We start from the raw sequence: 55,484 nt of genomic DNA on the forward strand, positions 1-55,484 counted from the left end.
TAGACTTTCCTAAACACCTACACTGAACACAACCCCATACATACTAAAAACCCCTTAAACAATACACACACCCTAAACTAGACAAAACACACAAAGACAACCCACCCCAACTCACGCCCTGACCAACTAAATAAATAAAAGAAAAAGGAACAATAGGTCAGGAACGTGACATAACCCTCCCCTTAAGGTGCGAACTCCGGGCGCACCAACATAAAGTCTAGGGGAGGGTCTGGGTGGGCGTCTGTCCACGGTGGCGGCTCTGGCGCTGGTCGTGGTCCCCACCCCACCATAGTCACTACCCGCTTTCGTAGCCTCCTCCAAATGGCCACCCTCCAAATTAACCCCACTGGATTAAGGGGCAGCACTGGACTAAGGGGCAGCACCGGACTAAGGGGCAGCACCGGACTGAGGGGCAGCACCGGACTGAGGGGCAGCACCGGACTGAGGGGCAACTCCGGAATGAGGGGCAACTCCGGAATGAGGGGCAACTCCGGAATGAGGGGCAACTCCGGACTGAGGGCAGCTCCGGACTGAGGGGCAGCACCGGACTGGATGGCGGATCCTGGCTGGCTGGCTCTGGCAGATCCTGGCTGGCTGGCTCTGGCGGATCCTGGCTGGACGGCTCTGGCAGATCCTGGCTGGACGGCTCTGGCGGATCCTGGCTGGACGGCTCTGGCGGATCCTGGCTGGACGGCTCTGGCGGATCCTGGCTGGACGGCTCTGGCGGATCCTGGCTGGACGGACGGCTCTGGCTGATCCTGGCTGGCGGACGGCTCTGGCTGATCCTGTCTGGCGGACGGCTCTGGCTGATCCTGTCTGGCGGAAGGCTCTGGCTGATCCTGTCTGGCGGAAGGCTCTGGCTGATCCTGTCTGGCGGAAGGCTCTAGCGGCTCCTGTCTGGCGGAAGGCTCTAGCGGCTCCTGTCTGGCGGACGGCTCTGAAGGCTCATGGCAGACGGGCGGCTTTGCAGGCTCATGGCAGACGGGCGGCTTTGAAGGCTCAGTACAGACGGGCAGTTCATGCGGCGCTTGGCAGACGGACAGTTCAGACGGCGTTGGGCAGACGGGCAGTTCAGGCGCCGCTGGGCAGACGGGCAGTTCAGGCGCCGCTGGGCAGACGGCAGACTCTGGCCTGGTGCGTGGTGCCGGAACTGGAGGTACCGGGCTAAGGACACGCACCTTCAGGCTAGTGCGGGGAGTAGCAACAGGGCACACTGGACTCTCAAGGCGTACTATAGGCCTGGTGCGTGGTACCGGCACTGGTGGTACCGGGCTGAGGGCACGCACATCAGGGCGAGTACGGGGAGAAGGAACAGGGCATACTGGACCCTGGAGACGCACATTAGGCCTAGTGCGTGGTGCCGGAACTGGTGGTACCGGGCTGGGGACACGCATCTCAGGGCTAGTGCGGGGAGCAGCAACAGGACGCACAGGACTCTGGAGACGCACAGGAGGCTTGATGCGTGGTGCCGGAACTGGAGGCACTGGACTGGAGACACGCACCACAGGAAGAGTGCGTGGAGGAGGAACAGGGCTCTGGATACGCACTGGAAGCCTGGTGCGTGGTGTAGGCACTGGTGGTACTGGGCTGGAGCGGGGAGGTGGCGCCGGAAATACCGGACCGTGCAGGCGTACTGGCTCCCTTGAGCACTGAGCCTGCCCAACCTTACCTGGTTGTATGCTCCCCGTCGCCCGACCAGTGCGGGGAGGTGGAATAACCCGCACCGGGCTATGTAGGCGAACCGGGGACACCATGCGTAAGGCTGGTGCCATGTAAGCCGGCCCGAGGAGACGCACTGGTGGCCAGATATGTAGAGCCGGCTTCATGGCACTTGGCTCAATGCTCAATCTAGCCCTACCAGTGCGGGGAGGTGGAATAACCCGCACCGGGCTATGAACACGTACAGGAGACACCATGCGCTCTACTGCGTAACACGGTGTCTGCCCGTACTCTCGCTCTCCACGGTAAGTACAGGGAGTAGGCGCAGGTCTCCTACCTGACTTCGCCACTCTCCCTTTTTGCCCCCCCCCAATAAATTTTTGGGGTTTACTTTCGGGCTTCCGTGCTAGCCGCGTACCTTCATACCCCCCGTTCCTCTCTCCGGTTGCCTCCGCTCTCCTCGCTGCCTCCAGCTGTTCCCATGGGAGGCGATCCTTTCCAGCCAGGATCTCCTCCCATGTGTAACAACCCTTGCCGTCCAAGACGTCTTCCCATGTCCATAAATCCTGTGTAGGTGGGTCCTGTTGCCGCTTGACACGCCGCTTGGTCCGATTCTGGTGGGTAATTCTGTCACGATCGTCTATGGGTGAGAGAGAGGACCAAGGCGCAGCGTGTGCAAAATACATTTCTCTTTTATTTAGAGAAGGGAAAAACACGCAACGAACACTATTACAAAACGAAACAAAACAACAAACGATCGTGAAGCTATAAACGTAAGTGCACACACAAGCTACAAACGTACAACATAGACAATTTCCCACAAACACCTAAAGCCTATGGCTGCCTTAAATATGGCTCCCAATCAGAGACAACAATAAACAGCTGTCTCTGATTGAGAACCAAATCAGGCAACCATAGACTTTCCTAAACACCTACACTGAACACAACCCCATACATACTAAAAACCCCTTAAACAATACACACACCCTAAACTAGGCAAAACACACAAAGACAACCCACCCCAACTCACGCCCTGACCAACTAAATAAATAAAAGAAAAAGGAACAATAGGTCAGGAACGTGACATTATAATTCAATACACCTGCCACACACCTAAACCAGGTTAAAGTTTAAACCTAAAACCACAGTGCAAACAACAGAAGACAAACCACCATCATGACACACATAATACTTACAGTTTAAAGCAGGTGATGCATAAAGAAAATCTCTACAGAGAGAAAATCCCTGCTGTTTTGTATTTCATTTTTATTTTTTTTCACTTTTATTTAACCGTTCACTATTTGGATCTATTCGTCTGTCTGTTGTAACCGCCTTTGAGCCAGTGGATTACTGAACAAAACGATTTATGAATGTTTATTATGAGTATTTCTGTATTTCATGCTCTGCAATTTCACCGGATGTTGTCGAGGTGGGAAGCTACCGTCCCACCTGCCCATAAGAAGTTTTAATACTGACGCACAGAAGAATATGATAAATACTTCAGCTCAGTTAACAATGTTTTGATTTTTGTTTTCTGCATAGAATTTCAAAGAGAAAATTGAAAAAATCTTCAGAAGTCCAAAGCGGGGTTCTCTGTCTATCGTGCAGACAGGAAGAAAGAACTCCCTGGAAAGTGGTGAAAGTCCTGATCTGGAATACCTCACCATAAAATGTCAACCGCATTACCTCCCAAGAGAATTTTCTTCGGTCATCGTCTCTGACGTGTATATCCCCCCACATCCAAGCCGCCACTGCGACAGCTCTCAAGGAACAACAAATCAAAACACATTTTATTTGTCACATACACATGGTTAGCAGATGTTAATGCGAGTTTAGTGAAATGCTTGTGCTTCTAGTTCCGACAATGCAGTAATATCCAACGAGTAATCTAACCTAACAATTTCACAACAATTACCTTATACACACAAGTGTAAAGGAATGAATAAGAATATGTACATAAAAAAATATATGAATGAGTGATGGTATAGAACGCCATAGGCAAGATGCAGTAGATGGTATAGAGTACAGTATATACATATGAGATGAGTAATGTAGGCTATGTAAACATTATATGAAGTGGCATTGTTTAAAGTGGCTAGTGATACATTTATTACATACATTTTTCCATTATTTAAGTGGCTGGAGTTTAGTCAGTATGTTGGCAGCAGCCACTCAATGTTAGTGATGGCTTTTGAGATGGCCCTGAGATAGAAGCTGTTTTTCAGTCTCTCGGTCCCTGCTTTGATGCACCTGTACTGACCTCGCCTTCTGGATGATAGCGGGGAGAACAGGCAGTGGCTCAGGTAGTTGTTGTCCTTGATGATCTTTTTGGCCTTCCTGTGACATCGGGTGGTGTAGGTGTCCTGGAGGGCAGGTAGTTTGCCACCGGTTATGCGTTGTGCAGACCTCACTACCCTCTGGAGAGCCTTACGGTTGTGGGCGGAGCAGTTGCCGTACCAGGCGGTGATACAGCCCGACAGGATGCTCTCGATTGTGCATCTGTAAAAGTTTGTGAGTGTTTTTGGTGACAAGCTGAATTTCTTCAGCCTCCTGAGGTTGAAGAGGCGCTGCTGCGCCTTCTTCACCACGCTGTCTGTGTGGTTGGACCAATTCAGTTTGTCCGTGATGTGTACGCCGAGGAATTTAAAACTTACTACCCTCTCCACTACTGTCCCGTCGATATGGATAGGGGGGTGCTCCCTCTGCTATTTCCTGAAGTCCATGATCATCTCCTTTGTTTTGTTGACATTGAGTGTGAGGTTATTTTCCTGACACCACACTCCGAGGGCCCTCACCTCCTCCCTGTAGACTGTCTCGTTGTTGTTGGTAATCAAGCTTACCACTGTAGTGTCGTCTGCAAACTTGATGATTGAGTTGGAGGCGTGCATGCCCATGCAGTCGTGGGTGAACAGGGAGTACAGGAGAGGGCTGAGAACGCACCCTTGTGGGGCCCCAGTGTTGAGGATCAGCGGGGTGGAGAAGTTGTTACCTACCCTCACCACCTGGGGGCGGCCCGTCAGGAAGTCCAGGACCCAGTTGCACAGGGCGGGGTCGAGACCCAGGGTCTCGAGCTTGATGATGAGATTGGAGGGTACTATGGTGTTAAATGCTGAGTTGTAGTCGATGAACAGCATTCTCACATATAGGTACTCCTCTTGTCCAGATGGGTTAGGGCAGTGTGCAGTGTGATTGTGATTGCGTCATCTGTGGACCTATTGGGACGGTAAGCAAATTGGAGTGGGCCTAGGGTGTCAGGTTGGATGGAGGTGATATGGTCCTTGACTAGTCTCTCAAGACACTTCGTGATGACGGAAGTGAGTGCTACAGGGCGATAGTCATTTAGCTCAGTTACCTTAGCTTTCTTGGGAACAGGAACAATGGTGGCACTCTTGAAACATGTGAGGACAGCAGACTGGGATAAGGATTGATTGAATATGTCCGTAAACACACCAGCCAGCTGGTCTGCGCATGCTCTGAGGACGCGGCTGGGGATGCCATCTGGGCCTGCAGCCTTGCGAGGGTTGACACGTTTAAATGTTTTGCTCACGTCGGCTGCAGTGAAGGAGAGCCCCCAGGTTTTGGTAGCGGGCCGTGTCAGTGGCACTGTATTGTCCTCAAAGCGAGCAAAGAAGTTGTTTAGTCTGTCTGGGAGCAAGACATCCTGATCCGCGACGGGGCTGGTTTTCCTTTTATAGTCCGTGATTGACTGTAGACCCTGCCACATACCTCTCGTGTCTGAGCCGTTGAATTGCGACTCTACTTTGTCTCTATACTGACGCTTAGCATTTTTAATTGCCTTGCGGAGGGAATAGCTACACTGTTTGTATTCGGTCATGTTCCGGTCACCTTGCCCTGATTAAAAGGAGTGGTTCGCGCTTTCAGTTTTGCACAAATGCTACCATCAATCCACGGTTTCTGGTTTGGGAATGTATTAATAGACACTGTGGGTACGACATCACCGATGCACTTGCTAATAAACCCGCTCACCGAATCTGCGTATTCATCAATGTTGTTGTTCACCGCAATGTGGAACATATCCCAGTCCACGTGATCGAAGCAATCTTGAAGCGTGGAATCCGATTGGTCGGACCAGCGTTGAACAGACCTGAGCGCGGGAGCTTCCTGTTTTAGTTTCTGTCTATAGGCTGGAAGCAACTAAATGGAGTTGTGGTCAGCTTTTCCGAAAGGAGGGCAGGGGAGGGCCTTATATGCGTCGCGGAAGTTAGAATAACAATGATCTAGGGTTTGCCAGCCCTGGTTGCGCAATCAATATGCTGATAGAATTTAGGCAGCCCTGTTTTCAGATTAGCCTTGTTAAAATCCCCAGCTACAATAAATGCAGCCTCAGGATATGTGGTTTCCAGTTTTCCAGTTTACAGTTATTTTAAGTTCGTTCAGGGCCATCGATGTATCTGCTTGGGGAGGGGGTATATGCGGCTGTGATTATAATTGAAGAGAATTCTCTAGGTAGATAATGCGGTCGGCATTTGATTGTGAGGAATTCTAAGTCAGCTGAACAGAAGGACTTGAGTTCCTGTATGTTGTTATGATCACACGGCGTCTCGTTAATCATAAGGCATACACCCTGCCATTCTCCTTACCAGAAAGATGCTTGTTTCTGTCGCCGCGATGCGTGAAGAAACCAGCTGGCTGTACCGACTCCGATAGCGTGTCTCGAGTGAGCCATGTTTCCGTAAAACAAAGAACGTTACAGTCTGTGATGTCTCTCTGGAAGGCTACCCTTGCACGGATTTCGTCTACCTTGTTGTCAAGAGACTGGACATTGGCGAGTAGTATGCTCGGGAGCGGTGCGCGATGTGCCTGTCTACGGAGCCTGACCAGAAGACCGCTCCGTCTGCCCCTTCTACGGTGTCGTTGTTTTGGGTCGCCGACTGGGATCCGATCCATTGTCCTGGGTGGTGGGCAAAACAGAGGATCCGCTTCGGGAAAGTCGTATTCCTGGTCGTAATGTTGGTGAGTTGACGTTGCTCTTATATCCAATAGTTCCTCCCGACTGTATGTAATAAAACCTAAGATTACCTGGGGTAACAATGTAAGAAATAACACATAAAAAAACAATACACTGGACTATGTGCAAACTGGAGACCTCATATCCTGAGGCTGCATTTAATCTTTAATCCCTTTCAAGATTTAATTTTAAATTGTGCAAGGGTTGTGTAGACTTTCACAATTTTTTGTGTTGTATTGTCACCAAGAATACTTAGCCTACCTATTTTAGAATATTGGATGGCTTAGCTCAAGTGTAGCCATATGAGACTGGTTTAACCTTTCACAATTAAATCACAAACTCACAGACACGTACAAGAACATGCCCTTTCCAGCTTTCAAAATGGCAGTCTTTGTCTTGTTGTCTCTCTATCTTGCCTGGGTTAAACATACTCTTGCATCATGACATGGATGTCATGGCAACCATACTTCTTCCTGCTCCCGAGCAGCACTTCAGACATTTTCTCTCCGTTCCCTCTCTATTTTTTTCTCTCCCTCTCTCCCTCTCTCACCCTTTTTCACTGAATGAACATCACAATCAATAATTTCCTCTGTACACATTTATTTCATCCATGACTTTACAAATATTTATCATTAACAAAGTTTTGTTAATTCATCATTATACACTCCTACACTAAATTATTAGCAAATTTTTCTCAAAGTGAATCACATGAAAGCAAACAAAAATGGAGGCAAAAAGCCCTCAAAAAACTTGGGACACAAGGAGTGATTCAAATCGGTTGCCTCTTACTCAAAAGGCATGACAAATGTACTGTCACAATACCCACACACAACCACACATAGAAGTGATTTGCCTACGAATGAAAGATTCAGCATAAAGATGAATATGTAATCATTTAGATGTGTGGAGCAATGGGCACTTTGGGACCTGGATCAGTATGGAGACACAGAGCTCCTGGCCAGAGACACATGCATTCATTACCCTCCATCCCACACACAATCATACAAGTTATTGTTACTAATTGTGCATTTATTTTCATGTTATTATTTTTATATTTTTATATTATTTCTAATATTTTTTAACTGCTTTGTTGGGAAGGGCCGTAAGTAATAATTTCACTGTTCATATATACCTGTGGTTTACAAAGCATGTGACAAATAACATTTGATTTGATTTGATCCCTCCATCTGGTGCACATAAAAGGGAAAGCCACAGAAACAAGATGGCCTCCGCTCCTTTGTTACAAAGGAACCCAGAGAATTACAATCCAGAACTGTTCTTGGAGTTCTACTGTACTGCCCATTACTGTAACATCTGTGTGTCCTGGTCATTTGTAATAGTTTTGTCAGTGAGGGAGGCAGTCACTCCTCAGGGTTGTAGATTGGTTGTTATGCTAGCAGTTAACAATTGTTATTGGGTGCCTGGGCAATGCACATACCTTTGATGGGGCAGGTGTTCAAAGTCAAATAAAAAAAATTGACCTTAATTCCCTTCATACATATCTACTGCTCCTGTAGCCAGATTCATTTTTTTTTTCATTTTACAAAAAACCCCAGAAAGGAAGTTAGAAAGAATCACTACTTCTTTGCTAGCCTGAACCACTCCTGGGGTGGGTAGGCTATATCAGCTGATCATCGCTAAGGTACTGTCTTAGAAGTAAAGGTGCCTGGAACAACCATTTGGGTTGCCCCACCGGCAAACCTTTCCAACTGAAAAGGGTCTTCAAGGAACTCTTGTGTTAAAGGTTCAAGCCGGAACCTTTTTGTGATGGGGGGGTTCAATTATGAACCTTTTGAATAATATATTGTGGAGGTGGCAACCTATCAGATTGGAGGCATGGCTTATTGGAAGCGTGGCTTTCAGATAGTTATTTTGGGCCACCATTTAGCATAAATGTAATTCCTGTTTATCATGTTAAGTTTGTACACTGCAAATATTTATGCATATTACATATTGTAATATAATATTAGAACAGGTTGGAAGCTTGTGCATGTGATGAGGCAGCAACGCACTGTTCCGGTGGCAGGGGACTTTTTTTCAAGATTAATGAGTTCATGAGAAATTATCTACTTTTATAAGAAATTCATTGCATTTAAAGTTACAAGTGAGAAAAATAAACTCGTTTTTAAAAACACCACCAATCAAAAGGGCACATGTTTCATAGGAGGGCAAAAGGGCAGGTGCTCCAGCACTCCTAGGGCTCTATCTGTTAGGTGCCATTGGATGATATTCATCACAGTTTAATGCATTACTACACAATGCTAGGTCATTGTAGACTGCACGCTTCTGTCAATATAGTATGAATTGAATTATATGGTACAATATATGTGAACCCCAACATCCAAATCTGAGCATTGCTACATTTCTCCGAAAGCTATTGATATTCCATACAATCCTGTGTGCTATCCAACATGACTTAATCATGTATACAGACCATGTTAATTGACATCATAATAAAGGTATTTAAAATGCACAGTCTTGAATACTGTACATCAAGTTGATTCATACAATATCCACTCTACTGCAAATGCTCTATCACAACTGAACACCTCCTTAAATTCTGCATTTGATTAAATAACTCAAATATGGCAGCTTTTCTTTAATCATTAAAGGGCATGTGCATGCCAAAAAGATGATTGACCACTATTTCTAAGCCATTTGGAAAACACGCATACATTATTTACAGAAGCAAAAAATAATAATAATATCCAAACTGCACAAATTTAAATAGTAATATTGTGTTTTCTTGTAAAAACAAAATAAAACCCCAATCCACAGGAAACAAGTGAAATATACACAAGGTTAATATCAAAAGAAACGACATCAGTGGGCCACAACATCACACATTTACCCATCATCAGAAACAATGAACATCGAGCCAAATTATCCACCCACATCTGTTTAGTTTTCACATTTCTGTGAGTGTGCGGGTGCGTGTGTCTATTTTCCAACCCAATGCCTCAAAAGCTTTGAGTGACACAGTATCAACAATGTCCTTCAAACCTGAATCTCCTATTGAACTTAGAGGGCATCCAAGCCCCTCTATCCCCCACCTTTAAAACTCCCACCCATCCCTGTAACTTTATGAACGCACTTTATCTCTCTGCACACACACACACACACACACACACACACACACACACACACACACACACACACACACACACACACACACACACACACACACACACACACACACACACACACAATCAACATCTCCACTTAGAGCAAAGCATACATCAGGCTTTAGATCAGGGTTGTCATTGTCAACCTCCAGTTATCTAGGGTCTGCAGGGTTCATTTCAACCTGGCACTCAAATTATTAATTAATGGTACCTATTGGCTAGAGAAGCCAGTATGATTTTCTCAGATTTAGATTAGACCCTGATTGAAAGGCAGGGGTGAATATCAACAGGTTTGTATCTCTGTGTCTTTCCAGAAGCCTGGGTTGACACCCCTGCTGTTGAAAATTCAGTCCAAACCCTGGGTCTGGAAACTATCCCATTCTAACCACCGTGACATAGGAGGCTATAAAGCATCATTTTGCTCGTCTTGGTTTTATGGACTATCTAGCCCATCTGACAGACAGGGAAAGGGTCGGTCCAGTTTCAGATGTTGAACCTTAGTAAAAAGTAGGTGGGGCAAACCAGCCATGCTCACCAGAATAACACAACAAACAGAATCAATACAGCATTACCCACCCCTTCCATTTACAAAGCAACCACCCCAACCCCAGCTGGTATGTTCAGCGTGTCCGTCTGCTTGGTACCAGGCCAAAGTGTCCATCTCCATCCCAGCCAGCCTCTCTCTAGTCCTGCCCCAGTGTCATGACCCCCATACCTATTCTTCTCTCTCTCTCTCTCGCTCTCTCTTTCTCTCTCTCACTCACTCACTCACTCACTCACTCACTCACTCACTCACTCACTCACTCACTCACTCACTCACTCACTCTCTGCCTCTCTCACTCTCCTCCTCCTCTACTCTCTCACGCTAGCTGTTCTTTCTCTGGGGACTCCTCCAGTGTGATGGCGGTGAACTCCTCCGTGTTTCCGTTTTCCTGGATCTTCTCTTTATTCATCAGGGTCACCATCTCCTGCTCTCTCTCCTGGGCGCGGGAGCTAGCCACTGACGCCGCCGCACCGTTACCCTCATTCCCATCCTTGTTGGTGATCATCAGGGTCTGCTGCTGACCGCACCAGCTAACAGACAGAGAGAGGGAACAGTGTACACATTAGGTTGCTGTTACCAGCTAACAGAGAGAGAGATTTTTCGACCAGAATTCGGACTGGTGAAGTGAGACCTACCTCTTATACTTGACCACAACAACACACGTGAGGAGAATAGCAACCAGTGCCACAAGCACTCCCACAATGATCAGCAAATCTGCACAGAGGAACATAATGATAAAAGTTGAATGACGTGTAGCAAATGCCTCTTAATGTGTACCCTCATACAATGTGATTTGAAAAGCGCTATATAGATGTAATTATTTTCTCCATTATTAATCCATTAAACCATATAATCCATTAAAATGACATTAACATTATTACATGGATCACTAATGTCATGTACAGTAATCGTATTATTACTACTAGTAGAGCAGGGATTGGCAACTTTGATGGAGGGGGGGTTACAAAAGATCTGACCTCATCATGAGGGGCCGCAGTTGTGCCGCTGCCGCCAACCCCCACCCGCCAACTGCCCATTACTCATTTTACCATGGGTGGAGAGGAAAGTGAGCTGTTTTTAATATGATATCTGAGTGTGAATGACTAACAAAATCAATGGGGGCCCCCCAGGCGGTAATCCGACCTTGATAACTACAAGTTTAGATTGCTGGCCCCTAAACTAATGTAAGGGAAGTCCCCCCCCAATTGTACAAAATAACATGGCAACTTATTGGCACCGAGCGCAGCATATACACGATGGACAAATACACTACTTCTGGCGGTGTTTCATCCAAAGTTGATGGCAAATGCCATGCTGCAAATGAGCTGTGTAACACTCCAAAATTCCTATAGTGGGCGAGTTTGTTCTATCTAAATTTTTCATAGGCTTTATGTAACGCAAGTCAAGACCCAAGAGTAAAATTTTGAGATTTTGAAAGTTTTGGCAAAAACTTATCACCCCCTTAAAAAAGTGCTTTCTGGACCGTTTTTCGAAATTCTTTCGAGTTTTATGTCAATTACACATGTGTAAGAACTGTATGAAAATACTTTTGTCAAATTTTATTAACATAATTTTTTTGAAATTTTTATTTGTACTTAAGAAATATGTTTTGTGCATTTGGAATGTGATTTCATAGGAAGTCAAAAGTCAAAAGTCAAAAATGTCAAAAATTTGGAAAAAACGTATCACCCCCTTAAAAAAAGTGCTTTCTGGACCGTTTTTCGAAATTCTTTCGAGTTTTATGTCAATTACACATGTGTAAGAACTGTATGAAAATACTTTTGTCAAATTTTATTAACATAATTTTTTTGAAATTTTTATTTGTACTTAAGAAATATGTTTTGTGCATTTGGAATGTGAATTCATAGGAAGTCAAAAGTCAAAAGTCAAAAATGTCAAAAATTTGGAAAAAACGTATCACCCCCTTTAAAAAAGTGCTTTCTGGACCGTTTTTCGAAATTCTTTCGATTTTTAGGTCAATTACACATGTATAAGAACTGTATGAAAATACATTAGTCACATTTTATTATCATAATTTTTTGTAAATGTTTATTTGAACTTAAGGAATATGTTTTGTGCATTTGCAATGTGATTTCATAGGAAGTCAAAAGTCAAAAGTCAAAAATGTCAAAAATTTGGAAAAAACGTATAACCTCCTTTAAAAAAGTGCTTTCTGGACCGTTTTTTGAAATTCTTTCGATTTTTAGGTCAATTACACATGTATAAGAACTGTATGAAGATACTTTAGTCACATTTTTTTATCATAATTTTTTTTGAAATGTTTACTTGTACTTAAGGAATATGTTTTGTGCATTTGCAATCTGATTTAATATGAAGTCAAAAATGTGAATAAATTAGAAAAAACTTATCAACCCCTTTTAAAAAAGTGCTTTTTGGATTTCATAGTCGAAAATAACATTTTGTTTTTAAAAGGCCAAAATGAAGCATTTAAAACCGTTTTGAAAAATGACGCCTGGTAACCCAAAACATAGAATATTTTTTGACTTTTTTTGGAAACCTCCTTAAATCACTCAGGCCGGACCCCCATTGACTCGAGAAGAAAAAACAAAACAAAAATTCCAGAAGAAAAAACATAGAATATTTTCTGACTTTTTTTGAAAACCTCCATAAATCACTCAGGCCAGCACACATTGATTTTTGTCCGTAGAATAGTGCTCCCAGAGCGGGTATGGAAGTCTGGATCCCCCCTAAAAGCATTTAAGGCTCTGTGTGTCTTTAAGCACCATCCTTGCTGTGTGTGTCTGTGTGTGTGTGTATGTGAGCTTTTCTTTGACATCTGTTTAGAGAAATGACTGATTTACAGTGCATGAAGGTTGCCTAATCACACACTTAAAGTTTTGGAGAGATCTGACTTTTTTAACCCTTTGAAACAGCACCTATGACCCCATTTTAAGGCACTTCCGGTTGGCACAGGAAGCTATAAGTAAAGACCTATCCTGATCGGGGTATGCTTTTACAGAATCCTGAGTTTTAAGTCTATACGTTAAGAACTGACTGATTTACACAGGGTTGAATGCACTATATATCACAAACTGCTGGTTGGGTAAAACACTTTTAGGGTGATTTTATCACTTCCGGTTGCTCCAGGAAGCTTAGAATCAACACAGGTAGACCTCATAGTGGCTTGATGGATTGTCATTGAAGACAGGTTCATAAGACATTCATAACCCACATAGGGTTTATTTAAAGAATGCACGTTACATTTGCATATGATTCAACAGTGAAAAACATCACATCATATTGCAAACATAACACACTGTTGAATCATATTGCAAACACACAGTGTTACATTTGCAATATGATGTGTTGAATCATATTGCAAACATAACACACAGTGTTACATTTGTAATATGATGTGTTGAATCATATTGCAAACATAACACACAGTGTTACATTTGCAATATGATGTGTTGAATCATATTGCAAACATAACACACAGTGTTACATTTGTAATATGATGTGTTGAATCATATTGCAAACATAACACACAGTGTTACATTTGCAATATGATGTGTTGAATCATATTGCAAATGTAACGTGCATTCTTTAAATACTTTAGAAATACAAAATTGAACGTCCTGATGACCTCAGGATGGCCGGGCAGTGTTAGTGGTTCCTCTCCATCGCTCGTTGCGTGGTAATTTCATCATGTCGATTTTGGTGATGGTACCCCCCCGTTGAAACATATTGCAAATGCACAAAAGTCAACTAGCAAGTCAGTGTCCATCAGTCAATTGGATATTGTCAGACACCAAACTGATACCATCTGACACTAAACTCACTTTTTCCAACTCCTTTAGAAGCCAACTATAACATATTTCAGAGCAGGCCCAAAATTCACAGCGCCTTCCATTTAAACCATAATAAAACAAATAATACGTAGTTATGTTCTAGCTGCGGGTCCAGTTCTCACATTATGTTTAGCCCTATGTGAGGCGACCTCGAATCCTAAGTTTCGGCTCGATAGGTCATTCGGTGCCCGAGCAATACCTTAATTGGTGCTGAAAATCCACTTTTTTCATTGCCTTGCTACGGGGTCCTTGAATGAGCAATCAAACAGGCTCGTTGGGGTCTGACTCTATGGGCCGAGCCGGTTTCAATGCACCTAGTCTTGAGACTCTGGGACTTTTCTAAATGTCGTCCGTTTCGTTGAGCTGAAAATGAATTGAAAACATAGCAAATACACGAGGCTGTTTATCGGTCTGAGAACCTTCTAGAGCCACATAACTCACCGTGCACAATCGACCTGAGGTCTAGAACAGGTTTGTAAAGTTTCAGAACTCTAAGTCTGACGGTTCTTTAAAAGTTGGAACAAAAGTAACTACTACAGGCACTGTCTGCCTCTTAGCCCCTCAGTGTGTCCCTCCATCATTTCTGTTTGGGTGTGTAAATTTTTCTTTGAAATCTGATGGGACTAATGACTGATTTACAGTTCAGGAGGGTTGCCTAATCACAATTATGAAGTTTTGGAAAGATTTGACATTTTTAACCCTTCAAAACAGCCCATTTGACACCAATTATGGCACTTCCGGTTGGCACAGGAAGCTGAAAGTAAAGACATATACTCACTGGAGTATGCTGTTACAGAATCCTGAGTTTTAAGTCTATATGTTAAAAATTGACTGATTTACATAGGGCTGAATGCACTATTTCTCTCAAATTGCAGGGTGCTTATTGCAAACACTTTTAGGGTGATTTTAACCACTTCCGGTTGCTCCAGGAAGCTTAGAATCGACACAGGTAGACCTCATGGTGGCCTAATGGACTGTCATCAAAGACAGGTTCATAAGACATTCATAACCCACATAGGCTTCAGGTTGAATTTAGGGGAGCAGTCAATGTATTCCTATGGGGCGAAATGTCATTGTAAACTGTTTGATGTAAACACCTTCTTTTAACTGTGAAGGGTTAATGCCACAAGCTCAAGGATAGGCTTGCACAGATCGGGAGGACCTTAAGAACATTCCTGAGGTGAAATTGTGTTTCTAACCTTAACGGTTCTCTCTCTGTCTCCCAAAAGCAAATAAAATTGACATTGAGGTCAAAAGGTCATTCGTGTCCGTTCTCTTGTAACGGTCGCTGCGCTCAGACCGAGTGAGCTACGGTCAAGCGGGGCATCTCGTTGAACTCGGCACGGCCTAGGCATAATGGGAATGCCATTGCCGGCTTTGTGTGTCTTTAAGCACCGTACTTTTTCACTCCATCATTGCTTTGTGTGTGTGTTTTTGTGTGAGAGAGAGCTTTCCTTTGACATCTGCTTAGAGAAATGACTGATTTACAGTTCATGAGGCTTGTCTAATCACACAAATGAAGTTTTGAAAAGTTCTGACCTTTTTAACCCTTCGAAACAGCACCATGACACCATTTTAAGGCACTTCCGGTTGGCACAGGAAGCTATAGGTAAACACATATCTTGACTGGGGTATGCTGTTACAGAATCCTGAGTTTTAAGTCTATACGTTAAGAATTGACTGATCTACATAGGGTTGAATGCAGTGATTTTCAAAATTGCAAGTCATGTATATCTGGACACTTTTTAGGGTGATTTTAACCACTTCCGGTTGCTCCAGGTAGCTTAAAATCAACACAGGTAGACCTCATAGTAGCCTGATGGATTGTTATCAAAGACAGGTTCATAAGACATTCATAACCCACATAGGCTTCAGGTTGAATTTAGAGGAGCAGTCAATGTATTCCTATGGGGCGAAATGTCATTGTAAAATGTTTGATGTAAACGCCTTCTTTTAACTGTGAAGGGTTAATGCCACAAGGTCAAGGTTAGGCTTGCACAGATCGGGAGGACCTTAGGATTGTTCCTGAGGTGAAATTGTGCTTCTAACCTTAACGGTTCTCTCTCTGTCTCCCAAAAGCAAATAAAATTGACATTGAGGTCAAAAGGTCATTCGTGTCCGTTCTCTTGTAACGGTCGCTGCGCTCAGACCGAGCGAGCTACGGTCAAGCGGGGCATCCCGTTGAACTCGGCACGGCCTGGAGAATATGGCAATGTCATTTTAGTGGTGATTTCAGAATGCTATTTTGGTGCATTCATGGAAGGCGCTGTGAATTTTGGGCCTGCTCTGAAATATGTGATAGTTGGCTTCTAAAGGAGTTGTAAAAAGTGAGTTTGGAGTCAGATGGTATCAGTTTGGTGTCTGAAAATATCCAATTGACTGATGGACACTTGCTAGTTGACTTTTGTTGACACTTGCTAGTTGACTTGCTAGTCGACTTTTGTACATTTGCAATATGTTTCAACGGGGAGGTACCATGAGGAAAAAGCGACATGATGAAATTTCACGCAACGAGCGTTGGAGAGGAACCACTATCACTGCCCGGCCATCCTGAGGTCATCAGGACGTTGACTTTTGTATTTCTAAAGTATTTAAAGAATGCACGTTACATTTGCAATATGATTCAACATCACATCATATTGCAAATCTAACGTGCATTTGCAATATGATGTGATGTTGAATCATATTGCAAATGTAACGTACATTCTCTTAAATACTTTAGAAATGCAAAAGTCAACGGTCTGATGACCTCAGGATGGCCGGGCAGTGATAGTGGTTCCTCTCCATCGCTCGTTTCGTGAAATTTCATCATGTCGCTTTTTCCTCATGGTACCTCCCCGTTGAAACATATTGCAAATGTACAAAAGTCAACGAGCAAGTCAGTGTCCATCAGTCAAATAGATATTTTCAGACACCAAACTGATACCATCTGACTCCAAACTCACTTTTTCCAACTCCTTTAGATGCCAACTATAACATATTTCAGAGCAGGCCCAAAATTCACAGCGCCTTCCATTTAAACCATAATAAAACAAATAATACGTAGTTATGTTCTAGCTGCGGGTCCAGTTCACACATTATGTTTAGCCCTATGTGAAGCGACCTCGAATCCCAAGTTTCGGCTCGATAGGTCATTCGGTGCCCGAGCAAAACCCTAATTGGTGCTGAAATTCCACTTTTTTCATTGCCTTGCTACGGGGTCCTTGAATGAGCAATCAAACAGGCTCGTTGGGGTCTGTCTCTATGGGCCGAGCCGGTTTCAACGCACCTAGTCTTGAGACTCTGGGACTTTTCTAAAGGTCGTCCGTTTCGTTGAGGTCAAAATGAATTGAAAACATGGCAAATACACGAGGCTTTTTATCGATCCGAGAACCTTCTAGAGTCATATAATTCACCGTGCACAATCGACCTGAGGTCTAGAACAGGTTTGTAAATTTTCAGAACTCTAGGTCTGACGGTTCTTTAAAAGTTGGAACAAAAGTAACTACTGCAGGCACTGTCTGCCTCTTAGCCCCTCAGTGTGTCCCTCCATCATTTCTGTGTCGGTGTGTATTTTTTTTTGTTGAAATCTGATGGGATGAAGAACTGATTTACAGTTCATGAGGGTTGTCTATTCACATATATGAAGTTTTGGAAAGATTTGACATTTTTAACCCTTCGAAACAGCCCATTTGACACCAGTTATGGCACTTCCGGTTGTCACAGGAAGCTATAAATAAACGCATATCATCACTGGAGTAGGCTGTTACAGAATCCTGAGTTTTAAGTCTGTATGTTAAAAATTGACTGATTTACATAGGGCTGAATGCACTATTTCTCTCAAACTGCAGGTTGGCTATGGCAAACACTTTTAGGGTGATTTAACCACTTCCGGTTGCTCCAGGAAGCTTAGAATCGACACAGGTAGACCTCATGGTGGCTTGATGGACTGACATCAAAGACAGGTTCATAAGACAATCATAACCCACATAGGCTTTAGGTTGAATTTAGAGGTGCAGTCAATGTATTCCAATGGGGAGACATTTCATTGTAAACTATTTGATGTAAACACCTTCTTTTAACTGTGAAGGGTTAATGCCACAAGGTCAGGGTTAGGCTTGCACAGATCGGGAGGACCTTAAGAACACTCCTGAGGTGAAATTGTGTTTCTAACCTTAACGGTTCTCTCTCTGTGTCCCAAAAGCAAATGAAATTGACATTGAGGTCAAAAGGTCATTTGTGTCCGTTCTCTTGTAACGGTCGCTGCGCTCAGACCGAGCGAGCTACGGTCAAGCGGGGCGTCTCGTTGAACTCGGCACGGCCTAGAGATAATAGTAATGCCATTGTGGGCTTTGTGTGTCTTTAAGCACCGTACTTTTTCACTCCATCCTTCCTTTTTGTGTGTGTGTGTTTGTGTGAGAGAGCTTTTCTTTGACATCTGTTGGGAAAAATGACTGATTACAGTTCATGAGGGTTGTCTAATCACACAAGTGAAGTTTTGAAAAGATCTGACCTTATTACCCTTCAAACCTGACCCTGTGGCACAATTTTAAGGTACTTCCAGTTGACATAGGAAGCTGAAATTGAACACATACCCTCCTTGGCGTAGGCTCTTATATAATATTGAGTTTTAAGTCTTTATGTTAAGAACTGACTTATTTAAAGAGGGTTAAATGAGTGTGTGTTATTTCATAAAATCATATAAAATCACAGGATTCTCGCAGAGCTTCGAGACCCACTTTAAAAATGTACGTCTGAACACACTGCAACTGGATCTGTGATTTTTTTGAAAAAAAAATTCCTCTTTGTGAACATCACCAAACGGTCAATGTACGATTTCTCTTAAATTACGATAGATAAATGGCTGGTTCTTTTTTTCCTGACACCGTATGCTTATGTACTTTGACATGAAGCGGTCAAATTAGCACCCTACTTGCGTTTTAACCCTTTAATCCCAGAAAAATGGCCATAACTCAAAAAGCGCCGAGGTCTCGACGCCATCTTGTTCGGGGCCAACTGCCCATTACTCCAAACCTACGCTCGCCGAGTTTCGTCTTCGAAATATTTTCAGTTTAGGAGAAAAGGCCGCGCTCGTTTGCCACGTGCTCGTGCGCCTGCAATATGATTTATTTTCCCTCTTGTGGGAATTTTCGAGAATGCAGAAAAAAGTCAAAAATTTGTCATTTTTATAAAACGGAAACCGAAAGTCCGAGACGTTTTTTTGAGTGACTTCCTGAAAGAGCTCTCCGCCGCCCACGGCCCGACGCCGTCCGCGATTTTCTGCGACGTCGTAAGACGTCAGGTAAGGGACCGTACATTTGCAATGGGACTTTCTTCACTAACCATACGGCTCCCGTCTCACACTTCCCTTAAGGTATGTTAGCTGACATGTACTAATTAAGTGACTATCAGTGACTGACATAACAAGAGGAAGACTGCTGATGCACAACGCACATTTCGAAATTGCACCTTGTGTAGTCTACTATTCAAACTCGCAACAGGAAGTTGAGACCCCGACTGGAGTAAAACAATATGAGGGCCTTCAAAAGGTGGGCAGTGGGCCGCATGCCCATCCATGTAGAGCGTTATTAGGGGTAGTGGGCCACTCACTTGATGTGCTACTGATCTCCTGCCCAGCTGGAGTAGGGTCTGCTCCCATACCTGGATTCATCTTCCCATTAGGAATGGGCTGCGTGGAGGCTTTATGGGGATAACAGGGAGAGACAGTGTTAAACAAACATCTCTAACGTCTCACACATGGTTTACACGTAGATGCCAACTTCAGGAATCATGTCATGAATATAATCATTTGATGACCAGGAATCATGTGCTACTACAGGGCTGATTTATTAGCTGTGGAATGCACCGAACATACTAAGGAATGCAGAACTGTTCCTTTGGGGCAGAGTTGGAACCTGAGAGTTGGAACCTGAGAGTTGGAACCTGAGAGTTGGAACCTGAGAGTTGGAACCTGAGAGTTGGAACCTGAGAGTTGGAACCTGAGAGTGAATGCCAACATTTCATTGAAAAGTGATTTGTCTATGTAACCCAGAAGTAAAATCTTGAGTAATTTGGTCACCTGCGTGAATCTGTTCATGGAATATTATAACGTGATTTATGAATTATTGATGAGTAAGTGACATTGTGCCAAGTGGAATAAAGAGAGCAATGTAATACACTGCCCATAACTTTAACCAGTCACAGAACAGGTCGTGATTTTTGATCTGAGATTCTCTCTCATAGGGTAAATCAATGTCACCATATTCCTCACACAGGGCTCTGGTGGAAAGGTAGTGCATGATTTGGTTGAATGGGGAGCTATTCCCCATAGAAATAGGCCTATGTCCTCTGCCGGAACCGGATCAACTCCCATGTCCACCCTTCCTACTGTCGTCCTCTCTACCACTTAGAAACTGTCTCAAAATACAGAAAAAAATGCAATAATAAGAATCCAACCATAATGTGATATAATTCACATAATAAAAGCTAGTGAGGCAGCAGATGTTATTTTATAACCCAACCTGGGTTTCACTAATCAGGATGAATATATAGCTCAGTGTTGCACAGCAGTACTATAAACAGTTTACATTAAACCATTTATGCAGAGAGAGGTCACGTAAAGCATTGAGAATTTGAGCCAGTGCAGACGCAGAGTTGTGAGGAAGAGTCATTCTGTGACACTGTCAGTAGTGTTCCTCTCTTTCTCCCTCTCCCTTATCTGGTCACAACAGGGGGAGCCCTCTTCAAACAAACTCTTCAGAGGACACGCACAGAAAGACAAACTTTCAAGTCTCTATGGAATATGTTTTCATGAATCTGAGTGTAATTAAAATACAGCTTTACTGTTTTGATTCTAGCTTCTTATTTCAGCAACCAGAGCTGACTATGTAAATACAAATGAATCCTTGCACTTTAAAATGTTTCTATAAAGTGGGGTATAGCTTTTATAACTGTTACCATATGTCCTATATAACACTAAATGCCCAAACATAGTGAGCTACAAACAACAGTTGAAATTGAAGTGAGAGTTCTGAGTTTTAATCCACAATCATTTTCACACCCCAACACCAGGGGGCGAGGTTAGTTCTCTAACTTTCCAGAGTCGGACCAAACTTTGTTGTGTGTGGGTGGTCGGCCATCTGTTACAAGAATCCTTCTCAAGAAAATGTTAGGGATAGTTCTAAATGTCAAAAGGTCATTCAGTTTCAACAGGTAAATATGGTGTTAGTTCTGCTCTTCACTTTTTTAATATGAACATTTTTAACATCTCAGCTGCAGAGGAAAGTCGTAGAAGACTGTATTAGAGATTGCATGATAATGCATCCTGACAGAAGTTTTGAGGAGAATGACGAGCATGCAGATGTGCAGTATATTTAGAGATTCATATGATTAAATGAATCACCTTCAAAGCACTAAATGTTTGAGTCGCCTTGGAAACAGTAGAAAAGTCCAGTATGGACAGAGAAGAGAAGTGATATTATAGTGATGTGTTTTAGTGATTCTGGCAAGACCAGTTCTTACATGGCGTTGATCCGTACAGTAGAACTGAAGATGTTTAGTTGATACATCTGTAAAAGTCTTGTACAACTTTCAGGATATTTTGTTTTCTTATATAGATTCATGTCATAGTATTAAAGTTTCATCGTGGAGATTTGTCTATGTTTTTGTTGGTGTTTTTTTGTTGGAATAAAAGTTGTCAAAGTATATTTATATTAGGCTAAACGTGCTATTTGACGTGCTATTTGAAATAATCATTCACACATTCTACCCTTTGAAAATTCTTTAGTTTAGGCTTCCTAACCACAGCCCACCACGTTTCTCTCTCTGGGGTGTCACCAGGTGTCTAAAGAAGAACACCTTCCTGTATATAAATATTTCAGTTTTAATGTCATGTGCACAAGTACAGTGAAATGCCTTTCTTGGAAGCTCCAAACCCAACAATACAGTAACCAATATCAATGTAGCACTAAAAATAACATAAGGTATTCACACAAATTCGCTCTCTCACAGGTGATAACACTGACTGGACAAAGGTTGCTAGTTCAACATTTTGCCAAAAGCAATGCATTAATGTACAAAAGGACATTCTACCCTTTGAAAATTCTGCACTTGAGTATTGAAACAGCTTTTTCTTAGGCTCAGGGGAAGCTTTGTGGTGGTGAGCTGTCATCCTGTCAGAGCAATCCTATGACAAACATCCTATGACAAACATGTTTTATAAATGTTATGTTTTACTGTTCTGACATGAGAGATGATTTACTTGAGATGTATTTGTATTTTAAAGTGTGCTATTTTATTGAAATAAATTGTCAGCATTTTTTTCAAGATACCAAACTGAACGACAAAGCAAAAAACAGCATTATGTATGTAATATTATGTATGTTACAAACAGTCTTTCCTTACCTTGTACCTCCACCTCCTCCTGTAAATCCTCCTCTCTGACCCGACCCTGTGGTTCTCCTGGCTCTTTAACAGGTGGTGCCATAGAAGAGGCCCCCTCCTCCTCTGAGGCAGAAGGCAACATCCCAGACACAGTGGTTTCTTCCATCTCAGTGACCATCACAGGGTGCTCCGTGGGGCTGGCTTCCTGGGTCTCATTCCCCTCAACCTGCTCTTTAATGACAGAGCTTTCTGTGGCTGCCCCTTCTGAAGCATCACCCTCAGCCCATGCTGTTGGCTTTACTGGGCTGGCCTCAGTGGGTGCAGGCTGGTCTGTGTCCACTGCTTCCATTACCTCAGTGGTGCTCTCTGCTCCCTTTTCTCCAGGGGCGGAGGTGGTGTCCTGGGTGTCAGGCTCGGGGTTGACGGTGGCCTCAGGCTGGGCTCCATCCTCAGGGCCTGTGTGAAAAACAGACCAGAGATATTCTGTACCAGTCAAATGCTTGGACACACCGACTCATTCAAGGGTTTTACTTAATTTGTACTATTTTCTACATTGCAGAATAATAGTGAAGACATCAAAACTATGAAATAACACATATGGAATCATGTACTAACCAAAAAAGTGTTAAACAAATCAAAATATATTTCCTATTTTAGATTCTTTAAAGTAGCCACCTTTTGCCTCGAGGACAGCTTTGCACACTCTTGGCATTCTCTCGGACATCCTAGTAGTGAATATCTGAGGAAATCCATTCTGTCAAAAATCCAGAGGAAGATAGTGTAGGCCCTGTCCAGGGGCTATACTTGTACATCAAGCTGCCATATGCTACAGAATCAGGACATAGGCTCCTGCCCCTATGGGCCGTTCTGGCTTAGATAATCCTTACTTGTCCAAGGCTTACTTACTACTAGATAGTGGGCAAAAAGACAAATTCAACTCCATCTTTCAACTAATAAGATGTTGATGTTGCCAATTAATTTAATGATTACTTCATTGGCAAAGTGGGCAAACCTTAGGCGGGAAATGCCAACAACAAAAGCATTGCAAGTTTGAATTTAGTAAAGTTAGTGTGGGAGAGGAGGAAAATGTTTTGTTATTGATCAGTAATGACAAACATCCTGGCATTGACAACTTAGATGGAAAGCTACTGAGGATGGTAGCTAACTCTATAGCCACTCTTATCTGTCATATCTTTTATCTGAGCCTAGAAGAAAGTCTTTGTCCTCAGACCTGGAGGGAAGCCAAAGTCATTCCGCTACTTAAGAGTGGTAAAGTGGCCTTTACTGGTTCTAACTGCAGACCTATCAGCTTGATGAAAACAAATTAACAGCAGACTTTCAGCATGCTTATAGAGTAGAGCACTCTACATGTACGGCACTGACTCAAATGACTAATGATTGGTTGAAAGAAATTGATAATAAGAAGATTGTGGGAGTTGTACTGTTAGATTGCAGTGCATACTTTGATATTATTGACCATAAACTGTTGTTGAGAAAATGTATGTGTTATGGCTTTTCAACCTCTGCCATATCGTGAATCCAGAGCTATCTATCTAATAGAACTCAGAGGGTTTTCTTTAATGGAAGCTTCTGTCACGACTTCCGCCGAAGTCGGTCCCTCTCCTTGTTCGGGCGGTGTTCGGCGGTCGACGTCACCGACCTTCTAGAGATCACTGATCCATTTTTCATTTTCCATTGGGTTTGTCTTGTCTTCCATCACACCTGGTTCCAATCCCATCAATTACATATTGTGTATTTAACCCTCTGTTTCCCCTCATGTCATTGTCGGTGATTGTTTGTTGTATGTATTGGTGCTTATTATATTCTGGTGTGTGACAGGTTTTGTACCCACTTTCATTATTTTTGTATATGTTACTTATTAAACGACTCCGTTTATACCAAGTTCGTTCTCCTGCGCCTGACTTCCCTGACACCAGCACGCACCCTTTACAGCGTCTCTAATGTCAAACATGTAAAGTGTTGTGTACCACAGGGCAGTTCTCTAGGCTCTCTACTCTTTTCTAATTTTACCAGTGAACTGCCACTGGTAATAAACAATGCATGTGTGTCCATATATGCTGGTGATTCAACCATGTACACATCAGCAACCACAGCTAATGCAACCACAGCTAATGAAGTCACTGAAAACCTTTACAAAGAGTTACAGTTTGTTATCTTCTCTAAGATAGGGGACAGCATTCGGAATTTTGGATGAAAAGCGTGCCCAAATTAAACTACCTGCTACTCGGGCCCAGAAGCTAAGATATGCGTATTATTATGTAGATTTGGATAGAAAACACTCTGAAGTTTCTAAAACCGTTTGAATCATGTCTGTGAGTATAACAGAACTTATTTGGCAGGCAAAACCCAGAGGACAAACCATTCAGATATTTTTTATTTTTGAGGTCACTCTCTTTTCAATGTGTTTTCATTGGGAATCCAGATTTCCAATCGACTTTCTTGCAGTTCCTATCGCTTCCACTGGATATCAACAGTCTTTAGAAATTGGTTGAGGTTTTTCCTTTGAGAAATGAAGAAGTAGCACTGTTCAGAACGAGACTAGAGGGAAGTGTAATCTTTGTTAGAGGCGCGTTACACAGAGGCTCGCTACACATTGTTTTCCTCCGGTATTGAACACAGTATATCCCGTCTTAAATTAGATCAATTATTTACGTAAAAAAATACCTAAAGTTGTATTAGGAAGTAGTTTGAAATGTTTGGACAAAGCTTACAGGTAACTTTTGTAGTCATGTTGCGCGAGTTGGAACCGGTGTTTTTCTGGATCAAACGCGCCAAATAAATGGACATTTTGGATATATATTGACGGAATTAATCGAACAAAAGGACCATTTGTGATGTTTATGGGACATATTGGAGTGCCAACAGAAGAAGCTCGTCAAAGATAAGGCATGAATTATATCTTTATTTCTGCGTTTTGTGTCGCGCCTGGAGGGTTGAAATATGATTGTATATGTTTGTTTGCTGGGGTGCTGTCCTCAGATAATAGCATCGTTTGCTTTCGCCGTAAAGCCTTTTTGAAATCTGACACGTTGGCTGGATTCACAACAAGTGTAGCTTTAATTTGGTGTATTGCATGTGTGATTTCATGAACATTTTATTTTTATAGTAATTTATTTGAATTTGGTGCTCTGCATTTTCACTGGATGTTGGCCAGTTGGGAAGCTAGCGTCCCACATATCCCAGAGAGGTTATGGAATGGGTGGCCAATAATAAACTGGTCTTGAAAATCTCTAAAACTAAGAGCATTATATTTGGTACAAATCATTCCCTAAGTTCTAGACCTCAGCTGAATCTGGAAATGGATGGTGTGGCTGTTGAACAAGTTGAGCAGACTAAAATATTTGGTATTACCTTAGATTGGAAACTGTCATGGTCAAAACATATAGATTCAATGGTTGTAAAGATGGGGAGAAGTATGTCTGTAATAAAGAGATGCTGTGCTTTTTTGACACCACACTCCACAAAGCAAGTCGTGCAGGCTCTAGTTTTTTCTTATCTTGATTATTGTCCAGTCATATGGTCAAGTGCTGCAAAGAAAGACCTAGTTAAGTTGCAGCTGGCCCAGAACAGAGCGACACGTCAAACTCTTCATTGTAATCAGAGGGATAATATTAATACTATGCATGCCAGGTGCTCTTGGCTAAGAGTTGAGGAAAGACTGACTGCGTCACTTCTTGTTTTTATAAGAAACATTACTGTGTTGGAAATTCCAAATTGTTTGTCAACTTACACACAGCACTGATACACACACTTACCCCACCAGCCATGCCACCAGGGGTCTATTCAAAGTCCCCAGGTCCAGAACACATTCAAGGAAACATACAGTATTATACAGAACCATGAGTGCATGAATCTGGGGCGGCAGGTATCCTAGTGCATTAGAGCATTGGGCCAGTAACCGAAAGGTTGCTAGATAAAATCCCCGAGCTGACAAGGTAAAATCTGTTGTTCTGCCCCTGAACAAGGCAGTTAACCCACTGTTCCTAGGCCGTCATTGAAAATAAGAATTTGTTCTTAACTGACTTGCCTAGTTAAATTAAGGTTAAATAAAAAATAAGAATCTCCCTTCCATTGTCTATAGCGCAAGTGAACAGCAAACCTGGTTTCAAAAAACAAGTAAAGCAACAGCTCATGGCACAATGCCTCTCCCCCATGTGACCTACTTGTTGTGTGTATGTACCGTATGTGTAACTGATATACACGCACACACACTACATGTTAAATTGGAATATATTTTCGTTATGTGTCGGACCCTAGTAAGACAGTAGCTATTGGCATTGGCTAATGGGGATCCTAATAAATCAAAGTGTAACCGCGGAATGGCATACTGTATGAAATACAGAGGTGACGGAAAAGGTTATGATTTTGATGATTCTATTGATTGTGGTGTTGATGACGTGACTGGTGAAAAAGACAGGACTGACCTGCAGCATCTGAAGCAAGGTCTACATCTGTCACCTGAACACTCTCTGGTCCTGTTGAATCAAGGTTGATGGCCGCATCACAGTTCTTGTCAGACAAATCTGTCAAAAACAGAGGTTGGGATCAGGGATGAGAAACATAGCACAAATGTGTAATTATCTTCAGCATATATTATAGTCCAAGTTCTAAGAATGGCGAGGATGGCAAGAGTCATTAAGATTTATGTGTGTTTTAAGGGATCATTGTGCCAAAACTAGGCCCAGTTTCCGGACGACACATGCATTTCTCAAATCAACACATAGGGAGAACTTTCACTAAGTGCGTTGTTGGAGCATGTGTCGATACTGGTAGGATCGGGAGAAAGGCAGCGCTAATCTTGGATGAGCTTTCTCCATTCAAATCTTCCCATAACATTGGAATTACTTACTGACGACGGATCAGCTCCTAGAGAAATATTATCACTTATATGGCTGCTAATATTGCTGCTTTTTCTAATGCTTACCTTTAATAATGCACTAAATCACAGATTTGGGACATCATTGCGCACATTTGTTTTTACACATCATGAAACATATACTGAAAAATTACAGACAATAGCCTACAATTAGCAAAATAGAACTCGGTTGAACATGAAATAGATTTTAATATGAGTTAAATATATAGGCCTATGTGTGTCACGCCCTGGCCTTAGTATTCTTTGTTTTCTTTATTATTTTAGTTAGGTCAGGGTGTGACATGGGGAATGTATGTGTTTTTTGTAGTGTCTAGGGTGGTGGTAAAGTTTAGGGGGTTTATTAGAGTAGTTGGGTTCATGTTTAGTATAGAAGTCTAGCTGTGTCTATGGTTGAGTGTAGGTATCTAGGAAAGTCTATGGTTGCCTGAATTGGGTCTCAATTAGAGACAGCTGGTTATTGTTGTCTCTGATTGGGAGCCATATTTAAGGCAACCATAGGCTTTAGCTGTTTGTGGGGAATTGTCTATGTCGATGTTCTATGGTGCATGTATGCACTTAGTTCTTGCTTAGCTTCACGTTCGTCTGTTTGTTGTTTTTGTTTCGGTTTTTTCCTTCTTCTAATAAAGAGAAGATGTACTTTCCACGCGCTGCGCCTTGGTCCTCTCTCAGTCCCTTTGACGATCGTGACAGAATTCCCCACCAATCTACGACCAAGCGGCGTGTCAAGCGGCAACAGGATCCACCTACACAGGATTCATGGACATGGGAGGAGATACTGGATGGTAAGGGGCCTTGGGCACAACCGGGAGAATATCGCCTCCCTCGTGAAGAGCTGGAGGCAGCTAAAGCCGAGAGGAGGCGATATGAGGAGGCAGCACGGAAGCAAGGCTGGAAGCCCGTGAGTACAACCCAAAAATTTCTTGGGGGGGGCCTTAAAGGGAGTGTGGCGAAGTCAGGTAGGAGACCTGCGCCTACTCCCTGTACTTACCGTGGAGAGCGAGAGTACGGGCAGACACCGTGTTACGCAGTAGAGCGCATGGTGTCTCCTGTACACGTGCATAGCCCGGTTCGGTACATTCCAGCTCCACGTATCGGCCGGGCTAGATTGAGCGTTGAGCCGGATGTCATGAAGCCGGTCCAACGTATCTGGTCACCAGTGCGTCTCCTCGGGCCGGCGTACATGGCACCAGCCTTACGCATGGTGTCCCCGGTTCGCCTACATAGCCCGGTGCGGGTTATTCCACCTCCCCGCACTGGTCGGGCGACGGGGAGCATACAACCAGGTAAGGTTGGGCAGGCTCAGTGCTCAAGGGAGCCAGTACGCATGCACGGTCCGGTATTTCCGGCGCCACCTCCCCGCCCCGACCCAGTACCACCAGTGCCTCCTCCACGCACTAGCCCTATGGTGCGTGTCTCCAGCCCTTTGCCACCGGTGCCTACACCACGCACCAAGCCTCCTGTGTGTCCCCAGAGTCCTGTGCGTCCTGTTGTTGCTCCCCGCACTAGCCCTGAGATGCGTGTCCCCAGCCCGGTACCACCAGTTCCGGCACCACGCACTAGGCCTAATGTGCGTCTCCAGGGTCCAGTATGCCCTGTTCCTTCTCCCCGCACTAGCCTGAAGGTGCGTGTCCCCAGCCCGGTAACACCAGTTCCGGCACCACGCACCAGGCCTACAGTGCGCCTCAGCCGGCCAGAGTCTGCCGTCTGCACAGCGGGGCCTGAACTGCCCGTCTGCCAAGCGCCATCTGAGCCACCCGTCTGCCCAGCGCCATCTGAGCCATCCGTCTACCCAGCGCCATCTGAGCCATCCGTCTACCCAGCACCATCTGAGCCATCCGTCTGCCCCGAGCCGTCAGAGCCGTCCGTCTGTCCCGAGCCGTCAGAGCCGTTCATCAGTCAGGAGCCGCTAGAGCCATTCGTCAGTCAGGATCTGCCAGAGCCGCCAACCAGACAGGATCTGCCAGAGCCGCCAACCAGACAGGATCTGCCAGAGCCGCCAACCAGACAGGATCTGCCAGAGCCGCCAACCAGACAGGATCTGCCAGAGCCGCCAACCAGACAGGATCTGCCAGAGCCGCCAACCAGACAGGATCTGCCAGATCCGCCAACCAGACAGGATCTGCCAGATCCGTCAGCCAGCCATGAGCAGCCAGATCCGTCAGCCAGCCATGAGCAGCCAGATCCGTCAGCCAGCCATGAGCAGCCAGATCCGTCAGCCAGCCATGAGCAGCCAGATCCGTCAGCCAGCCATGAGCAGCCAGATCCGTCAGCCAGCCATGAGCAGCCAGATCCGTCAGCCAACCATGAGCCGTCCAGCCAGGATCCGCCAGAGCCGTCCAGCCAGGATCCGCCAGAGCCGTCATCCAGCCAGGATCCGTCCCTCAGTCCGGAGCTGCCGTCCCTCAGTCCGGAGCTGCCCCTTATCCTGGTGCTGCCCCTTATCCTGGTGCTGCCCCTTATCCTGGTGCTGCCCCTTATCCCGGTGCTGCCCCTTATCCCGGTGCTGCCCCTTATCCCGGTGCTGCCCCTTAGTCCAGTGCTGCCCCTTAGTCCGGTGCTGCCCCTTAGTCCGGTGCTGCCCCTTAGTCCGGTGCTGCCCCTTAGTCCGGTGCTGCCCCTTAGTCCGGTGCTGCCCCTTAGTCCGGTGCTGCCCCTTAGTCCGGTGCTGCCCCTTAAACCAGTGGGGTTAATGTGGAGGGTGGCCATTTGGAGGAGGCTACGGAGGCGGGTAGTGACTGTGGTGGGGTGGGGACCACGACCAGTGCCGGAGCCGCCGCCGTGGACGAACGCCCACCCAGACCCTCCCCTAGACTGTGTGCTGGTGCGCCCGGAGTTCGCACCTTAAGGGGGGGGTTATGTCACGCCCTGGCCTTAGTATTCTTTGTTTTCTTTATTATTTTAGTTAGGTCAGGGTGTGACATGGGGAATGTATGTGTTTTTTGTAGTGTCTAGGGTGGTGGTAAAGTTTAGGGGGTTTATTAGAGTAGTTGGGTTCATGTTTAGTATAGAAGTCTAGCTGTGTCTATGGTTGAGTGTAGGTATCTAGGAAAGTCTATGGTTGCCTGAATTGGGTCTCAATTAGAGACAGCTGGTTATTGTTGTCTCTGATTGGGAGCCATATTTAAGGCAACCATAGGCTTTAGCTGTTTGTGGGGAATTGTCTATGTCGATGTTCTATGTTGCATGTATGCACTTAGTTCTTGCTTAGCTTCACGTTCGTCTGTTTGTTGTTTTTGTTTCGGTTTTTTCCTTCTTCTAATAAAGAGAAGATGTACTTTCCACGCGCTGCGCCTTGGTCCTCTCTCAGTCCCTTTGACGATCGTGACAATGTGCTATGTATCCTATAATGTATGTATATTTTTTGATTGCAGTCATATCATTGTCTCTATGTTTCGCGGAGATCTTCTGTGTATAAATCACTCAAATAACGGAGGACAAAACAGAACAAAAATTCTGATAAAACTGCAGATCCTCGCAATATAATGACAACTCTTAATAAAGATTGTTTAAAAAGAAGACCAGCTTTATACGACAATAAAACGAAGGGCAAAAAAGCATCTATTAACGCACTGTTCTATAAGTGGTCTGAGGCAGTTGGTAATTAATGAGTGTTTTCAAGTTCAACTTAAGTTACAATAGTTTGGAGAAACAGCTCTAAAAATTAACGATGCTCCTACAAAGGCTCTAACAATTATCTTAGCATTAACATACTTTTGGGAAGCCAGATCCTGGTCAATATGAACTATGAAAAAATAAAAACTCACCTGATGCATTGAAACAGAAGGCATCAAAGGGTTGTTCCGGAGAGACATGATGGAAGAAGACCCCAGTCGTGTTGTTTTCACAGTTAACACGAGCCTTTTGTCTGAGGATGGTGGTGTTTCCGTTGCTGATCCAACCATATCTAGAATCAAATGGCAAATAGAATTTAAGATCCAATTGCTATAGTATGTTAGCCATTAGCTTTAGAATGTTTGTAGCTTACACCACAAAATTATCAGCAATACTTAAGAAATATGTCAAATATAGGCAAAAAAGTATGTAGTTAAAGTAGAGGTGAAGCAAGATAACACAATACTTTTTATTTTCGGTGTGTCCTTGTACTTGATCTAAATAGGAGATTAAATGTCAATTAAGTTAAACAATCATTTATATTGACACAATAAATCAATACTGCTAGCAGTGTTTAAGTTGAGATAAGGAACACCATACAAGGCTCCGTAATCATACAATTTATTGACCATTACCGTTTTCCCTGCAAAACCCCCCGAAACCGAAAGGTCCATGTTGGTCTATGCTGGTCAGTGCTGGTCTGACTAGCATGATCTAGCTGGTAAGGCTGTATGACTACCTAGTCAAGCTGTTGATGCTGGTGACCAGCTCATGCTGGTATGCTGGTGATGCTGGTATGCTGGTGACCAAGCTTGTCCATGCTGGTCAAGCATGGTCTAGTTGGTCAAGCTGGTCTGACCAGCATGGTCTAGCTGGTAAAACCACGCCCATCATTATCATATTTCCCAGAATCCTCTATTGCAGTTAGATTTTTTTATTGTTTTTATTCAATATCTGTGTTTTTGCATGTACATTGATTGATTCATTAGTTTTATGCTACACAAAGAAAAATTACATAAATGTTTCTAAACGAATCCAATCTGTTAGTTGGATTGAATGCACCGTTACTGAAATGGTTGTCCAGTTTAGATGTTTAGGTAGTCTCAATTATTCATCATCCTAACCCATACTGAACAGTTTCAATTGTTGGATATCCCCACTCTGTCTGGATACTAATAGGAATGAAGCATCACTTTGTAAGCCAGCATAATGTGACTTGCAGGCCTTTTGATATGTATTATATTGTCTTAAATAATTAGGCACTTTGGTGCTGGTTTTTCTGGTGACCAGCTAGTACTGGTCATCAGCATATCAACTTCACCAGCATAAGTTGTACAGTTGCCATGGCACTCTATTGGCAGCCTAGGCAGAGAGCCCATGTATATTTTCTAAATATGGAAATATTTACGCTTTTTTAAATTAATCATTTTACTTTCTTTTTGTTTTTGAATAGCCACATGTGTATAGATTTAGTCTGGATAAACAAACAAAACATCCTTCCCAAGATTTAATTGCAAACCAGCTTTTGAAAGTTGGCAAGTAAATAATGCTAGTTACAAGCTGTTTTGATTTCAGTACATTGGCCTACATTGGGATGTTTCTACGGTCTCGATCCAAGAGTGGGACTACAGTGCCATGACAAGTTGGCAGTGAGGAATTCATTACTCAAGAGTATTTCTCCGAATTTATGTGTGGACTGAATCCTGCATGTGGAGCTAAAATACAAACTGCATCTCATTCTACAAGTGTCCTACCACTACAGAGAAGACAGACGGGGAGACTCTTTGAGCTACCTGCATGCCCCTGGACGACCTGATCTAACTGCTCAGCTCCTCCTGTTGACCACCTGCACCTCCCTCTGCTCAAACCTTGTGCTATTGACTGTCTCTCCATCTGTTGGAGGCGTGAAGTAACGTACTGAGAACTTAGTAGTCCAGACCTTCTGCATACTCACATCATTCATATTTTTTTAATGTTTGTTTTGTTTTTAAAGTGTTTCGAGATACTTGTATGTGCCGTGTACTGCAATTCAGCTTTTAGCTGCTAAGTATGGCCGAAATGTTTTTAAAAAATCACAACGAAGGCTGATTACCAGCAAAACCAGCACTAGTTACCATCATATGCTGGTCTATGCTTCTTTTTCAGCAGGGGTGTTTTTGATTTAGAGAACGTCATTCAATGAGTGATAAGCCTACCACATTTTTTTTAAACACTTACAGAAGGGATTCACAAGTATTTTTCAATGGCCATACTAGTATACCACAAACACATGTCCAATACATACGTAGCTTGATTCTAAGTGGTATGCTAGTGTGAATATTGGAACAGGACCACTAGTCTCAGGGAAACATCTTGCTGATCTCTTTCCTTTGAATCAGCTGTTGTTTACTCTTTGATAAGGCATGTCCTGCGGTTCCTAAGCAGAGGCTCTGTTATCATGAAGACAGGTGTGTGACCTCACCTGCAGGTCTCTAGGCCTTGGGCATGGGCCTCGATGACCTGTTCCCTGCTGGCAATGGTGATACCCAGGCTCTCACACAGCTTCTTGGCCAGGTCCAAGGTCAATGAGTAGCGAGTTTCTCCTTCCACGTGGAACACTCCGGCATGGCTGCAGCTACGTGATTTCACTGTAGCTGAGGGAAGGAGGAGAAGGTGAGAGAGAGGTTAGTTTTGAGGAAATTTGCCAGTGAGACACTGTGACTGCATGGCGGTCATTTTGTTACTATGAATTTGAAAACTATCATATTTCGACATCATCAAAAGACTGAAAGAACACATGGTGGAAGAAAGGTTACTTTTCAATATGTCCAAAAATAACGAGGCATTGCTCTTGTCAGGTTAGGTGGTCAGTTACACACACCTAACTAGGCACAAGCCCAACTGGTGACAAACAAAACAGATGGGTCAAACAAATTCATTTCCCACTGGCATTTGCAATAAATTTGGTATTCACAATCAAGTTTCCATCACAATTTTCCCTTTGCTCTTGGCAGGTCAGGTGGTCAGTTTCACACAACGTACTAGACACAAGATCAACTGGTGACAAATAAAACAGATGGGTGAAACAAATTCATTTCCCAGTGGTATTTGCAATAAAGTTATAATTTTTATCACAATTTTGGGTTAGCAAATGTATAACAGACATGAGAAACACACCACAGGGCACACAAATCAAATCAAATTGTATTGGTCACATACACGTATTTGCAGATGTTATTGCGGGTGTAGCAAAATGCTTGTGTTTCTAGCTCCAAAAGTGCAGAAATATCTAACAAGTAATATCTAATCATTTCACAACAATACACACAATACACTGGTTGAATCAATGTTGTTTCCACATCATTTCAATTAAATTATGTTGAACCAACGTGGAATAGACTTTGAATGACGTCTGTGCCCAGTAGGATTTAAAACCTCTTAAGGATCTGACCCTTTTTAAATTTTCATCTAAAATGACACCCAAATCTAACTGCCTGTATCTCATGACCTGAAGCAAGGATATGCATATTCTTGATATAATTTAAAAGGAAACACTTTGAAGTTTGTGGAATTGTGAAATTAATGTCGGAGAATATAACACATTAGATCTGGTAAAAGATAATACAAAGAAAAAAGCATGCGTTTTTTTCTTGTTTTTTTGTACCATCATCTTTGAAATACAAGAGAAAGGCCATAATGTATTATTCTAGCCCAGGCGCAATTTTGATTTTGGCCACTAGACTGCAGCAGTGTATGTGCAAAGTTTTAGACTGATCCAATGAATCATTGCATTTCTGTTCAAAATGTTGTATCAAGACTGCCCAAATGTGCCTAATTGGTTTAATAATACATTTTCAAGTTCATAATTGTGCACTCTCCTCAAACAATAGTACGATATCCTTTCACTGTAATAGCTACTGTCAATTGGACAGTGCAGTTAGATTAACAATAATTTAAGCTTTCTGCCCATATCAGCTATGTCTATGTCATGGGAAATGTTTTTCTTACTTACAACCTCATGCTAATCACATTAACCTATGTGTCATGTGTGCTCCCTCTCCGGCCTCGAGGTCACCAGTTGCGCATCTGTAAAAGTTTGTGAGGGTTTTAGGTGACAAGTCACATTTCTTCATCCTCCTGAGTTTGAGAGGCGCTGTCCCTTCTGTGCCTTCTTCACCACACTGTCTGTGTGGGTGGACCATTTCAGTTTTTCCGTGATATGTACGCAGAGGAACTTAAAACTTTCCACCTTCTCCACTGCTGTCCCATTGATGTGGATAGGGGGGGTGCTCCCTCTGCTGTTTCCTGAAGTCCACGATCATCTCCTTTGTTTTGATGACATTGAGTATGAGGTTATTTTCTTGATGATCGAGTTGGAGGCGTGCATGGCCACACAGTCAGGGGTGAACAGGGAGTACAGGAGGGGGCTGAACACGCACCCTTGTGGGGCCCCAGTGTTGAAGATCAGCGAAGTGGAGATGTTGTTCCCTACCTTCACCACCTGGGGGTGGCCCGTCAGGAAATCCAGGACCCAATCGAACAGGGCGGGGTTGAAACCCAGGGCCTCCAGCTTAATGATGAGATTAGAGTGTACTATAAACTGAGGTATCAAGCCCTGAATGCTGTTTAAATCAAATCAAATCAAATTTTATTGGTCACATACACATGGTTAGCAGATGTTAATGCGAGTTTAGTGAAATGCTTGTGCTTCTAGTTCCGACCATGCAGTAATATCTAACAAGTAATCTAACAATTTCACAACAACTACCTTATACACACAAGTGTAAAGGAATTAATAAGAATTTGTACATATTGGTGAGGGATGGCCGACCGGCATAGGCAGGATGCAGTATGGTATAGAGTACAGTATATACATATGAGATGAGTAATGTAGGGTATGTAAACACTATATAAAGTGGCATTGTTTAAAATGACTAGTGGTACATTTATTACATCCATTTTTTTATTGTTAAAGTGGCTAGAGATTTGAGTCAGTTTGTTGGCAGCAGCCACTCAATGTTAGTGATGTCTGTTTAACAGTCTGATGGCCTTGAGATAGAAGCTGTTTTTCAGTCTCGGTCCCAGCTTTAATGTACCTGTACTGACCTCGCCTTCTGGATGATAGCGGGGTGAGCAGGCAGTGGCTCGGGTGGTTGTTGTCCTTGATGATCTTTTTGGCCTTTCCGTGACATCGGGTGGTGTAGGTGTCCTGGAGGGCAGGTAGTTTGCCACCGGTGATGCGTTGTGCAGACCTCACTACCGTCTGGAGAGCCTTACGGTTGTGGGCGGAGCAGTTGCCGTATCAGGCAGTAATACAGCCCGACAGGATGCTCTCGATTGTGCATCTGTAAAAGTTTGTGAGTGTTTTTGGTGACAAGCCAAATTTCTTCAGCCTTCTGAGGTTGAAGAGGAGCTGTTGCGCCTTCTTCACCACGCTGTCTGTATGGGTGGACCATTTCAGTTTGTCCGTGATTGGCTGACAGCCGTGGTATATCAGACCGTATACCACGGTTATGACAAACAATTCATTTTTACTCTTCTAATTACGTTGGTTTATAATAGCAATAAGGCACCTCGGGGGTTTGTGGTATATGGCTATTCACCTTGTGTCATGCTTACGAACAGCCCTTAGCCATGGCAGAGTGTATTTGCCATTTACCACACCCCCTTGGGCATTATTACTTAGGTATTATACAGACAGCAAAAACACTTCAGTGAATACTACGGTAATGTAAAAAACAAAAACACTACAGTGATTACTATAGTATACAGTGCCTTCGGAATGTATTTAAACCCCTTGACTTTTTCCACTTTTTGTTCGGGTTACAGCCTTCTTCTAAAATGTATTAAACTGTTTTTTCCCCCTCATAAATCTGCACACAATACCCCATAATGACAAAGTAGAAACAGGTTTTCAGAAATGTTTGCTAATTTGTTAAAAATGAAAAACGTAAATATGACATTTACATAAGTATTCAGACTCTTTACTCAGTACCTTGTCAAAGAACCCACTAATTGGGCAAATGTAGAATTTTGTTTGTTGTCTGAGTGAGGGAAATGCTGTAAATTAAGAGGACTCAATGTGTTTTGAAAGATGAGACGTTGAGGATTATTATAAATATCGCTTTAATGTCATACAAGCAGGCCAAACAATGTCATACTGCTTTGATGTCATAAGTTATATTAGTCCCACTGTCTCGCCAGTGTGACTTAGGACTTCTAACCCTGTTTAAACATTGTGTGTTTGAGCTACAGACTTCTGGGTTGTACAATTGGTCTGTGTGATTAACAGGGGCTGTGTCGGACGAAGAGGAGGAGTAGGGATTGGACCAAAGCGCAGCGTTGTTATATGACATAATGAAGTTTATTAAAGTCAAGACGAAACACGAAAACACTTCAACAAACTACAAAACAAATAAACGATGTAGACAGACCTGGACTTGAGAACTTACAAAATACGAAGAACGCACGAACAGGAACAGACTACATACACGAACGACAAAACAAAACAGTCCCGTGTGGTGCAACATACACAGACACGGAAGACAACCACCCACAACAAACAATGTGAAACAACCTACCTATATATGGTTCTCAATCAGAGGAAAACGTAAACCACCTGCCTCTGATTGAGAGCCATACAAGGTAAATTAACACTGACACTAAACATAGAACAAACAACACAGACTGCCCACCCAGCTCACGTCCTGACCCACTAAACACAACTATACAAAAGGAAAACAAGGTCAGGAACGTGACAGGCTGACCTAGATCGGTGTTTGTGAGACAATGGAGGATCCCAAAGAGGCCATGAGCTGGGTCTTTTTTACGAAAATGTCGTAGAGTCAGAATGGTTTGAACTACAAACTATTGAAAAGCTGAGACTCTAACGGACACGCACGTGTAACGTTTTTTGCTCAATGACGTTCACAAGCTACACTAGAGTCGTTAGAAGGTGAGTGGTTCTTCTGCATAGAAAATCACAGGAAATCCCAGGACATCGTGTCTATAATAGTTTACATAGTTGCTGTCACAAACTGCAAACAATTAACACTAGTTGGATATTAATTTTCCACTAAGCAACATTTTCTGTACTTACAGCATTCATATAAATTCCTTTTTTATCAGGTTTTTGCCTTGGCTGACAATTCTATTTTGACATTTGTCAATATAACTCATGAATGCAACTGTTTATGTCAAATTGTGTTGTTTTATACTTGTAACTCAGGTTGTCCTGAAAAGAAAATGGTGAAACACTTCAATGTGAGGCTAAATATAAGCACTGGATATACAGGTAAAAGAAAGAATGTATGAATGAAAAGCCAATTTTTGCTGGGGCCTCGGGTCTGATAGGGTTACAAGATGACGTTGCGTCATACCCTGGGTTGTTCTGAACCTATGTTTGTCTATTGTGACAAAAATTTGCCACAGAACACTCACCAAAATATATCATGCATTTGAATATACCCACTGGGCACAGACGTCAGTTCAAGGTCTATTTCATGTTGGTTCAACATAATTTAATTGAAATGACGTGGAAACAACTTTGATTCAACCAGTGTGTGCACAGTGGGTATGCGCACCAAAATGACAAACTGTTTCTCGGAATTGCCTTGTGAAAGCCTGACATTGTAAGATCATATTTTATAACTTAGGTAGTCATGTTGGTAATAGAACAAGCTTTCAAATGATGCCCACCTGACCCAGATTGCGATTTAAAATGGGCCGTTTTTGTTGCAACTTGCATCTATCCCAGATTTTCCAGTACTATTTGTATCATGTTACTGAATGTATCCAGAGTATTTTCAGATTTCATTAACAACAAATGTGACAAACAGTGTAATGTTTGGATTCAGTCTGGTGTCAGGTGAACTGTTGTGCCCTCAACTTTGGTGTAATAATTTTTCCATAATCTCCAAAATGTTCCCTTTAAATTTCTACGATGCTTATGCGTATACTTTTAATATTCTTCTTTAAGAAACATTTCAATTTAGCCCGATCCACATAGGCCAATTTCCATGAGTATAAAAGGTCAAGGATTTAAACATGACTTCACTCCTTCTGCAAACATGCCCTGTTCTTTGGCCTGTACCTCAGAGAAACATAGAGTTAAAACTTTCCTAAACACTACTTATTAAAAACTGCAATTACAACAACACCCTTAACAACAAGCTAAGCTGTGTTTTGGTATATTTATATTTGGTATATAAGCTGTGTTTTGGTATATTTCACTTGTGATTTCATGATTATAAATATTTGTAGTATTTTTTTTTAATGTGGCGCTCTGCAATTCAGCGGTTGTTTACGAAAATGATCCCGCTAAAGGGATCCGTGCGTCAAGAGGTTAACTAGATGAGATTATGTAACCAATTGTTTAAATACAATATGGCTAACATTTCTCTGATGTGCCCCTCATTTTATAGTACAACAACACTATCTCATTGGATAAAAGGGAGAGTTCTACGGAACTATCGTCTGGCAGAAATGAACGGGTTGAACTGCAAATTAACAGGATGTGGCACGCCCACACACAAACACAGAAGCACACACACAGAAACACACACATAGCAACACACACACAGCAACAAACATAATCATTATCATATTTCACACTAAGGGAGGCTTCCGATCACTTTTCCACAGTCAGTTCCTAAAATGGTGAACAGCACATTTGCATCTGGGTGAGAATCTATTCTGTGACACAATCATACAGTCTTGTGACATACCGAAATGAGAAATGGAAACTACAGTATTGGGGCAGCCGAGTGTGAATTGCCATGTCTCTACCTTGTCTCTGTGGTGACCCTTTGCTCTTGTCAGGTCAGGTGCTTAGTTTCACACGCCTCACAAGTACTCAACTGGCAGCTTCATTAAATAGTACCCGCAAAACACCAGTCTCAATGTCAACAGTGAAGAGGCGACTCCGGGATGCTGGCCTTCTAGGCAGAGTTGCAAAGGAAAACCCATATCTCAGACTGGCCAATAAAAAGAAAAGCTGAAGATGGGCAAAAGAACACAGACACTGGACAGAGGAACTCTGCCTAGAAGGCTAACATCCCGGAGTCGCCTCTTCACAGTTGACATTGAGACTGGTGTTTTGCAGGTACTATTTAATGAAGCTGCCAGTTGAGGACCTGTGAAGCGTCTGTTTCTCAAACTAGACACTCTAATGTACTTGTCCTCTTGCTCAGTTGTGCACCGGGGCCTCCCACTCCTCTTTCTATTCTGGTTAGGGCCAGTTTGCCCTGTTCTGTGAAGGAAGTACTACACAGCGTTGTACGAGATCTTCAGTTTCTTGGCAATTTCTCGCATGGAATAGCCTTCATTTCTCAGAACAAGAATAGACTGACGAGTTTCAGAAGAAAGTTCTTTGTTTCTGGCCATTTTGAGCCTGTAATCGAACCCACAAATGTTGATGTTCCAGATACTCAACTACTCTAAAGAAGGCCAGCTTAATTGCTTCTTTAATCAGGACAACAGTTTTCAGCTGTGCTAACATAATTGCAAAAGGGTTTTCTAATGATCAATTAGTCTTTTAAAATTATAATCTTTGATTAGCTAACACAACGTGCCATCGGAACACAGGAGTGATGGTTGCTGATAATGGGCCTATGTACGCCTATGTAGATATTCCATACAAAATCAGCCGTTTCCAGCTACAAGAGTCATTTACAACATTAACAATGTCTACACTCTATTTCTGATCAATTTGATGTTATTTTAATGGACAAAAAAACGTGTTTTTCTTTCAAAAACAAGGATATTTTCTAAGTGGCCCCAAACTTTTGAACGGAGGCTTTTTTTACATTTATATTTTCATCATTTAGCACACGCTCTTATACATTTTCTTCAATCAGCAAAGTCAGTGCTCAGAAAGAAGTCAAGTGCAAGAGTTATTTCACAGTGCGGTTGTGATTTCACCTCCAGAAAAGGGCCTTCAGAGTACTTGGGAATAGTACATATATTCACCTTCTGAGGAAGTTTGTAAAGATAGTCAGGATAAAATGTATAGAAATATTACATCAATATGTCTATAGACTGCAAACGCATGAACATCATGAACACGCACACACACTCACATTGGAAATCTCACCCCAGATATCCTATCCTATGGTGCTTGCTGATACATGATTACCATGGCGACAGAGACAAACATCAGTTGCGAAAGATGTGGTTCAAGCGAGCATTGTGTTTTGTCTTTTGTCTCCAGGGTGTTGGGCACTGGCAGAATAACAGACCAAGAGGATAAGTGTGTAGGGACAAGAGGGATGTCAAGAGCGAGGTCCGTAGGGCTGAGCCGCTCGCTTCAATGCCTGTCTTCATCTATCTCTGTCTGAACCTATCTCTCTCTCCCTCCATCTATCACTCTTCTCATGGGTTTGGCTATACACACCTTTGATCATCAATGGACATTGAGTTATTCAGTTTAAAGTTTGTTCTCCCTCCACATACTGTAACATCAATATTCTTAGAGTGTCAGGCCTTTTAGTCTACAGACTGCAAAAGCATTAACATCATGTGCACACAGGATATCTCACCCCAGATATTCTATCTCCATGGTACTTGTTGATATAGGATTACCATGGCGACAGGCACAAACATCAGTTGCGAAAGTGAGAATTGTGTTGTGTCTCCAGAGTGTTGGGCACTGGCAGAGCAACAGGCCATGACGATGGACCACGAAAGCAATGGGTCCCCCTAGTGCTAAGCCACCCGCTTCAATACCTGTCTACATCTATCTCTGTCCGAACCTGCCTCTCTCCATCTCTTTCTCTTCTCATGGGTTTGGCGCTACAATTCACCTACCGCCCTGACAGATCCACAGACGACGCAATCTCTATTGCACTGCACACTTCCCTCACCCACCTGGACAAAAGGAATACATATGTGAGAATGCTCTTCATCAACTACAGCTTGGCCTTCAATACCACAGTGCCCTCTAAGCTCACCATAAAGCTCACAGCCCTGGGACTGAACTGCTCCTTATGCAACTTGGTCCTGGACTTCCTGACGGGCCCCCTCCCAAGTGGTGAAGATAAGCAACATTAATTCCTCGACACTGATTCTCAACACAGGGGCACCACAAGGGTGCATCCTCAGTCCCCTCCTTTACTCCCAGTATACCCACGACTGTGTGGCCTCACACAGTTCCAACTCTATCATCAAGTTTGCTGATGACAGTAGTAGGCCTAAATGCCAGCAATGATGAGATGACCTACAGGGAGGAGGTAGGCAGTCTGATGGCATGGTGTCAGGTAAAAAAACGGAACTTCAGCAAAACAAAGGAGCTGATTGTGAACTTCAAGAGGAAGCAGGTCGAGCATTCCATCCTTATCAACTGGGCCGCTGTGGAGAAGGTCAAAAAGTTTCTTGGCTTGCACATCTCTGAGGAGCTGAAATTGTGAAATCACACGGACACCATGGTGAAGAAGGCATGACAGTGACTCTTCAAACTCAGGATGCTGAAGAAATGTGGTCTGTCCCCGAGAGCCCTCACAGTGTTCTACAGGAGCACCATCGACAGCATACTGTCGGGCTGCATCACACCCTGTTACGGCTACACCACCGCCGCGGACCGCAAGGCGCTAAAGAGGGTGGTACACTCAGCCGAACACACCATTGGGTGCACACTGCCTGCCTTCCAAGACACCTACAACACCCGTTGCCGCAGGAAGGCCAAGAAGATCATCAGTGCTAGCATAATTGCAAAAGGGTTTTCTAATCATAAATTAGCCTTTTAAAATGATAAACTTGGATTAGCTAACACAACGTGCCATTGGAACACAGGAATGATGGTTGCTGATAACTATGTAGATATTCCATAAGAAATGTGCAGTTTCCAGCTACAATAATCATTTCCAACATTAACAATGTCTCCACTGTATTTCTGATCAATTTGATGTTATTTTAATGTTCAAAAAAATGTGTTTTTCTTTCAAAAACAAGGAAATGTCTAAGTGACCCCAAACTTTTGAACGGTATTGTATATATATTTTATAGCAGGCTATCATGATAATTTTGTCTGACATGCCCAAAATACAGACCTGTTGATAAAATGTGACACTTCGCAGTGACCGGAGTTTGACAAGTGACTACAGTTTGCATTGAATTGTGGCTCATACTGTATCTACCCCAGAAGTGATCAAAATTCTTCACTCGTTCCCTCGAGCTAAATCGAGGGCCGAGGGGGCAACGTTTGTGAATTGGACCTCCACTTAAGATGACAATCAAACTGCATCCGGTTTCGACAGGGATTCCCTGGGGAAAGTGGCTAGCACGAGGGCTGAGGGGGTTGAAATAACTTGTTTGGATTGCAGCCTTGGCCACTTTAATAGTTGGTTTTGAAATGTAGGCCTGAATTTGTCACAGGTCAGGTTTTCTCCCTTGAGGGTACTACCTGAGGTTGTCACTGGAGAACACCCTTGGGTTACATCTAGTATCCAGGTGACCCTGATTGGGCTTATTGGGATCACCTGCTGGATGGCTATTTAGGATCCTCTGTGGACAGGGCCAGTTGCTCAGGTCTCATGTTTTGTTCAGTGTTCTCGTTTGCCCTTGCTTTGTTGTTTTGCTTTGAAGACCTTAAGTAAATATTCTGGATTTACCATTACCTCTGCCTGCTGTGGTTCTCTCACCTGGGTCCGAGTTCGTACTAGCACTAATGTCACAGAATTTGTCCATGAACTCAAGATAACACAGAAAAATAAAACATCAGCTGAATTGATGTTGTTAAATTACTGACAAATTACTATACCAGAGAAAAATCGTCTCAGTAACCAGGTTTCCATCCAACCTTTGTATGCAACCAAAGTACATGTAGAATATATATTTTTTTTACTACAGGCCTGATGGAAACCGTACATTTCTGGTAAACTTTACAAAATACGCTAGATAAGGTGGGATATTTTTGTGTCTGTAAAATTAATTATGTGAGAAATGGTGGTGGAAACACCTTTATAAACAAATGTTGATATAATAGCCTTCATATCGAAGTAAACTTATTTAAGTAAACTTATTATTAACGCGTTTATTTGTTTTGTGGTCCTCCCACTATGACTCGGGAAAGCATGCAGTTTATTAGGAGAAAGTATTGGTGAAAATGCATGGTGATGAGCTTGATGCTTATGTCACGTCTACTACCTCTCCCCCTCTCTGGCGCTAATTGTTGCCAGTTTACTCATTATTACGTACACCTGCCACCATCGTTACGTGCACCTGTGCCTCATGAGACTCACCTGGACTCCATCACCTTCCTGATTACCTCCCCTATATCTGTCACTCTTTGGTTCTTTTCCCAGGTGTTATTGATTCTATTCCTGTGTTATATGTCAGTACGCTACTTGTGGTTCTTGTTTTGTACCATGTTTAATTTATTATTAAATTCACTCCCTGTGCTTGCTTCCCGACTCCTAGTGTACCCGTTACAGAATAACGCCTCACCAAAGGGAAGCAACAGGGATTTATTTTTACTGGTGACGTCGGGTCCAAGGAAGGCTGCTGAAGCAACCGGGGATGCCTCAGCTAGCTCGTCAGGCTTCCATGCCTCAGCTGTTTCGATAGGTTCTCAAGCCTCGATTGGCTCGTCAGGCTTCCATTGGTTGAAGCTACTGGGGATGCCTCAGCTAGCTCGTCAGGCTTCCATGCCTCAGCTCACTAAACAGGTTCTCAAGCCTCGGTTGGCTCATCAGGCTCCCAGGCCTCAGCCGGCTCGTCAGGCTCCCAGGCCTCATCCGGCTCGTTAGGCTCTCAGGTCTCAGCCGGCTTGTCAGTCTCCCGCGCCTCATCTGGTTCGACAGGTTCCCCCGCCTCAGCTGGCTCGACAGGTTCCCCCGCCTCAGCTGGCTCGACAGGTTCCCCCGCCTCAGCTGGCTCGACAGGTTCCCCCGCCTCAGCTGGCTCGACAGGTTCCCCCGCCTCAGCTGGCTCGACAGGTTCCCGCGCCTCAGCTGGCTCGACAGGTTCCTGCGACCTTCAGCTGTGGCTTGATCCGTGTGTCAGGGAGGGGGTACTGTCATATCTACTCCCGCTCCCCCTCTCTGGCGCTCGTTGTCACCAGTTTACTTATTATTACGCACACCTGCCACCATCGTTACGTGCACCTGTGCCTCATGAGACTCACCTGGACTCCATCACCGTCCTGATTACCTCCCCTATATCTGTCACGCGTTGGTTCTTTTCCCAGGTGTTGTTGATTCTGTTCCTGTGTTATATGTCTGTACGCTACTCGTGTTTCTTGTTTTGTTCCTTGTTTCATTTATTATTAAATTCACTCCCTTTACTTGCTTCTCGACTCCTAGCTTTCCCATTACAGCTTAGCTGCCTTTTCACAAATGAAAATAATATTGCTCTTTTGTCCATAATAATCTCATCGTGTAGTTAGCCTACCCAAACTGTATCTGCGAGCTGTTGGCTAGAGCACCCGTGCCAATAACGGAGTGGGCAATTTCAAAATATATAACACGCAAAATATTTGTGACAAAATGATCAGAAGAGTTAAAAATGCGATGGAAACCAATATTACTTGTATGTTTTATTCGGTAAATGGGAATTTAACAGCAAAAGTTATTTTTATGGAAACATGCTGGCAAGATTTGCATTTAGTTTTTATTAGGATAAAAAAAATATTTGCCTGAAAATCTATCGTCAATTGGATGGAAACCTAGCTGTCTTCATTATTTTACAGCTGTCTGTTTTGATGTCTCAATGTCACACCCTGGCCTTAGTTATCTTTGTTTTCATTATTATTTTAGTTAGGTCAGGGTGTGACATGGTGAAGTATGTGTTTTTTGTATTGTCTAGGGTGTTGTTTGGTTTAGGGGGTTTAGTAGAATAGATGGTTTAATGTTCAGTGTAGGTGTCTAGGAAAGTCTATGGTTGCCTGAATTGGGTCTCAATTAGAGACAGCTGGTTATTGTTGTCTCTGATTGGGAGCCATATTTAAGGCAGCCATAGGCTTTAGCTGTTTGTGGGTCATTTTCTATGTCTAGTCTATGTTGAACGTAAGTAGTTTGTGTGTGCACTTGCGTTTGTAGCTTCACGGTCGTTTGTTGTTTTTGTTAGTTTGTATAAGTGTTTCGTGTTACGTCTTCGTATAATAAAAAAGAAGATGTATTCATATCATGCTGCGCCTTGGTCCAATCACTCATATCAAGACGATCGTGACACTCAATGATTTGACTTGTGTATCTGACAGTTCAGCCTGGTCTCATAGACTACACGCAACATAGTAAACGTATATGGGGTACACTCAAATTACACTTAACAAAAATATAAATGCAACATTTTCAAAATGTTTTACTGAGTTACAGGAAATCAGTCAATTGAAATAAATAAATTTGGCCCTAATCTATGGATTTCACATGACTGTGAATACGGATATGCATCTGTTAGTCAAAGATATGTAAAACAAGAAAAGAAGGGGTGTAGATCATGCAGTGCTGCCTCATGCAGCGCAACACATCTCCTTCGCATAGAGTTGATCAGGCTGTTGATTGTGGCCTGTGGAATGTTGTCCCACTCCTTTTCAATGACTGTGCGAAGTTGCTGGATATTGGCGGGAACTGAAACACGCTGTCATACACGTTGATCCAGAGCATCCCAAACATGCTCAATGAGGTCTCTGGTGAGTATGCAAGCCATGGAAGAACTGGGATGTTTTCAGCTTCCAGGAATTGTGTACAGATCCTTGCGACATGGGGCCGTGTAATATTATGTTGAAACATTAGGTGATGGCGGCGGATGAATGGCACGACAATGGTTCTCAGGATCTCCTCATGCTATCTCTGTACATTCAAATTGCCATTGATAAAATGCTATTGGTTCGCTGTCCGTTGCTTATAAGTGCCCATACCATAACCCCACCGCCACCATGGGGCACTCTTTTCACAACATTGACATCAGCAAACCGCTTGCCCACACGACGTCTGCCATCTGCCCGGTACAGTTGAAACCAGGATTCATCCGTGAAGAGCACACTTCTCCAGCGGCCATCGAAGGTGACCATTTTCCCAATGAAGTCGGTTACGTCGTCGAACTGCAGTCAGGTCAAGGCAAGGGCGACGAGTATGCAGTTGAGAATCCCTGAGACGGTTTCTGACAGCTTGTGCAAACCCACAGTTTTATCAGCTGTCTGGGTGGATGGTCTCAGACAATTCCGCAGGTGAAGAAGCCGGATGTAGAGGTCCTGGGCTAGCATGGTTACACATGGTCTGCGGTTGTGAGGCCGGTTGGAAGTACTGTCAAATTCTCCAAAACGACGTTTGGAGGCGGCTCATGGTAGGGAATTCCATTCTCTGGCAACAGCTCATTCCTGCAGTCAGGATGCCAATTGCACGCTTCCTTTAAAACATCTGTGGCATTGTGTTATGTGACAAAAATTCACATTTTAGAGTGGCCTTTTATTGTCCCCAGAACAAGGTGCACCTGTGTAATGATCATGCTGTTGAATCAGCTTCTTGATATGCCACACCTGTCAATTGGATGGATTATCTTGGCAAAGGAAAAATGCTCACTAACAGGGCTGTAAACAAAATTGTGCACAAAATTTGAGAGAAATAAGCTTCTTGTGCTAATGGAACATTTCTGGGATCTTTTATTTCAGCTCATCAAACATGGGACCAACATTTACATGTTGCGTTTATATTTTGTTCAGTAAATTATGATATCTTACATTTAGTATGGTTACATGAGACAGATGGCTAATTAAGGCAAAAAAATAAAAGTAGGGTGGTTGGTCGGAGTGGATAGGTGAGCGTATAATAGTTGGCTTAGATCTTCTACCTGTCCGACTGCAGTTTGCTTTGCCACCCACAGCACAGAGTTGTGGAGAGTCAATGCACTCACAGCAGTTCCCTTATCAACCCGGTACGTTAACAGATGATGTATCACATTTAGAAAGTAAACACATGTTTAGGGCATCAGTTTAGCTGCCTGGCCCAGCCCTTTGGTGTACACTAGAGTCCTAGCAGAGGCAGGAAGTTGAACAGGAAGTTACTTTACCATTAGTGACGGTTGGGCACAGAGACACATGCACACACTCACAACCACAAACCCCTCCCCAACCACACAAACATACCCACACACACCACAATGTCTCTAAACTTGAGAAAAACAACCCCTGGCATCACAGACCTGCCCAGAGTGGATCAAAGTGAACACAGCGTTTGGACGACTGAAAAGAGAGGGAACCCATGATTCAGAGGTGTTACCATTAGCATGCAGGGAGAGTGGCCATGTGCTGCTTTGTCACTCCAAGATCCTGCTATTCCAAGGCAGTGACTCTAGAAAAGCTGCTATTGTCAGTTAATGGAGTTGAAAGGGCCAGAGACCACAGAGGGTCTGGATATACAGAGGCTGCTAGCTAGGAGAAAAGGGAGCTTTTAGCGCATGCCAGAACCTCCAGGTGCTCTGACTGGAAGAGAAAGGCTCCTCTCTCTCCTATTGCTATACACAGTATATTACACCACACACTCTAGTAAACACTGTACACTGGCAACCACCACCACACACATTAGTCAATTTGCAGTTTGTGCTCTCCTAGCTGTCTTATCAGACTTGAAAGCCAAACAGCTCTTTCGCACCTGTCTGAATTTCTCTGATGCATCTCTCTCTCTCAAATATCAAATATGTCAGTACTGTATATATAAAAATTTTTAAGGACATACCAAATAAATGCAAAAATATTCCCATATATAGTAGGTACAGTTTAAACCATTCTCACACCTATCTTTTTAAATGGATCAGATTATTCAAACTCCTGATGGTAAAGTTTAAACACTGACTAATGCTCAGGCACTATTTAAAAGAAAGAAAAATATTTACAATAAAAAAGCTTATTCAGATTCAGAAGGGTTCTATGCAGTTCTTAGGATGACAAAGATTCTAGGTAGAACCCTTTGCCTTACAAAGAACCCTCGTCTTCCAAAAAGGGTTCTTTCAAAGAAAATGGTTCCTTCCGCAAAGAATCCTGTTGGAACCCTTTTTCTAAGAGTGTACATTTCTCACAAACTCTGGCAACATCAGTGTGACATTGATCTTGTGTACCATTTTCTTTCTGTTAATCTCTCTCTCAGTAGAAGACGGTGCTGTCAGCATGTATGTTGTGGCTAGCCCTCACTCTGCTGGTCACAAGATCCACAGAGCCAATAGACCAGTGGTACAGGAGAAACATGAGATCCCCTCACACAAAACTCACCAAAGCAAAGTCACCTGAAGGACTCTCTTTTTCTCTCCCTCTCCTCAACCTTTCTCCGACCCTCCCTTATTCCGCCTTTCTTCTTCTCTTACTTTTTTGAAGGCTTGGCATGAAGAGGTTCTGCTTCTCAAATCTCAGTGACCGTTCATTTTCACCATTATGTCTTTCAAAGACTTTCAGCTCCCACCTCTTACATCCAAATTGAGAAAACATTTGAGTTATTACATGATTACCGACTCGCAGTGAAAGCTCACAGAAATGCCATAGAAAAATACACTTAGCTACAGCCGCTGTATTGGTACCAATTACAAAATGTAGTCTGGTTGGAGATTTGGGGAGGTGGGGTTAGAGATGGCTGGGCTTGCCTCATGCATTAAGGATCTGTATACATTACAGAGAGAGGCCTTTGGAGAAGCTTTGCCTGGGCTACAAAGACTGCAGTGTATATGATCAGGGAAGAGAATGCAGGGCCGGGGGTACAGCCTTGCTACCGGCGAGCCTGAGACTCACAGAGAGGCTTTACAGCGTAATTAATTGGTTGAACAACGTTCTGGGAGATACAGTAGGGCTGAAATACAGTTCAAATGCAGATCAGCTTCTGACTGAGAGAAGGGGCCACCAAAAGCACTGGAGAGGGGGATGAGGCTGAAACTCAATGAAAAAGGAAGAGAAGCAATTGCTGAATTTAGTGATGGCCAGGCTGTGACACCTACGGGTGGTTGGTTGGTAGAGAAAGCTAGAGGAGGGTAGTACAAGGGTCAAGCACGTGTCCATGCAGATCAGATGGCAGGTGACAGTACTCCCAGCTTGCATGGGCACAAGCCCTCTTTGTGAGGCCCTAGTCCTGGTCCACAGGGGCCTCTCACCGACCCTCAACTTGAAATGTGACACCCACAGGTACGGGAGGGGTAGTTACGCCAGGGGAGCCAATACATGCACACAGACTGGGGGCCGGCTGGCCTCGATGGTGTGTGTGTGCGTGTGTGTCCAGCCTGGACGGACACAGCCTGATCTGGCCCTGTGCATTCCTTTAGCCAGGATCTGATCTTACAGGGCTTGTCTAACATGCTCTGAGGAGCGGAGTAAAGCTGGCCACTAGCCAAGTCACCCTGAGCAAACAACCGAGCGATGAGAACAGCCATCATAATATTTCTATAACATGGACATGCATGGATGTTGCATGAATGTTTTTTTGTGTGTGTTTGCGAGTGAGTGTGTCTAAAGCAGAACATTATTTTTAAAAAGTGGATCCAATAGGAGGCGTCATTAACCAGAATGGGTAGGAGAGCAAAACATTTTCTGAAGGTCACATTTCAAGGTACCTCCTATTGCCTTGGACATTTACAGAACCACATGTGGACTGGATCCACAGTAATGCGAGAGCCATTGTAAAAAGCTTCCATTAATAGGATCTTGGTTTACATGGATGTCTGGACGAAACACATGTCCATGAGTCCTGCTGTTAATGATGTGCTTTAGGAGGAAAGACTGCAGCACATTTAGGGTTCAAAGACAAGGCCAGGGTAGGACGAGCTGTAACCACCCCAGGACTGCATTCGCCAGACACCCAATTACTGTTAACACACACACACGCGCGTGCGCGCACACACACACACACGCACTTAGACACACGCACACACAGCTATCAGTTTCTTACAACACTGCATGCCCTAAGCTTAAACCATTGGGCAAACAAATATACAGTAGGAACACATGGGGGAAATGTGAGCACACACCCCTTTGTTTCTAAACCTTTAAACACATACAACACACACGTACAAACTACCTTATACCTCCTCTCTTGTTTGCCTTTAAACCGTTCATATTTATAGCTGTATAATGGCACAGAGCCAGAGAGGAGGCACAGTGATACCCCTCCCCTCCCCCCACCCTGCCAAGTCAAAGCGAGCGAGACTAAGCCAGACCTGTTTGATTCAGCACCAACTTCCCCTCCTCAAAAAGATGCCCCTTTGACATACATCCAATCAAGATCCCTCACTGAAAGCATGAAATTTATGGAATTTATGAATTTCTTCCTTTGAATTAGAAAATTAGCATTAAAGCACATCGACATATCCCTAAGCTGTGGTCAGACAATGAGTAGAGCTCTTTCGTACCCTCACATTGAATGAAGAGCAGATAGATGCTTTCTGAAGGCTACAGTGGCAATACAATACCAAGATAACTGTCTGAAAGCATGAGAAAAGAGCAGCTGCCCGGAATGGGCTCATCGTTTTCCCTAACACACTCTCCGGTAAGTGTGTGTCTGAGTGTGCGTGTGTGAGAGAGCACAAGCAACTGTCTCCTTTGTGTCTGTGCTGTCATGAGTCTCAGACTGCCAGACGTAAGCTAGTGTAGCCTAGCGCACATTGCTTTACCAGCGTCTACACATCCATTTGGCACTGCCCCAGCCTATCGTTCTCTCTCCTTACACACAAATAGACACACTATACATGCTCATCAACTGTCTAGCCATAAAATCCACCAACAAAGGAGAGTGTTTCCAGGCTGAAACCAGAGGAAAAAAGCCCCAGACAAAGAGGCATCCGCTGAGCAGAGAGAGATGCAGTGCCCTCACCTTGAGCCGGTTCCGACCTGGAGGAGGCCAGTAATCCAAAGGTGACCCCCAAGAGCAAAGTCCACATCCTGGGCTTAGCGTCTGGCGATGGCTGGGTGAGTGACTGGAGGAGGAGGAGGAGGTGTGTATGGTCTCTCCAGTGGTCCTGTCTTCTCTGTGCCAGGAGTGAGGGGTGGTGTGTGTGTGTGAGAGAGAGAGCGATAAAAAGAGAGAGAGGTTGTTGTGGGTGTCTGGTAGCTATTGGAGCTGAGACAGACTTTGGCCAACTTTTTTATATTCTGTGTGTGAGAGAGGGTTTCAGAGCTTAGTGACACACAGGCAGAAGGGGGAAGAGGGTGGTGCCGGTGTGTACACACCCTTCTGCTTCTCCCTCTCTTGCTTCCTCCCCCCCTCCTTCCCTACCTTGTGCAGCCTCTCTCTTTTTCTCTCTCACACTCTCTTTTCTCCTTCCTGTCACTGTTTGTTTTTTATTTTTTATTAGCTTGGAAGGTGCCCCTCTCTTGTGTTTTGCTGACTATCCCCTCTCCTTCACTCCCTCTTCTACCTTTCTTAAATTCTGTCTCTGACAGCAACAGTTTCTGAGTGCATCTGGTCTTTTGTTCACTCCTTGCTCTGCTTTCATTTAATCTCATTTTTCTCCAGTAAACCTCTCCCCCTCTTTCTCCCCCTTCTCTTCCCATTCTCAACAACTGCCATGATACAGTGACACTATGTCATCCGATGAAATAAAGCTAACTTTTATTCTTACCATGGGCTTTTTCTCAAGACCTTCCCTATCCTAGTCTCTTTTCCATTGTAACTAATAGGTCAAACGACTAGATGGATTTCGGCCATATTCATATTATAGATCAGTGGCCAATGAGAATTCAAGGTGAGCCTATATGAAACAGAACCATGAACTGACTGGACATACACTGCCTTCAGAAATGATTCATACCCTGTGACTTATTTCACATTTTGTTGTGTTACAGTCTCAATTCAAAATGGATGAAATAAAAAAAAATCTTGCCCATCTACACAATACCCCATAATGACAAAGTGAAAACATGTTTTTAGAAAAATGTTCAAATTTATTGAAAATGAAATACAGAAATATCTAATTTAAATAAGTATTCACACCGCTGAGTCAATACTTTGTAAAAACACCTTTGGCAGCGATTACATCTTTGAGTCGTCTTGGGTATGTCTGTATCAGCTTTGCACATCTGGATTTGTGGATTTTCTCCCATATTTTCTCAAGCTCTGTTAAGTTAGATGGGGAGCGACGGTGAACAGCAATCTTCCAGTCTTTGCACAGATTTTCAATTTGATTCAAGTCCGGGCTTTGCCTGGGCCACTCAAGGACTTTCACATTGTTGTCCTGAAGCCATTCTTTCATAGCTTTGGCTGTATGCTTGGAGTCATTGTTCTGTTGGTTGTTTGCACTCTGAAGCAGGTTGTCATCAAGGATTTGCCTGTATTTGGTTCCATTCATTGTTCCTTCTATCCTTACCAGTCTCCCAGGCCTTGCCACTGAAAAGCCTCCCCATAGCATGATCCTGCCAACACCATGCTTCAAGGTAGGGAGGGTGTTAGACGGGTGATGAGCTGTGCCTGGTTTTCTCCAGACATAGCGCTATGCATTCAAGCCAAAGAGTAAAATGTTTGTCTCACAGACCACAGAATATTTTTGCCTTATGCGCTCAGTCTTTCACATGCTTTTTTTTGCAAACTCCAAACGTGCTGTTACGTGCCTTTTTCTCAGGAGTGGGTTCCGTCTGGCCACTCTCCCAAAAGCTCAGATTGGTGAAGTGCTGTAGAAACTGTTGTCCTTCTGTCAGGTTCTCCCATCTCAGCCAATGAACTCTGTAGTTCTGTCAGAGTGATCATTGGGTTCTTGGTCATCTCCCTGACCAAGGTCCTTCTTGCTCGGTTTCTCAGTTTGGTTGGACGGCCAGCTCTAGGCAGAGTCTGGGTAGTTCCATATTTTAAAAATTTCCCAATGATGGAGACCACTGCGCTCTTGTAAACATTCAACACTCTAGAAATAGTTTTATAACCTTCACTATTCTATTTCGGAGATCTTCCTCATTGTATAGTTTCTGCTCTGACTTTCACTCTCAACTGTGGGGCCTTATATAGACAGGTGTGTTTCTTTCTAAATCAAGTTTCTCCTTTCTCTTCACTATTATTCTACAATGTACAATAGTAAAAAATAAAGAAAAACCGTTGAATGAGTCCAAACTTTTCACTGGTACTGTATATATGGAGACTGTTTAGTGCCAAAAAAAAGTTAAATACATTTAAACAATTCAAAACAATTCCTGATATTTCTTATATCTCGCTGTCACGATCCTCTTCCTGGAAATGACTGGACCAAAGCGCAGCGTGGTACGTGTTCATGATATTTTATTAAATCAGAACACTTGAACAAAAATAACAAAGAGAAAAACGAACAGTTCTGTAAGGTAACTAAACTATACAGAAAACAACTACCCACAAAACACAGGTGGGAAAAGGCTGCCTAAGTATGATTCCCAATCAGAGACAACGATAGACAGCTGCCTCTGATTGAGAACCACACCCGGCCAAACACAAAGAAATAGAAAACATAGAAATAAAGAACCTAGAATGCCCACCCTAGTCACACCCTGGCCTAACCAAAATAGAGAATAAAAGCCTCTCTATGGTCAGGGTGTGACACTCTCAGATATAGGACAGACACTTCAGAACAAGCTTCCTTCCGATTTTTTGAGAGACTATCTGTTGTTCCATGTAGTGAATCAGTTATTCAATGTGTTTGTATGGGCTAATAGCAGTAAGGCCACACATGTAATTTTCATCAAATACTTTTATTTGTTTGGATACTTCAAGGTGTCTTAAAATTCCAACTCAAATAGCAAAAGGATCCTTGGTATAACTTTCTTTAAACAATTCCATATAGCTGTTAGACTGTTATGGGAAAACTATATCCTCCTGATTCTTGCTTACAGGAAAAACTCAAACAGGAAGTACCACCAACACGCTCAAAACGGAGGTGGTCAGATGAAGTGGATGCTAAACTACAGGACTGCGTCCTAACACAGACTGTAAAATATTCCGGGATTAATCAGATAACATTCAGGAGTTTACCACAAGTCACCAGCTTTATTAATAAATGCATTGACAACTTCGTCTCCACAGTGACCATACAACATATCAACCAGAAAACATGGATTACAGGCAACATCCGCACTGAGATATAGGCTAGAGTTACCGCTTTCAAGGAGCGGGACATGAATCCAGACGCTTATAAGAAATCCCGCTACAACCTCTGATGAGCCATAAAACACGCCAATTGTCAATACAAGACCCTCAATACAGTTCTAAAGCTGCACCATTGAGAGTATATTGACTGGCTGCACCACCACTTGGCATGGCAACTGCTTGGCACCGGACAGCAAGTTGCTAGAAAGGGTAGTGTTTACGGCCCAGTACACCACTGGGGCCAAGCTCCCTGCCGTCAAGGATCTCTATACCAGGCAGTGTTAGAGGAAAGCCCTAAAAATGGTCAAAAACTTCAGCCATGCAAGTCACAGACTGTTCTCTCTGCTACCGCATGGAAAGCATTACCGATGCACAAAGTCTGGAACCAACAAGACCCTGAACAGCTTCTACCCCCAAGCCGTAAGACCACTAAATAGTTAATCAAATAGCTACCTGGATTATCTGCATTGACCGATGTCATGACTGTCCTGGGAGGATCTCAATGAATCAGCTTGGCAATTGCTGACAAT

General features: G+C 43.5%; 1 protein-coding gene across 1 annotated transcript; it reads right to left on the reverse strand.

The window, feature by feature from the left end:
* Window positions 1-10,535: 10,535 nt before the first annotated feature.
* Window positions 10,536-51,952, reverse strand: LOC120053487 (CD44 antigen-like). The gene is made up of 8 exons (XM_039000613.1): window positions 51,730-51,952; window positions 33,441-33,612; window positions 31,132-31,271; window positions 26,916-27,014; window positions 22,492-22,926; window positions 19,699-19,788; window positions 10,933-11,011; window positions 10,536-10,827 (listed from the first exon to the last, which is right to left on the reverse strand). Exons 1-8 carry the CDS (start codon window positions 51,794-51,796, stop codon window positions 10,614-10,616), a joined length of 1,296 nt encoding a protein of 431 aa, XP_038856541.1. The 5' UTR covers window positions 51,797-51,952; the 3' UTR covers window positions 10,536-10,613.
* Window positions 51,953-55,484: the final 3,532 nt, after the last annotated feature.

This window comes from Salvelinus namaycush, chromosome 9, assembly GCF_016432855.1.
Source record: "Salvelinus namaycush isolate Seneca chromosome 9, SaNama_1.0, whole genome shotgun sequence".
Classification (NCBI taxonomy): domain Eukaryota; kingdom Metazoa; phylum Chordata; class Actinopteri; order Salmoniformes; family Salmonidae; genus Salvelinus; species Salvelinus namaycush.

Bases quoted from the DNA above. Each gene is read 5' to 3' on its own strand.
- LOC120053487 (XM_039000613.1), bottom strand. From the start codon at position 51,796: ATGTGGACTTTGCTCTTGGGGGTCACCTTTGGATTACTGGCCTCCTCC. The intron at 33,613-51,729 runs GTGAGGGCACTG...TCCTTCCCTCAG, and splicing joins CAGGTCGGAACCGGCTCAAG to CTACAGTGAAATCACGTAGC. The intron at 19,789-22,491 runs GTAAGGAAAGAC...ATCCCCATAAAG, and splicing joins GGAGGAGGTGGAGGTACAAG to CCTCCACGCAGCCCATTCCT.